The 59,018-nt window shown below is 31.5% G+C and overlaps 2 protein-coding genes across 2 annotated transcripts; both read left to right on the top strand.

The window, feature by feature from the left end:
* The first annotated feature begins 28,339 nt into the window (after positions 1 to 28,339).
* Positions 28,340 to 30,013, top strand: LOC132720818 (uncharacterized). Its single transcript, XM_060705041.1, has 2 exons — positions 28,340 to 28,509; positions 29,042 to 30,013. Exon 2 carries the CDS (start codon positions 29,078 to 29,080, stop codon positions 30,011 to 30,013), a length of 936 nt encoding a protein of 311 aa, XP_060561024.1. The 5' UTR covers positions 28,340 to 28,509; positions 29,042 to 29,077.
* A 376-nt stretch (positions 30,014 to 30,389) lies between these two features.
* On the top strand, positions 30,390 to 32,325 carry LOC132720821 (uncharacterized). The gene is made up of 4 exons (XM_060705045.1): positions 30,390 to 30,452; positions 30,592 to 30,801; positions 31,006 to 31,175; positions 31,294 to 32,325. Exons 1-4 carry the CDS (start codon positions 30,390 to 30,392, stop codon positions 31,637 to 31,639), a joined length of 789 nt encoding a protein of 262 aa, XP_060561028.1. The 3' UTR covers positions 31,640 to 32,325.
* The last annotated feature ends 26,693 nt before the right edge of the window (positions 32,326 to 59,018 follow it).

Raw genomic sequence — 59,018 nt, forward strand, 5'->3', positions numbered from 1 at the left:
CATTATTGTATTTAGCAATTTATAATAATACCAACGAAATAGAATAAAAACGTTTATTGTTAGTTTTGTTCTGGGATATCCTTATTCTTTTGAAAAATAAAATCTACATTAATTTTATCATGACTATATTAGCATATTGTATAGTGGTGTACAAATGTTGCTTCAATTAATCAGTAGTATTTGAGTTGCTTTAACTTTTTTACCCTTTACTCCCGCTAAAAGTCAACTTGGCCATCTTTGTTGTGGGCTAAACCAGTCATCTTTTTTAAATTATATTTATCTTCATTCTTTCATTCTTTGAAATTCTTTCTTCCTTTGTTCTTTCTTTTTTCTTTCTTTCTTTTTATCTTTCTTCCTTTCCTCCTTAATTCTTTCTTTCTTTCTTTCTTTCTTTCTCTTATTTATTCTTTCTTTCTTTCTGTCGTTCTCTTATTTATTTAGATAAACTTTATTTATGTACGTATTTATATGTTTACGTTTTGTAGGGAAAGGGAAGGGGAAAGGGCGGAAGTCGATTCCTGGAATTCGATATATGTAACAACTTTTTTAATTCGTAACATATAATGCTTGGTATAATAGACACATAGTTATGTGTTTCGTATTAGGTCTAAAAATATTCTCATCATTTATGGCGTTTACAATGCAGACACTGATAGGTACATGCTTCATACTGATAAGATTTTATCATTTATTTCCTACAGATTTTAGGTAAAATATTTTTACTTAAGAAATTTTCAAGTATCAAATTTAACTATAATAATTATATCTTAAATAATTGTTATTCTATGTCATATGGCGTTGAATTAGTTTCATTAAAATGTATCTCTCTTTATAATCACAAGTTATATAAATTTTCTGTGACATTTAATCTTCATAACCATCGTCTACAGTCTGAAATGTCTATTATAACCTCGATTATTTGAGCCGCGTCACGACAAAACCAACATAATGCGTTTGCGACCAGCATGGAGCCAGACCAGCCTGCGCATCCGCGCAGTCTGATCAGGATCCATGCTGTTCGCTATCAGTTTCTCTACTTGTAATAGGGTTGGTAAGCGAACAGCATGGATCCTGATCAGACTGCGCGGATGCGCAGGCTGGTCTGGATCCATGCTGGTCGCAAACGCATTATGTTGGTTTTGTCGTGACGCGGCTTATTTGTTGTTTTTTTATCAGACGAATACCACCAGTTAAAAGTTGACATTTCCTGCCGTCTAAAGAATTAACGTATCTAATATCATTTGATCTTGTTACAGCACTGTATGCTTGCAATTATTTCTATGACTTTCTATCGTCACACAAACATTTGGTCGGTTTAATCGAACTCGTGTTAGCCAATTTAGACAAACCAACTTTTAGCATAAGATTGACCCTCAGTGGAATACATTAATAATGATAATAAAAAAATAATAATAATGAAATGTTTTGAAAAATTTCAAACTGAAACTGATATATATATATATGCTTTTGTTTTTATCCATCATGTTATGCAATATTTACGAAACACGGCATAGAAATCTTTTGAAAAACATAACGTCTCATTATAAGTAAATAACCTTTTTATACATACATGTTCTAAACAGTGCATACGTATTATATTGTTGCAGTTGGAAATGTATCACCTTTTGTCATTTCCAGTAAGTTTTGGTTTGTTTATAACTTCAAAATCATGTAAAATAGCATTATTACATAATTTAAAGCAGCATGCCTCCAGATTCATACTTAATTTCATAGAAAATTTTGAAATGTAATAAAAGAAGTCAAAAACAAATCGTAATTTACAACTTGATAACTGCACTCGCATTTCAACCAAATAACAAAAAAAAGATATCTAAATATTGCAAAAATAGTTCTTACTGCGTTAGTGACGCAGTAGAAATATGATGGTAAATACTGCAAAATTAGTCATTTATCACATATAATATTTGAATTATTGCTTTAATATTGATTCTGTCTACTTTTCTTAAAATCTTAAACTCATTTTCTCAAGTTTTATATATTCTTAAAACATTTTTGGTCATCTGGAAACATGCAGCTTTAACATAATTTCTTTCACACTCATATAACGTAGACAAAATGAATTCAACTCTTAAAAGGTGTTTAGTTCTACTTTGTTTAGTACAGTATTTAATGTAGCGGGAAAATAACTAATAGTATGTATTGTATTTGATAGAGAAACATAAATATTACCAAGTCCAAATGAATATGTTTACTATGAGATAAATTGTCATTTCTATACATTTGTTTACCAGTACAAAGTCCGTTTACTAAGCAAATAAATATTTTAAGTATTTTAACATTTCCATTTTATAATTTTCCGTTTTAGCGTTAAACCTAATGTTAAGGACTTGACACTTGATAATAAAATAATTGTTCAGTGTAACGAAGTAGTGATCCACACTGGATAGTTAATGGTCATTTATAAATATTGACATTGTCGTTAGCAAAGGTGCTACATTACAACAATATTATCTCTTCGTATCATTCTATATTGGATTTAATATCTGTTATTTGACAAATCAATAATACATAAAGTCAACATTTTTGAATATTAACGTTTCAAAATTTCATCACATAGCTAGCTAATTTAGTTTCAGAAAGCAAAGTCATACAATTTACTGTAAGATGATATTTTCCTCCTGACAAATCTACACTGAATTTGTTGTGGCAATTTCGTTTTCAGACTTTGTTCAGTAATTACATAAGACAAAATATCATACACGCAATACCGTCCATCAGTGTAATGATTTAAAACTACTTGAATAAAATTACGTATGTTTCTTAAATTCTTAAAAAAGTTAAAATCCTTTAAATATCTTTAAAAATAATTGAGTAAAGTTAATGGGAGTTAATCGCCTCATCGTGTTCACAGTGTTTTCTGATTTCAGTTAAATATTGTAAAATATCATTTTTCTATCCTCCGTTTGAAATGATGTGAAAATTTAAAACGCTGTTCTTTGAAAACACCAATGACTGATTATAGTTTTATCTAACGTTTTCCAAATAACGAAAACCGTTATAGTAGGACTGAAAAATTTGCGAAAATAATATTTACAGATCGGTACTTTGCATCATTATACACATTGTTGCCTACGTATATTTGAGTCAATATGTGATAAGCGTGTGCTTGTAACAAAACTATCACATGTACTTGATGTATTTATTCTCTTTAAAATCTGGAAAATGGGAAATCCACTGTTAGTTATATAAACAAGAAAATAGCATGAAAATTGCAAACTCGATATGATTGAATTTGCTAGATAGATAGATAGATTTATAGATAGATTTATTTCAGTATTCAGTAAATAACATGGTAAAAACATATCCAATACATGATAAAACAATAAAAACAAATATCAATGTAAAGAAATGCACCATATCAAAAACATCATACCAAGGATAACACAAGAAAGAGAACTTAATCTCTTATTTCCATTGTGGTCCTTAGATACTGATGGTTTTGACAAAGAGAGGCATGAAAATGACTTATCACAGTTTTAAATTAAAGAAAGACAATAGTATACATAAAATTTTCAAATTAAAATAAATTAATAAAAATAATAAATATTAAGACTAGAGGATAGACACCCTTAAAAGAGATAATTACCCATTAAGTAAATGTTTTTTAACAGATAATTTAAAATTGTACAATTTTGATTCCATCCTAATAGAAGAGGGTAATGAAGTGAAATTGGGAAAACGAACCATCTCTAACCCGTCTCCACCCACCCCACCCCTTCCATTCCCCTAGTACTAGCTTAAGCTTTATCCAATCTTATATAATACTGAAATAACTAAATTAAATGATATTGAAGCATTGCTACAGGATTATTCGAGTTGTTAATAATTTCAAACATTGATTTGACTTATTTACATTTTTTATGTGGTGTGTATGATATACTTTTCGAACCTAGAAAAAAGTCTTAAATGAGACACACATATCGCAAAAGAAACTGCAACAAGCGGTAATAAGGTAAAAATATACTCGGATCAATAATCTTCAACATCCCTTATTGTGCTCCATTCAAAACGCATGATCAATTTACGTGTCTTTTATCAACCTCAATGATTCTTCATAACGAGATATCAAGTGTATACCATCAATAGCAATCGATATAATGTCAATTCTTCGGTAGAAATATAATAATTTCTGTAAATAGAAATAATATATACATTCTTCTATAGAGCACGCACATGTTCGATACTCTACCATAGGACATGCACATATATTTGGATAATAAGTTACTATTTAGTAAATCTTATAGAGTAACGATCATGAATGTCACAATATTTATAAATCAGTTTAACTATTAAACATAATACAAAATGACTGGTGGAGTATTGTAGTACTAGTAAAAGTGGTTAATCATAAAGAAAACTACACCAAAAGAATAGTATAACTGTCTTGCGACATTTCCTGTCGCCTTAAGAATTAAGCTATCAATCGTTATCATATGAACATGTCTGATCCGAATATACCATATTCTATTTCCTAACGTAATTTCCTTTCACGTGTTATGATTTGTAAGATGCTAAACCGATTGACGACTTAATGTTGACTTCTTGACAGAATCTAATGACATTTTGGCTAGCATAAAGCTGCTAGATGTTTATGACAACAATATTATCACTTCGATCGTATCATATTGGTTTAAACTTCATCTTTACCTATTATAAGATAGCAATACTATACAAATTCAAATTTTGCAAAGTTTAACATTTTTATCTAGAATTTCCTCATTTGAGAACAGAATTGACAAAAATTAAAGAAGGAAAACATTAGACAATGAAATAAAAAGGTTTCCTAGTTTTCTTTTTAGTGTCATATTAAAATTGTTAGATTAAGTTTCTCTTCACAAATAACATGGACCAATTAGCGCTCGGTGCCACGATGGGCGGAGTGATTTCCCTGGAGAAAACGACATGTGATTAAATGAGCGATCATATCTGTTTAGAATTATTTAACAAGTACAAGAAGATATCATTCCACGAATAGTCCAATGCCGGGAAAAACATAATCTTAATTGTTCTTCTAATTATTTAGAACAAATATCGTTCAGTAAGAAGAATATCCAGAGGTGTTGCACATAAATTGCATTTCGCAAAACACATGTCTTTTTATTGTTACAGGAAACGGACAAGCACGCATGCGCACTTATGAGAGCGGTTATCAAATATAATATTAAATCAAATATAATATCATAAAATCATGAGAGGAAGGGCACGTCTAACGCTTTATCTTTCAGAATCTTACATTTAAATTTCTATATCTGATATAGTAATTGTTGTCTGTAATAAATATACTATGTAATGAATTTATTGTTTTCATGAAACTGTAAAAATATATCGTCAGAGCAAACGACATTTCGATAGTTTAACATGAAAAAGACATGTAAACGAATGTTTATAGTAAAATGATGAAATATGGCTATTCTTTGATGTACATCGTGGAATAATGGGGTAGAAAATGTACCCGATTATGAGATGATATAAGTTTACTTGGATTAATATTGCCTCATCCTGGTTTAGAACCGAAGGCAAAGGAAGCTTATTATGCTATAAGTTATTAACTTGATAATCATTGTATTCTTATCATGTTTGAAATATATAAAAAAACAACTAATAATGATACAAAAACAAACAAAACAAAAAACAACAAAAGAAAGAAATGCTTACTACAGCATGTATGGAAATAAGAGAGAAGTCTCATATATCAGCCATGCAATTGTGCAATTTTACGTGTAAATATTGTCTATGTTTTGTATATAAAGCCGTAAACTCGATATATATATCAATAAATGTAAACAAGATCTGATATTGTATAACCACTTTCATCCTCCGCAAAATCAAATTTATTCCCGTGAAAAAAGTCAAATATGTGATTATGTATGAAATTGCAAGGAAAACGACCGATGATGAGTAAACAATTTTCATCATTGATTACAAAATAAATATGAAATGTTTACTGAGTGCGAAATGCAACAGACATATTACGGTTATATTTCGGAAGCTTTCACTGCTGGAATATCAACAGTATTTCAAAATACGAAAATTTAATACTAACTTCAGAAAAATTCACGACAAAAGTAAGTATTGTAAGTCCATTTGTTATCATTTATATTTTACAATTAATCCTATAACAGTGTGTGAAATATATACGCAATACGCAGTAACTGTTATTTCATGGGTGTTTGTGGAACAGTCACACCTGAGAACCCGAGGTATCAGGGATGACAATTGGAACTGTTTCCAGAGGCCGCAATGAGGATGTCATCCTTAATACTATAATATAAACATCTATTGCAACAGCACACTAATAGCATTTTTACAACTGTTTTTGTAAACTGTACTTTGCACAATATCAATAACATATCAATAAGAAACGTTACAACTGAATCATACAGACGTTTGATTTTCCAAAAAAACACTACCGTACATCTGAATAGTGGCGGATGGCGTTAACGGAAATACCCGATGACATGGTTGAAACAGTTAAAATTATTGACCGGTCAACAGGTCATTTCATCACTGCGCATGCACATGATTTCAGCGGTTAAATTAAACAGTTGTTGTAAATAAGGAATAAGTATTTATAGAAGGCATTCGACCATAGTATAAACTGATTCAAAAACAAGTCAATTCCTACATAAAACATATATATTTATAAAATGTAAAATAGAGAAGATTAGTGACACATGTAGTACAGAGATTCCGAGCTTTCTGTATAATTGTAGCATTTGAACCACAAATAATTGCTAGCCCATCCCATTGGCAGGTGAGTTACTTATCCTTATATATTACGAATAATTCAATAAAGGAAATACGAATAAGAAAACCGACAAGTCATGTTTAATCATAATTGTTCATGTTAGTATAAATAGTATATAATAAACAGCTATTAACGCTATACCTTGTTATATAATTCCATTCAAACACATATAATAGATAATCCAGCATCAACGCAATCAGATCAGATCATAGTTTTACCACCACTATTATCCAATATATATGCCGATGTCAAATAATTATGTTTTATATCACATAGGGTACTTGTTTCACCGGACATTGACACTAGAAAAATACCTTTGATTCAGATAGATTTAAACTTTATTATTATTACAAATTTTGAGAGATTTTAAAATCACAATCAGTATATTGTATTCAACGTAAGTGTAGCATATTCTTTGAGTTTTTAATCGCGATAACAGCAACAGTTCAATGAGATTTTTATGCTAACTAATTAGATACTGGGTTCTATCTATGTGATAATATATATAACCCAATATGTCACCCACAGTGTCATTGATTAAACACGAAAATACGACACAGCCAATTTAGTGTTGGAGGATAACTTCAAGTGCCTTATCATTTCTTATTTCAGGCTCAAATCGGCCCTTGAGTAGACGTACCAGCTTTCCGTAAGCTATCAGATAAAGGGAGTAAGGAGTCAACGAATTTTACCACTCGGCTACGTACGCCCCCCTCCCCTCTCCCGCCCCGGCCCCCTCCCCTCTTTCGCCCCGCCCCCGCCCCCCCCCCCCCACATACACATACTCAAATAAAGTGACTGATCAATTCAATACCGTCACTGATAATAAATGTCACAGTCAAATCTACCCATTTAATTTGAAAGACAAATATATACATTTGATTTGGAATAACCTATTGCAATTATTACTAGTTACTTTCTTTATTAACAAATATCCCTTACTTATATTATTGTGTTTCACAGAAGAACGTAATGATTATCAAAATTTGAATTCTAAGGGAAGGATTTTACTACATTATTTATTTAAATTGACTATTTTCATTAACTGTTCTTTATTGAATATATATTCTTGAGATTTGTTTTCTCGAACAAATATGAAGTTAATGTGTTATTGAAACAGATTGTATATTATTTTTAAGTACACATATAGGCTTAGGAGTCAATCCCTTTGTATGAAATGAGTACTTTATAGATGTATTTTTGTTCAAAATTATGCTACTTGAAGACTGACTCAATTTTAAAACAGTACACACAAAAATATGGAGTTATTATAATGGTGTGAATTTTAGAAATATTAAGTCTCAATTTAGTTACAATAATTAATATGTTTCTTATTTATCATCGGCTCGTTCCGTATATTGCGGATAAAAAGCCTCGTACATATAACACGAATACACACCAATGCAATTCGCTAAATGGCAGTGTTCGTTCACTATGTATGACTTATTTAGGAGCATACCTGATTGTTCTCAATTTCAAAACATCACTATTATTCTTTCGTCCGCTGCATAAATGATACATTTCTTTATCCCTTTAACAAAGGTGGCAGATGGAGGCCGTCATATTATCATGTGACTGCAAGAAGTACCAAAATGTCAGAGATCTATTGCTAAAATAAAAGCCGAGGAGATCAGATTTAATTTAGTTGTTCTTAACATAATGTTGTTCCATGCTGACGATATTGGTTCGACATCTCAATTTGGTTAAGTTATAATGTTTATGTTATCAGTTTTTATTGGAATATGTAACAATTTCACTTTGAAATCTGAATTGTATTTCTTTCGTTTCTGTGATATGTAAAGTAATTAGGAGAATTGTGAATGGTCATTTGATTAAATGAGAGTGTGTGCACTAAATAAAAAAACAAAACAATAAATGAGCCGCGTCATGACAAAACCAACGTAATGCGTTTGCGACCAGCATGGATCCAGACCAGCCTGCGCATCCGCGCAGTCTGATCAGGATCCATGCTGTTCGTTATCAGTTTCTCTACTTGTAATAGGGTTTGTAAGCGAACAGCATGGATCCTCAGACTGCGCAGCGCAGGCTGGTCTGGATCCATGCTGGTCGCAAACGCATAATGTTGGTTTTGTCATGACGCGGCTCAAATAAATCTCCCCCATATCTCAAGGTACATTATACTTTTTAATATGTTTTAAGGAAACGAATTTCGCGCCACAATAATGGCGTGCAGTCTTATAAAATGAGGAAAAAATATTGATCTTTAAAAAGTTACAAGCGAATACGAACAAAAATGCTAGGGAGAATTGATGTCACGCGTAAGAATAATCCGATTCTAAATACAAAGATAACGATCAGTGATTATGACTTTCCATACTTGACGAAAATTAACATCCTATTTCTGTTTAGTACAATGTATTAGTATGTTAAACAGGAAAGTGAAGAAACTGCCTACACATATTGATTGCAATATAAGTTTGATCTTATTTCTTTTAAAATTATTTTATTAAAGTGATCTACAATTACTGTATCTTGACCAGAATAAAATGTTGCAGGAAAAGTTAATAAAAATATTTTTAATTTTTCATACAATATAAAATAATCTCAGCTTTGTTTAATATAATACGTGCACTATTTCACATGTTACTTGTTTTGCTTATTTCATCGCACTTCTTTTCAAGTCAAGTATTTAATGCGTCGGGAATCCGAAATTTGAAATGTGCTTTAAAGACGAGCATTAAAATCTCCTGGTTTAATCCCATATGTTTACATTGGACTTAATGACAATTATCAAAAGAGTGCATTTCTTAATAAAGCAGCGTATTTGAAGCGGAATCAATATTTTGAAATGGTTCACCACGAGTACAACTGATATAAAATGTAATAATATGAAATGTCTTTGATAATGTCTTCGATTTCATAGATATACTTTGATCGCACCTTCGTCAGCGAAACTAGCTTAATTGTCTTTAGCTATTATTGTTATGGTCAATTACTACTTGATTAAGATTTGCAGTATAGTAACTAGTATAGAAGATTTAACATTGTATTTGTTTTGCTTAGATATCATCTCGGTTCTCATTGTATTATTTATAAGATAAAACATGATTATAATGATAAATAATAATAAATATAATGTAAATATCTACTTCTTCCAATATACGGTTAATCCGATTGCATAACGAATAATAATATCTTACTGATGATAAGTATATACAGTGTATTAATGTTGTGCATGTCTCTTTGGCCTTAATGCAACTTTGAAATAAAGACTTTTATCAATTATCTATTCAACAGATTAATTTTAGTTCAAAGATATTCAAAGATAGAGGAAAACAGAATCCCTAAAGAGAGCTCAACACGGCAAAATTGAAAATGTTGCAGGCTCGGTTTTATTGCAACACATGTACACATTATTTGAAAACTTAATTACTTTCTCCTTGATTTCGTCATTTGAGAGCTGAATCATACTAAATGGTTTCATTCTTTGATTAATATTCAATTTGATTAAACATGGAAAATAATGTTAGGAAAAAACCTCATTTTGGTGATGTTATCTAAAAAACGAATTAAAATTAATCAAGACAATTGGATCATGGTGCTGTTGCCAAAGGCATTTATGTTAAATAGTTAATTGTCGTTACAGTACCATACTTTTATTTAGGCCATACATGTTTACACCTCGAAAGCAATTGAAATATTATTGATTTAGGCACAAAGATACATGTAGGCTGGTACCGTGAAAAGTACCCAGTGAGCTGTTGCGATAAAGCTATGATAACTATAGAAGCTACAAGTTATATTTGATATTTCAGTTTTGATGAGTTGAAATCGTTATTAGCTGTTTTACTAAAATTGAAATAAATGAAAACATCTTCATCAACAAAGGCAGAACAATTATCTGGGGATAAAGCAAAAATGAAGATTTCTAACAATGGCACAAAAATCCCGAGTTAATTGGTTTGTCATCTTCAAATTATCTGATTCAGTTTCTTCTCACTTAACATCGTTAAATAAAAGTTTGGCGCCACAATGGGTAGTTTGATTTCTCTGAGGAGTAAGACAAGTCATAAAATGAGTAATCATGCTTGTTTAAAAATGTTAAGCAAGTTAACTAGAACACATATTCGGAAGACTTGAAGGAACATTTTAAACTTTACGAATTCAACACTTGATTTTCTCGCGTTCAATGTTTCCACTACATACATATACGATTTAAAAATATTTAACTGATGAATTTAGGATTTCAGATTTATGAATTTGCAATTAACTTTATGAGTTCTTGATTTAATATTCACTAAATGATGTTATCAATTTCATGAATTCACAATTTGAACGTCATTTATTCATGAATTTACATTTCGAACCTTCAGTGGACGTCGTTTGGAAGTTAGAAGAGTTAGTTCATGAACTTGAGACCGAATGTCACCCAATTTAATTATTAACTGAAATTACAAAGGTTTGAATAATATTAAGTAAAATAATTTCTGAAGATTCCCTATGATAATTAATGTGGGAAAGCGCTTGTCCAATCGAATGTGTAAATGCAACAATACAATAAGAAAGTATGCAACTATACGAAAATGCGACAATGCAAAAGTAATGAAAATGTAACAATGCAAAAACAAGGCAAAGCTTATTTTTGCAGCATTAATGCGTTTTTGATGCGAAAAGCAGATGTAACACAAAACTACAGTGCATTATATGTTTTGTATATTTGCCTGTGTCATTTTTTCGCCGACCCAGGTATGGCTTTTTCGCATTTTCGCATGTTTTACATTTTTGCACTTTCGTGACATTTTTGTGGCTGATGTTAATCGGCCACCATAGACAAATGATGTTTGCGTTTGCAGTGTTTTGATTGAAGGTATATGAGTATTGTACATGTTTTACAATATTTTTGTTAATAATAAATATAAAACTGTATTAACCATAATTTAGAAACGAAACATTTCAGGAAAAAGTATGGTTTGCTTTTCGTGTACATTGTAATTACCTGACAATTAATTTTTTATGTCTTAAACACTTCTCTTTTTGTTTTGTTGCAAAAGGGTATTACACTTGAAAGATTTTAATGATTTCATTTGATTTTTAAATAGTTTGTCAATTCAAATAAACGTATTTAAATTTATAATCTGACTGACTGGCGTCAACATATTATTTATCTCTAAATGATCCTAATTGTTACAATAACAATAAAAAGTGAAAATATTATTTCTTAAATCCACATTTAATAAACGTTTATGAATAAATAGAAATAAATTATTCAAATTAATTATGTCACAGTACAGTTTTTGTAACAGAAGAAAATGCATTCAAAACATTCAAATTATTAAAAGAAGTGTGCTGCTTTGCTTACGAAAAGAAGAAATGTTGCTATTATTACCCAATATATTACTTAGCAAATGTATCGATTGGATTGAATGTTACCATGTGTAACAATGATAAAATGAGATGCACGTCAACATATCAGGCACTCATTTCATCGGTCTGTATGACTGAAGTAACACGATGTAGTTTGTGTATAACAAGCCATCAAATACAGCCTTTATATAATTGATATCAGACGCTTAATGCAGATGCAAGAAAATAATAATAATTCATGTTGAGAAGTGACATATCGTTACATTTTAGTTATGGTTATGTCCTCACACAGAATAACCCGTGTGTAACATAAATTGGCATTAAACAGGCAAGGGATCATTAAGTAGATTGATTGATAGGTAAATATATACGTACACATTGTCAAAAAAGCATTTGATGGAAACAAAGCATATTTCGGGATTTTTAAAATTCCAACTGTTATTTTCCAGACGTGTTCATCTACTTACAGGAACAGGTTGATAAATTAAGAATGAGCAACATTATAAAACATATAACACGAAATTTCCAGTCGCTAATTGTCTGGAATTTAAAGAAAAAACTTTATTCTTGGTGCATCAAGTGCATGCGTTATTTAATCTATTGCTTATGTTAAAGAACATTTATTCCCGATAGAGTAATTGTCCTTGCCTGGAAATGACAGAATGTAAACTTTTTAGTTAAGCCAACATAGCAGAGAAGATAGTATAAAATATATTTTCTAAAACAGACTAGCTTAATTCATTTGAAATGGCCATAAAGATTCAATTTTGAATTACGTCAATAATTAATTTGATACAGAGGTCATTAACTGAAGAAACTAAGAAAATTGTTTATAAGTTTTACGTAAAACTTTTCTAGATATATAGTCATATGTTGTACATTACATTATAGCATATAAAGACTAATTAATTATATTCTTATTATAAAATTGTCAGTAGGCAGGTTATTTAGTATTTGACACTTTATTAGCGGGGAAGTGGTTTCAGTTTTCAAAACGCGTTTGAACGAAAATCTGGCTTGTTTTGATTTTCTATTATTATTTAACACCTATCATACTTGCATTGACTATCTTGGACATAGAGAGTATAAAAATCTCATTAAACATAAAATAACAAATGGCAGAAACAATAATTACATGTTGAAGAAGAGCAGAACTAGCTTGTCATCGTACAAGATATGTAAATAAAGTCATTGTTATGAAGCTTTATCATATTTTTAACTAGTAAGGTCAGAAAGGTTGACAGTATGTATAGTTAATATCGCAGCGAGACACAATTACAATGTAGGAAGGCGTGTGTATTATATTATAAAAGCTAATAAACCTTACTAACCATATGTTAACAGGTTATATTACATAGTGCAATATGAATATATGTGCAATAAAAGAATAATAAAGCTTCGGCTAGTTAGGTGCAATACAGTCATGTCAATTTAATTAAACATAATTTTTGTTCGGTTACATGAGTATTGTTAAAGGGCATGTATGTTGTAATTAAGGATGTAACAACACTTAAGTGCAATTTTATATTTGAATATAATTGTTCTTCTAAAACAATTTTCAAACATCAAAGTATATGTTTAATATGTATTGCAAATGTTTAATCGCATTATATGTAATCATTAAAATATATGTTATCATTTCTTGTTGAAAAACTTTGGCTTAAACTTTATAGAAAATAAATTTCTAATGACCTTCCTTTATTTACACGAAATGTAAATTCTGTAATATCTTTGCAAATGATGCTTTTTGCAACTTACAATATTTATAAATCTTCTTTTGAGCATCATATTTATGATATAAAACCATAAAATAATGAGTTACAGAATCTTTTAATCATTCATTGAAGATATTGTATTGTGATATATATGAAAATGTATGAAAGAAATAAATGTATATTGTTATACAGTATTATGCAAGATCAAAATTTGTATTGCTATTGACAAAGGATGATAAAACACTGTAGTTAATATATGTATCATGATTGAAAATTAAGAATAAAGTCACTATAATGGCAAGAACATACGGTGTTACACGTCGCATATGTGTATGTATACCTCGTGGTAACGCATGTTTATGTTATATATTTGATATGCAGTTTTACATATTATTATTTAAATGATGATATTACAATATACGAATATTTTTTAACTTATTACATGCTGATATGTGTATATAGAATACGAATGACATTATCTAATTTCTTAAACGGATAACTATACTTTGCATTCATAGTAACAAAGTTATAGAGTAATACTTTCTGTACGTTTTCTATGAAAATGCAACATATTGTGATGAAATAAAGGAATCTACAATTTGCAGTAGTATTGTTACTTAACTTAACTCGTAACTTTTCGGACAATTTTCCAAGAAACTTCTAAAAGATAATCCAGAGAAACACGGAGTTGTTAAGCACATTAATCACGTAGGTGTCTATTTTCAAAGAACATCAGTGACATGTTTAAAAACAAAAATGTTCAATATACCTTGTTAAACAACAGATTGGTTGTGTTTCCTACCCTCTGTCGTCAAGTTAAATGGTTAGCACAAACTTTATTACATTCATTGTTGACAATTAATGAATCAAGATTCCACTGATTCCATCTTAGTAAAATGCATTGGTCTCTAATGCGTAAACTATACTTTTATAACTATTTAAAATATTGATGAAAACAATACAAATGTATCATCAATATAATTATTTATCTTTACGAAGAGTGTTTCAAAAAACAGACCCTCCATTATACAGGAGCTAACAGACCCTCCATTATACAAGACCAGTTCACTTTTAATCTCCCTCCTGATGTTACAATTAGTTTTATTTCAACTTGATCGGACACTGGCACCCTACAAATGCATTGTTTCGACTTTATGTAGATTTTATTGCTACATTAAATTGGTTACAATTTGAGAATTGATGATGCATATCAAGTTTGAAAGAGTCATACAAATAAGCATAAATATTTGAAATGGGTTAGGCAATGCGCTTAAAAAGCTGTTAGGTGTGTTTTACAGATTAGTGCAGATGTCAGTCCCACTTTTGATTCTGCTTAATTTAGTCTGTGTGGCGCGGTAGGGGGAAGGGGGAGGGGCAGTTTCAACTCGTTCTTAAATGATTATTTCAAGATTTTCTTACTATAAAAAAACACGAAGAGGATAGAGAATGTGAAAGAATACAAAATTAGCAAAAAAGGACTCTGATTATAAAAGATTGTCAATTATAAACCTTTAACCCTAATATAAACAAAAATGTAGAAATAGGCTCTTTGGCGCCATAATCTGATCCATAAAAGTTAAATTAACGCAGGACATCACACGCAAGCAAAGGGACATTTCTACATTTAAACTTATTTGTGGCTTTATTTTCGTATAAAGATTATTTAAATCGGATTACTACTGATCCATTGTAATAAATACAGAGGGTAAATGTAAATAATATGCTATAAAGAAATTATTTAAAAAGGTCCATTGTCCAGTTGTTAGCACCTGCCGCCGCTCGTGATCAAATGTAAAAAAAAAATTGTTTACCGAACGTATAAAAATATTTACATATTTAAATCGGTTCTTGCTGGTGAAAAGAGAAAATTATTGAAGAGAAATATATTGATAAACATAGCAAAGCCGACTGAGTACATGGAGTAATTTAGTATTAATGTTATAGGGTTTTTTTTTAACAGAACAGAAATTTTATTTTCTAGACTTATACAAAGTACATCGTCTTGTTAACATGAATTGAATAATATATACAACATAATCACATAAATATATGTATGGCGAGTCATTATAATAAATATAAACATAACAATTACAATCACCAAATTCATGAGAGGATAAACTACAATTGAGAGTTCAAAATTGTATTTCTTAGCTTTAAAGCATCTTTGATATATTTGCAAACATAATTAATATTTTTTTTTTTTTAATACACAATAAATCAGTAAATTTGAACATAGATGGTCTGTTATAATAGTAAATTTTTATATATTTTTTACGTAAATCTACAAAACTTGAACACACACATATGAAATGATACTCATCCTCTATATCCAAAACATTACAGCACTGACAGTATCTTTGTTCACGAGGAATGTTATTAGTGGCATACCTTCCTGTTTGTATTTTGAGAGGATGAACAGATAGTCTTAATCGACAAAAATACATTCTAAATTTACGTGGTAAAATGTCAAGATAATTTTCGTAACTAAGACACAATTTAAAATGTTTGTAATTACATAAAACAGAACTTCGATCTAGGATACTGGCCCATTCTTGTTTATACGTATCAATAACTCTACTTTTAAATTTTTGAAGAAACAATTTAGGATCTATATAATTATCATTATCAAAAATATCAGCAAAACCATAATCACATAACAACTTCTTCACATTTGAGACCCAATTTTTACACCCTCTTTTACAATCAATTACACCTTCTCTATACATTGTATTTAAAATGATATTATCCGAGTTTTTCAACTTGCACCAAAATTTAATTATTCTAACATAACGGGACACATATAATGAATATCTTCCTAATTCACCATAAACAGCAGCAGAACAAGTATTAGGTCTTACATTTAATAATCGTTTGCAAAATTTTAAATGAATTCTTTCTATTTCTTTAGATTTTACAAAGGGGAGTATTGACATTCATCTGAAGAAAAAAATAACACAACAATAAATAGAAATAGAAATTAACGCGAATTGAAGATTAAACCCAGTAAACTTCTAACACAGTGACTCAATGCCTTTGACTTGACATATGTGATGTAAAGCAGTGACTATCAAATTAATCTATGTTACAATTCGTTATTATTATTATTATAATTATTATTATTATTATTATTATTATTATTATTATTATTATTATTATTAACGGCTTACTTAGTGTAAAACATTGCAACGTTTTGAATTTTAAACATTCCATAATTTCAACTGGATCATTTAATATTGTTATATTTTATGAATATAACGATTAGATACAAGGGAAACAAACACGACAAAAATAAAATGTTGCAGAATGATATTTATTGACGTTTATGGACGATAGTGGTAAATGCAAGCTGTCGTCCCCAGCTTTATGAAAATACAATATTTAGACCTAAAATGATCTTTATTTGTAGATTTCAAACCACTGCAGATGTGGTATTATGGTATCAACGATCTTATAATGTGACTCCTCTAAAAGTTTCTAAATTCTTTATGGTTCTCGGATTTGTGCCTTAAACGAGAAAAAAAATATACGGTATGTGCCCGAGAATTCAATCGGCGAAATAAAATCAAATATAACAAGGGACCAGAACGTATAGGTCTGCGTATCTAAGAGAAAGAAAACATTTATGGACAAAAAAGATGCTATGCATATCTATGAGTCACAAAAGTCTGAAAACAAAGTGATCCCTCAGAAGCATTAATGACAACAAAATTACGATTGCAGACTCGGTTTGATTGAGTCTGTACATGAGGGATAATGAATACGTGCAACATCCCTCACGCCCCTAGCACCGGCTTGAGCGGTACTCAATTCTCAACACTCAATAGTGCTGGCATCAATAATCCCGAAGGACCAGAAAAATATAACAACACTGAAGTGAAGTACGGGGCAACTTCTTACAGCTGCCACATTTGTATGGTGTTAATATAGGTATAAGTTTTTTTTAATGTCAACGAGTAACGTTCTTAACACATGTTACAAGGAGAGTAACAAAGTTCTATTCCTCCTGGTTCGCTGTTATAACCCGCAACCTATTTGAACCAATATTAGTCTTTGCCATCAGTATAGTGCTTGGTCATCCTGCACTTTTTTGTCTAACCAGGCTTTATACAGGAAAACTGTTTCATATTTTGACATCAAATCTCTTGTGCTTTTAATTAATACAAATTCAATGCATTGCATATCCATAATAAATTCAGCAAGTTAGATGATTTAAATTGATTTTAAATTATAATTCTATTATTACACCAAGAAAATTCATTTGTTTAACGTGGCTTAATGATTGTGGATCTATTTTTTATTAGTTTGAAATGGTGCCTGGAGTAACAGCAATAGTTTGTATAACATGATTATGTTCTAATCTTAAAGTACAATAGCAATTTAGATTCTCAGTCAAAATGTTTTTAAATTAATGCTACATTTCACGCCTACAAATGCTGAAAGACGCCTCTAGGTAAACTGTTAATCTACCAACATCAAAATAGAGTTAAATGCATTTTTATCTGTTATATAATATAGCACATGTATTTTGATTAACATTACTTTTTAAGTGACAAAAAATACAAAGCAAGAAGTGTATTGCTGTGTAACATAGTATGGTCATACTTTTCAGTAATAATACATATCTTTTATTTATATACCAAAATATATTAAACTAGATAAAACATTTCAATAATCATAGACATGAGGCTTGTGTATATGGTAGATTGAATCAATATTGAAAATAAATTTATTTATTATGATCGTGAGCTACTTTCTCATTCAAATAATGTTCCGTTTAATTAAACCGTAATTAATATTGTGGAGCTTTATGTATACTGCTACACCACCATGCTTATTTAACATCAGAAATGAATACTATATCTCCCAGACAATCTTGTTTTCTATTTATAATATTAATTATTAAGAATTTTGAACGGTAATATGGCCCTATATAAACGCTTGTTTGTATAAAGCAAATCGGGTTATGTTGCAAAAAACCGTTTACATACGGTCATATAACCTGTGAAGAAACTTTATAACGGATTTTTATTAAAGCACATTTCTTTACATTTTTTATACATTTAAAGCAGCCGTGTATATACAACTGTATAACATCACGATTATCCAATGTTAAGTGACGTTACAAAATTAACATGAAAAAGTATAATGATGAAACATTTGATTTGTCATAAAAGTAGCAAAATGTACACAGAGTGGTATACTGTTTTCCATTCACAACACTTAATTACTTTAACGTTGCTTAAAGCCATAAGGCAAACAAATGTTCGGCTTTGTCGCCAACGATTACCGATTTTTATTAAAGCACATTTCTTAACATTTTTTATACATTTAAAGCCGCCGTGTACATACAACTGTATAACATCACGATTATCCAATGTTAAGTGACGTTACAAAATTAGCATGAAAAAGTATAATGATGAAACATTTGATTTGTCATAAAAGTAGCAAAATGTACACAGAGTGGTATACTGTTTTCCATACACAACACTTAATTACTTTAACGTTGCTTAAAGCCATAAGGCAAACAAATGTTCGGCTTTGTCGCCAATGATTATCGTTTCTTAACTGTAAGTTGCTACACTGCATTAGTTTTGCGAAATAGAAAATGGAGCAAAATCAACATAATTTAACACTTGAAGGTTTGTATGCTCGAACGAAGATACTTCAGTAAATGTGTCAAAGATTAGAAGTGTCCATCAGAAATTCCGCAGACAAACGTTAGATCTACATGAAGACAGGACTAGTTCAACAATGTACGCCAAGGTATTTGTCATGTAAATCTCGAGATTCACCCTACTTATCGGATATGTAATTTCGTCTGAAAGCAAGTGAAGATTTGATAGATAGATAGTAGCCGGATAGAAAATGAACTGTATTATCATAAAGTATAAGAAAATTATCAGTTTAATTAATGGTTCATTGTAATAAAAGAAAGAGGAACAATATGTTGATACCTGTTTATTTCACAATAATAATAATCATTAATTATACTACAACAACTTGGTGTAGCAATATTGTTCAAGGATTCTGCGTGATAATTTAATATATATAGGTAGACAGGTATGTTGCTGCAATTGTTGACCGAGGACTTCTTAATTTTCGGGCGGTGTTTTCGTTAGTTTACGTAACTTATTATGATATTTATGCTAAAGATTTTTATTGATAGTATAGATACCTCATGATCTCGATATTAAATCAATTATATTAGATCGATGGCCTACAGGTGGTAAGTATAGGACGAAGTTGTGACTAGTAGGCCAAGGTTCGAATCTTTGAAAATCCCTTTGCAGTTTTCATAAAAAAAATTTATTATTATTCTGTTAACTATATGAAACATAGTTGATAAAATCGTGTTTTATTTCTAGCTATTTTTTTTTTATTCATAATTAGTTGATTAATTTGTAAGGCGAGTGATTTTCTTGTAATTCTACTTGTAATTCTACCTTATACATATAGATCTACCGTTATATCAGACATCGAAATCCGTTTTGTATAGTTCAGAATCCGATAATTACCGCCAAATAATCAACGTCATCGAATATTTGAAAATATATATGTTTTAATTATTGCATGAAACAATGCAATTTCTACCGTAAAAGTGGTATCTGCATATTTTTTTTTTGCGCTATCGAAAAAATAAATTATTTAGTTGAAATCAATATTCCTGTCGTTACATACGATATAGTAAACGTTTAATTGCCTTTCGTTCGATAAAATATTAACAAAAAGATATTTTATTAGTTTTCTTAATTATGAATCTAATTCATCCGTCATACCGTTTTCGTAACCTGCGCGACGGAAATCGACGGAATACAACGAAGACGACGATTACCACTATTTATTTCAATAAATGTGCCTCTTAAGCATAAATCTATTTTGTGATGTTCAACCTAAACTAAACTATTGAACGTTGACAGAAAGGGCCAAGTTTTACTCTTTACCAAGAAAAAATGAAAAGGTTTTGAAAACTTATTTAATTCTTTAATGTGCAACTATTATGAGTACATTGTATACAGACCTTTCTAATGATATAAAATATGAAACTGATTAATGAAAGATAACTTTGTAATTATTTATACAAATGCTTCTAATCAGACGCCATACCGTTTTCCAACTAATCACAAGTTACTTACATATGTCTTATCAGCAATCTGTTACTATTAATAGATTCTATAACACTGACATACAACGTGTAGTCACGTGATTCTTACAATAGAACAGGGAGAATCTGTTTATAATTAGATAAAATAATGAAATATAATAGGTCTCATAAGATATAAACAACCAAATAATTTAAATGTGTCATTTCAAATATCATTCATGATTTATCAATCATAAAATAGCAATGCTTGACACTTAGAAAAAAAGTATAAAAGTATCCCTAAATTCAATGACTGGTCCATAGGGATACGTTATTAATTCATTTTATGAAAATTGTAATGTTGCTTTTTAAGATGTCAATATTTGTAGATTTCATTTCATTTAGCAATGTTACTTTATTTTGGAATTTTTAAGATTATGAAAAATAATTGTGGTCCTTAATTGATCAGTAATTGATTTGCTTTTATATTCAGATTTTAAGGCCTTCAACTACCATAGATATAATATTAAACTGTTACAAATATAGTCGCCGGTTTCTACCGGCGACTAATAAGGGGATAGGTTTATCAATCCGAGACATCTACAGGTAGTTCATTTGAACAACTCTATATAATTCAACAATATCAATCCATTCAGACACACAAAACATTGGACAATGTCTTTATTTCTTTTGTATAGTGCAACAACCAAGATTAGCATGGGTGTCTTGACGCTTTATTTCATTTCGAATCTTAGACTCTAGCCATTATGGACATTTGAACATTGTCACATTGCAGCAACCAAGAATTAGTATAGCTTAAAAGCAATTTAGGGAGTATTACTTCGTCACAAGATAAGTGCTACTGAGTGTTCAGTTTTCACAAATACATAATATCATTAACTATATTGCACAAATAGATTGAATAAGCTATTAGAGAAGACGACATAAAAACAACTATTTATCCCCTTCGAAAATTGGTTAATATATGAAAATATGAATAATCTATACATTGTTTAAAACACGCAACAATTAGTTCAACATGTAAATTGATATTTTAATGATTTGCTGATCTAATCAGATGCTCACGGTTACACATCAAAGCATCAAAGAACATTTCGTTGCCAAAACGTTCAAATCATGTTGTTAACACTATTTTTTTATATTTTTTTTTATATTTTTTAATAAATATTTAAAGATTCCTATTGAATTCAAAATGTTAGCCATATATTTTGATTTCCGCATACGGGGAAGTCTATTTGATATTATATTTTGTTGCAGTCAGTATCAGGTACTTGTATCAGTTTTGATTCCCTTAAAGGTACAATTTTTACGGGTATGCATGAATCTATGAAATGATATAAAAGTTTTAATTTCATTGTTTGTTTAATAAATATTTCTAACAAAATATTAAAACGAAAGTTCTAAAAAAAACTTTTTTATGAAATAACATGAATTTCTATTGTGTATTTATGTTAAATATATAAAATATCCCACCTGGTGTAATGATATTCCATGCTAAAATCTTGTATGTAGCACAACCATTTAGTTTTGGTTCAAACAAAGTTTTATCCCACCTGGTGTAATGATATTCCATGCTATAATCTTGTATGTAGCACAACCATTCAGTTTTGGTTCAAACAAAGTTTTATCCCACCTGGTGTAATGATATTCCATGCTAAAATCTTGTATGTAGCACAACCATTCAGTTTTGGTTCAAACAAAGTTTTATCCCACCTGGTGTAATGATATTCAATGCTAAAATCTTGTATGTAGCACAACCATTCAGTTTTGGTTCAAACAAAGTTTTATCCCACCTGGTGTAATGATATTCCATGCTAAAATCTTGTATGTAGCACAACCATTCAGTTTCGGTTCAAACAAAGTTTTACTCATAATTTCAAATATTTTATGCATCACGCGAACACAAATATTTCATTTCCTAACAAACAATCGTCGCGTGTCTGGAGCTTGGATTTAATCTGTCTATTAGTACATTATGACTGTGGTAATAAATGCAGGGCAGTTAAAGTTCACGTCAAGTATTAAATTTCATCCCAGTATTGTCGAAGCAGCTAATAAAAATGCATTTCCAAAGGCAAGTTTAATTTATTCACTGTTGTAAAATGCGGATACTTTGTTTGATGAAACAATCTGCTACATATTTGAATTTACGAAATAATGGAACAATGTTTTAAGCCTTATAATATTTTGAATTTTGATGGAAAATGTGCTTATTAAAATATATTAATTGCTACATTTTATGAGAAAAGCTTAAACAAAATTAAATGTAAAAAAGACAGGCAATGATTATCAAGAAAAGCTGATAAAAAAAAGTACAATATCTTTGCATATTTCTTTCGTACGAAGAATTCGTTATCTAAGTGCGATTATTAAAATGTTTATATACGAGAACCTTATGTCATATTTAATAACATAAATAAACACATGAATTTTTATGTATCCATAATCATTTGGTGTATTCTAGAAAAAGTTGTAATCGAGAAAGTCTCTGTTATTTCACTTACGTTAACATAAAAATATTGCTGTTTTTAAGAAGGGTTTTAAGTTTTGACTTTAACCGTTTAGCATCGATTTCGTTCATGCGTCATGCACGTTTAAGACAACCTTCTTCCATATTTCTTTCATAAAAGCATTTTTGAAGTTATTTTTTTTCTAAATTAAAACAAAAATTTAAGCAGAAGATATGTGCCTAAATAACCTATTATTTTATTTGCTAAATTTGTATGCATTTTTACTTTTTATTTTAGCAAATTATAGGAAAATAAAAAAAAAACAACAAAAAAAAACAACAAAACAAAACACCAAAACAACAGAATACCTAAAACGCCCAAAACGGCAAAATTTCAATTATCGCAGGCTCGGATTGTGTTTGTTTATGAACGGTAACGAAAAATACAAGCTATTGTCAACGCCATATTAAACTGTGTCTCATATATAATGCAATCATACCTCCAACCAAGTTCTGCTCACTGAATACGGATTTGAACACAGCAATTTCTAAGAATTATTTTAATAATTCGATGGATCTGACTTGTATCTTATCAATCCAGGAAGTAAACACGCTAGAAGTAATGTTTCCGTGAAAGGCAAGTTTTATAGACACATTATCCTATTCTAGACAATACAAACGGCTTGAGGCCTTACAGACAGACATACTTCAAATAAAGTACGTTATCACTAAATGCTGCTTTTATCTATGTATTAGGGATATTTTGCAGAGACATCGTGAACTTTTGTCAATATTTTCTGCTGATATATTATAAATATTCTGGGAATATTGCTTTTTTTCATTTTGAAAGAACAATGACATTAATAAGTGTACTTTATTATGCTGCATGACTAAATAGTTTTTTGAATCTGATCCTGATTTTATTATAAAACTAATACCGGTATGCTATTTGCACATTTAGTACACAGACATAAAATGACTATTGTTATAATTGTAATAAATTGATTTGTAGATAGGCTAAATCATGTACAGACTCAATCAAAGCGAGTCTGCAATTTTCATGTAATTTTGCTGTTTTAAATGATTCCGAGAGATCATTTTTTTCCAGATATTGCCCTATAAAAACAACGAAGGAGTATGAGGAATAATGCAGTCATGTGTGAGAATAATAATATCTGTCATATTTTGCGGTTCGGATCGGAATATCAAACATATGTCAGATATTTTTTCTTGCATATTCTACCATATTCCATTATATTTTAAATTCTTTATCTTTATTTTCAATGAAAATTTATATCATTACAACCGTAACTACTTTCATTCAACAGCGTATGAATTACAAAATCATTCATAACGGTAAAATGACGTCATCTTTATCGTGCTATTGTACAGCACGCGACTCACCTGGGAAACCCCCCCCCCCATGCCAGATGGAACCGGAATGGGGAAACGCCAGTCTGATATGCAAGAAATATAGCTTAGTAGGAACGAATGCCAGATGAAATTTCCAGGATTTATGTTCTTGAATGTCCTAAAATTTGAAAAAAATCTATGTTCCCAGAAAATCAAGGGTTCCCCCACTCCGAAACAAAGATGCCCGCCAAGATGGCCGCCAAAAATTTAAAGAAAATACCATTTTTGCTTAAAAAATTACAAATACACAACTTCTTTTTTCACCGTTTGAATTTCATTTTTTTATCAAAATGATGCCGGAACCGCGTAGAAATTTCGGCATATATAAGCAAAGTTTCACTATAAAAAAAAAGCGTAACTTTTTGAAAAAATGCCTTAAAATATGCCCAAAAAGGGGGTAAAAAAACGTGTCTTTTTTGGCATCTGGCCCCTGCTTCCAAATTCGGCTCAGAAACTTTTTTTTCCCTTTTAAACTAAAATTTTTTCACTTTTAAATTTTACAGAATAAATTTGCCCCAAGTAAAAAAAAAACAAAAAAGTTCAGAAAATGAAAGGAAAAAAATAATTTTAAAGGGGACTCTAAATATAAGTCGGGAAATTCCCCTAAAAAATACCCAAAAATTTTACCGAATAATAATGATGAAAATATATAAAAATTTATTTCTATATATTTTAAGATTTTTTATTATAAAACAAAACATTTTAATTTGGTCATTGAAATTTCTTTTTTAGAAATTGTCTGGGAATAAAAAAAAGAAAAGTAAAAAACCCCCTTTTTTATTTGAGGGAAAGGGTAGATTCAAAAAATTAGGGAAAGTTACCCCCCCTTTGATATAATTAAAAGCCATGAAATCACTGAAAGTTTCCTGTCCATTGAAAGAACACCACGAATTTACCGGACGAATTTGCCCAGATTTTTAAGAGTAGATTGTACCAGAAGGTATGAAACATTAAAAGCCCAGTATTTAATCTTTAATTCTCAAAGAATTTCTTATAAATTTATTAATATAAAATGTCAGCATTTTAATGTAGAAAGAAATGCACCAGAACTTCACATAAACAAAAGCTTTTGAGGCGTTGAAATGCCTGCAAATTTGTAAAAAATATTTGAGTATTTTAATGTTTATAGCTATGATGTATTATAAATAATCATTTTTGTAAAAATATGGACATTCTCTAAGAGGATCCCTGTTTAATTTTTCTTAAAAAACTTGAGTAGTAGTCGGATGCATACAATAATCCGGATAATGTTGTTTTTTTGCCCTCTTTAACAATCTGAAGGGGTTTGAAGACATATCATGTCAAGGTTTACATGTTTTTTTTTTTGTTTTCAGGCAATGATTGAGGATAGCTATTCATACTGATAATTAATCTGACAAGTGGCTGTAGAGTCCCAATGCACCACCATGTTGACATGGTACGTGCCATAAATGCATTATAATTTATTCTCATCTGTTTAGAAGGTATGTTGTGTACCTTGTTATTTTTATTAAATTAGATTACCCCCTAAACATTGATAATTATTATTAACAAGTATAAAATAATTGCATTTACAACATAGAAGTTATTTGAATATAACATATATAATCATTATATTTATCAATGCATGTACATGTAGGTAATGAAATAAAACTATTTATGTGGGACATTTCATATTCTTTATATATTTTAAATGTAACAGTAATTTGAAATTGAATTTATACAAATATTACTGTATAAAATATATTTGACATACTTGAAAACCATTCTGTCAAAGAATTACTTTATTTCAGACACTTCATTTGGCTTAGTCAGAAATGGGGACCTTAAAATGAAGATGCATTATTGTACCGTATATGAAACAACACAAGAATGATCCAGAAGGTCTGTGTTTTTTCAAAGTGTTGTTAATGTCAATAACTTTTTCTTTAACTGTAACAAATATAAATATTGTAGGTTTCTTTTCCTGAGGTGTTAGTAATTAGACTTATATAAAAGAATAAAAGATAATTTACATATTATTGCTATTTTATACCAAAATAAAACCCTAAATTCCCTATTTTTTTTTTGCTTTTAGAAAATAAAACTACTCTGCACATACTCCACTACTGAGCCCTGCCTTACAGGCCTTGTTCCCAAGCTAATGCCAGCTGAGCTGTGGATACACCAGTAAGTTTGAACATAAAAGTGTAATTCAACCATTGGAAGTGTGGGTTTGGTTGATGTTGTCTCGCTCTCAGACAGTTTTAATAATTTATTAGAAATGTGAAAAATGTGCATTGAAATAAAATTCTTTATGCATTAAATTTGTAGAAATAATTGTTTTTACCACGAAACAGGTGCAATTTAAGTCCACAATGCTAATTACTATACTTAACAGTGTCACAAAACTAATTTAACTTTGTATTCAATGTATTCAATGATTAAAATACGTTTATTTTGGATTTTATTTTTGAATTTCCTAAGTAAAAAATAATTTTTGTTTTTTAGATATGTGGAATGCCTTCATCATCAATGACGTGTAGTGTTAAATATTAAACAAATGAGAAAATGTCCAATAGTAAAAAACGGAAGTACGACGAGCAGCTGAATATACCCACAGACTTTAGGTGCATTATTCACAACAGTGGACTTAGCAATCATGGTGACTGTGTAACACTAAATTCTAAACAAAATTTAAAAGTCTCTGCTGAACAAAAACTAGATCAGCTGCACTCAATTCCGCAAAAGCGATTAAAGCTGAACCATGTTGACTCACCACATCGCATGCATGACATATGCAAGAGCATTCCTGCCTCATTATGTGGAATAGACCTGAACATCACTGGTTACCAACCGTGGGTGCTACCAGGCCTTTAAAACCAAAAACCTAGATAGGTTAAGTAAAGCAGAATGTACAAAACATCTCAAAAAACACCATTCACAAGAATTTTTGCTAACTGTAGTAATCAGTTTTCACCAGAAATGCATCTTCTGTAAAAAAAGTTGGAAGTGAAACCAAAGAAACATGCAATACAGAGCGGTGTGTTCAATTCACAAACACAACATGGCAACAAATTGAGTCGCAGGCTTTTGAGGTGGGCGATTTTGCCTTATATCGATTAGTACAAGGTGAAGACTTGGTGGCCAGAGAGGCAATGTTTCATACTTCATGTCGGAAGGATTTTGAATTGAAAGTGTTTAACCTTTCTAAGCGCCAAAGTATGGGGGTTCAGTTAAAAATTCCCACACGTCAGAAAACCTTGCCCCAACAGTCGGTACGTGATATGATTTCACAAAAAGTGGTTGTACAAAAGGAAGTAATTCCTCTAGCCTCGGTTAGGAACTTGTACATAACCGAAATGCATAACAATGGCTTCCCCAATATAAATTACAACAATAGAACCTTGAAAGTGTGGTTGCAGTCGATCCTATTGGACAAAAAATTGCTTTCACTAAAAACAGAAAGGTGCTGGTTGCATTATGCATAGTGTGGTATTTAGTGCCGACATGACTGTGCCAGAAGCAATTGCCAGTGGTTTCAAGTTGGGATCAAGTTCAGTTAAAGAGGAAGTAGCTACTTATCTCAGGAAAAGTGTGAAAACAGGCATATACAGTGTCAAAACCGCTGCCATGGCCACCCACTGCCGATGACCTTGACGCTTTTCCTCCGGAGGAATTGGTCCCAGATGCACTTCAAACATTTCTGACACAACTCGTATGTGGAGATTCTGCGGGGACTGAAAAGACAAGACGAATCGTCCTATCAATAGCTCAGGTATTTTTTTCCAGCATACCAATAAGGACAGTGTCAATAAATATGAATTAAATTAAATTTATTTTTAACAATTTTATTTTATTTTGACTTCATAATAGCAATAGACAGGCAAGCAATAACATACCAGGGCCAAACCATTCAGTTACAGCAACCAAACTGATACCTGTTTTTGTTTCCTTTAAGTTCAAATATGTAGAAAAGGGAAAATCATTGCTCTTGCCTTGAATTGTAATATTGCATGTAGTAAAGTTCAATAGGAACTTCAAACCAAAAAAATGAGAGTACAAACAGGGGAGACACCTTTTAAATGTAGTGTTCGAGTTGATTCATGAGCATTAATTTGAAGTCTGTTTGATAATATTAAAAAATAATTTTAAGAAAATTAAACAGTACTGGTGACCATTTGAGATTCCAAAAAAAGCCCAACAAGAAGATTCAAACCCTTGACTAGTATCAAGCCTCATGTATACGAAACAAGTTAAATATCATTCTCAAAGTAATTTTTAATAACAAATTATTTGTTTTATTTCAGGACATTTGCCGCGCTGTTACGAATGGCGAATGGAAGATGCCGAAGCATATTTTGCTGAGCACAACAGTACGACATCTCTATCGAAGCAAGATCCTCACTACCATGTTAAGTCGGTTGGGTCACAGTGAATCATATGATTATAGTTTAGAGCTTGAGACATCCCTAGCTAAAGCACTGAATGATTCTTCATCCAAACTCACACCACTTATTGTGACGGGCCCTGGAAATGAAGTCTTCCATGTTGAATGGGACAATCTGAATAAGATAACCACAAATATCCATGGTTCCAATGTGGTAAATAGTACTGCAGGCATTATGATCCAAGAATTGAAGCCTGGATATTGTGCTACAAGTTCTGAGCGCACTCTCGGGGTCTACCAGCGCACAAAGGCTCGGTCTCTAAAGGTTGATGAACAAGAATGTCTACCACCCACTGCATTGACCAAACGGTGCGGACCAACATTTCCAAGGGAAGCTGTGTTCACAACACCACATGAGAACCATGACATGTACCTAAAAGCCCTTCTGGAATACAGAATTTGGTTTTTATCCAGGGTTGTTGGAAGCAGTGCAGATGAGCAGTCAGTTCCAGGATTTGGTGGATTCATTTCGAGTACTGGATTGCAACCTTCACGGAAGTCTACCATTGACTACTTTACACCCATTGATCAGCCATTTACAGACTACGCTGTCATTGAAGCGCTTCTTGAACAGTCGGAGCAGGCTACCAAAGAGGTTGGACAGAAGTATGTTCTTTCAACTTTCGACCTAGGAGGATGCATGAAGGCACTCCCTTTGATATGGAAGTATCCAGAACGGTACAAATACCATGTGATCACGCCAGGAGCCTTCCACACCGCCATGAACTACATTGGCATGGTCACCAAGAACAAGTGTGCCGGGTCAGGGTATGGAGAGATACTGATCGAGGCTGGATTAGTAACAAGTGGTTGCATACGAAAGCGGCTTTAATGAATGCCATATTGCAGGATGTGCCACAAGCGACAACTCCTTCAGAATCCACCATTTACATCCAAGATGGTAATGCTCTCTTTCATGAGCTTACAAACCTTGCACCAACGTTTGGCGGAATATGTCTGCAGATTCTGGACATCATGGTTGCAAGGAAGAACTTTATTTTTTCGACGGACAGCTACTTCCCGAACTCTATAAAGGCACAGGAGAGAGTGCGCAGAGGCTGCAGTCGAAAATTCATCGTTGATGGACCTGCAACCCGTAGACCAGCGGACTTTAAAGAATTCCTATCCAACGATGACAATAAGACACAATTATGCAATCTTATTCTGCGTGTTTGGGGCAGTGAGTCAGCAGCATCCAGACTAGATCGATGTGGAACAGCAGTGGTGGTCGTTGGTGGAAGGCTTACCAGTTAAAAAAGACAAATGGTGATGTAAGTTACAATAATGTTAAGCTTTATACCACAGTCTACATAAATTGTAATGTTACCTACTAATATTTTAGTTATTGTATACAAAAAATATTTTATCCAGGCAAAAATCTAGTGGTCGTTTTGTTTTCGTTTGCTTCAGGTGAGAACGGAGGAGATCTTCAGTTTAGTGTCCAACCAAGAAGAGACAGATACCAGAGTAGTTTTGTACATGCACTACGCATCAACGATTGGCTACCAGTCAGCTATTGTGCGTACACCCGACTCTGACTTATTCTTCATTACCTTGTTCCATGCACAGTCTGTACCACTGACAGTTTATCTCGACGTTGGTACAGGAAAACAGAGACAGGTAAAAATATATACCATGCATTAAACCTATCTTTAATTTCTAGTTACTGAATTTCATTAATGTACCAAGTAATTATTCCAACAGTATATACTTTTTTTAATCTAACAGAATGTATATATAATATACCAAGAATTAAAACTTAAAATAAATTAAATTTCAATACATATTTAACTTTTGAATGCATAAACTACTTTGTCATCTTAGGTGGTGAATATTAGTGAGCTGGCAGACTCACAAGGTGCTGAATACAGTGAGACTCTACTAGGACTGCATGTGTTCACCGGTGAAGATGTCACAAGTGCATTTAAGGGCAAGGGAAAGGTCACACCGCTCAGAAAGCTGCAGAGTAATCCTAAATACCACAAAACATTCAGGTAAAATGTTTGTAACTGATTAAAAAAATGAATTGTCTGAAACAGTAACACATTTCTAACAAATTATGACAGTAAATAAAAGTATAATAGTCATTATTTTTAACTGATATGTCTGTAGGATGCTGGGTGATACTTGGACAGTTGAAGAAGATGTTATGCAGATGTTAGAAGCGTTTGTCTGTGTGATGTATGGGTGTCCAAGGGAGAGGTCTGTGAACACATGTAGGGCAGTTCTTTTGAAGAAAATGGTAGGAGACGACGAACAGCTGACCATGAAGTCAAAGGTGGAATTATCCAAACTGCCACCTTGCCAGGATAATTTATGCCAACACATCAGAAGAGTCAACCATCGTCTCGGCATCTTGAAAAATGCTCATACACCAGTGATAGAACATCCGGAACCACATGATGAAGGGCAAGGGTGGACCAAAAAGAAACGAAGTGTTAGAACCATTGTGGGCTGAGGGTCCCATTCTTCCACCAACGTTAGTTGACCTAGTCGAAAATGTTCAAGCAGAGATGGAAGAAGAAGATGATGATGGTTGTCTAGAAATTTCAGTGTCAGATGATGATGAGTGACATTCAGTAACCGTAAACTTTTGTGGGAGATTAGTTATGTAGTGAGATGATTGGTGATAGTTATACTTCCAATTGAGTTGATTGTGTTTTTATAAATCTGTGGATTTGTATTTATTGTCTGTCTTTTCAGACGAATGAATATAGCTGTCATAATCAGAATGTATGGCACGTTAATGAATTCTTTGTTTCTACTCAGTGTATTTGTAAGATATTGTGTTATGCTGAGTCAACATCTTACTGATATTAATTACTATAGTTATAATCCGAACGTTTCAGAAATAGATTTTGATCCCCATGAATGTAATTATATAATGCAACTGAGGGTATTTTCTATTATTTTTTTTACAATGTGTCAACATTACATTTAATTATTAAAAAGTTCACGTAAATTGATAAGTTCCTAAATCCTCACAAAACGAAATGAGGAAAATGTAGTTTGTATAATATCCCTCGCACTATTAATACTAAAGTATACAAACATGTTAACTAATGGTCAAAAGCATCATTGTGAATTGTTCGAGAATAACTGTGTATCTATGTATTTATTTCATTGGTGATTATTGCCCCACCCACTTTTTAGAGATGGGCATTGTGAACAGTTAAATGTGACATATTCTGTTGTTTAAGAATGTCTTAAGAATGTCTTTTCTTCATTTTATTGTTGTATGTTCACATTGGACGATATATGGAAGAACATTTTGAGAGTTACGGTAAATTAAGAAATAAGTCGTTCCCGCGATTAAGAGACATTTACCATAAAAATGTGTTTTTGCCAATTTTGCTGCAAAACGTTAACCTTAAGTTTTAAAAAAAAATTGTTACTTCTAATAAATTACTGAGAAAATATGGAAATGTCACAAGAAAGATAAATAATGTTTTGGAATTGACAGAGAAGACTTCCATAACTTGTATATATAATTATGCAGGTTTTGACTTTTTTCATGTAATTGTATGTAATTACCCCACCCACTTTTTATGCTGCACTTTGTTAAATCTGACATCTGTACTTTTTAAAAATATTTATATCTTTGTATGCTATTGTATTTTGATGATTAAAGATAAACTCAACAATTTAATGAGCATTTATGCAATTTTAAGGTAAGATTGAGATGGGCTTTTCATTAAAAAATGAAATTTTCGGCCATTTTTAAGGCAAAAAGTTCACCTTAATGTGTGAAAAAATAAGTTTGCACCCTTTAATTACTAAAAAATAGATTAGGAAATCTCAAGAATGATTAAAACCATGCATAGAAATTGCTGTAGAAGACCTATATACTTTTTGATGTATTTTAAGTACATGGCGTATTTTTCACAAAATGGATGGCACTTACCCCACCCACTTAAATAGTCCCTTAAACTAAAATTTAACTTTTTATCTAGACTTAAATATTTTTTTTCAAATTCTTTATCATGTATCTGTAAAAAAATGTGAAAAAATATTGTATAAGAGGTTAAATAATTTTCTGAGCCGAATTGGAACCAGCCAAATGCAAAAAAAAAAACACGTTTTTTACCCTTTTTAAGCATATTTTAAGGCAATTTTCAAAAAAGTTATGCTTTTTAAAGTAAAAAAATTGCTTATATATCAGGAATTCTATGTAATTCCGATCATCTTGATGAATAAATGAATTTAAAATGTGAAAATGAAGTGTTGTATTTGTATTTTAAGTAAAAATGGTATTTTCTTAAATTTTTGGCGGCCATCTTGGCGGCCATCTTGAATTTGGACAACGTGGGAACCCTTGATTTTCTGGGAACATAGATTTTTTTCAAATTTAGACATTCAAAAACAAAATGAGCCTGGTTTAAAAAAACCTTCCTGACATGCATCGTAGGCCTTCGTTCCTACTAAGCTAATAGTATTATATGTGTTTCCATGCTTACATGTGATACCTATAATGCACACCTGCAACGATCATGTCGTCTACATGGATGGATATAAAATCGCTTGGTAAATTGACAACATGTATACAAAACATGTGTTATCAACAACATAGTACTTATGTTAGTACTTTATTTGTAATTAAACTGTTGAATAATGAATGTTATTTTTTAACAATTGTGCGGATAGCGCAAGTTTTTTTCCATTAAAAAAACGAAATTATTTCCTGAACTTTAGAGCGGAAATACCTTATGACCATTACAAAATAATTGTTATACAGATTCACATGCGTCAATTGTGGCAATATTGACACCACTTCTACAGAAAAGGAATATTCAAATAAACGAATTGGTAACAATAATATCGTAATCGTCCATGTTTAATACTGTATGAGAGTATTGCAAGAAAAAAAAACATATCTGTGGTAATGAAATATAATATAAATGGAAAGTATCTCTGTTATATCGAATACTATTCGTTTTCAAATCTCATTTACGTTTTAGTGTCATATGTCGTTTATAGCATTATACAATTTCGATTGCTGCCTTCGCTGTTACTTAAATTAATTAACATGTCTGCACTTTATAAAACATAACATTCAACTTAAAGTTAAAATATGACTCTTTCGCAGTAACCGCTAAAAATAAGGCTCTTTAAAAGCTATAATATAAATATGATCGCAATATCTATATATTATTTGCTATTAATACATCCGAGGTCGAAAAAGTAGTGGGTCGCCATGTTCTATATGCTTCTGTTTTACCGCCGTTAGTTCCATACAAATCTCTTCAAATTGAGAGGTTCTCAACACTCGACACAGGTGCACGCTCATGGTTAAGAGGCATCTATTTCACGCTATGTAACAAGAAAGAAACGATTTGTCTTTTCTTTATCAACTTAATAACAGAACAATGATCAGCATATAGTTGTATGGTAACAGGACTGTTGTTTTTTGTATTGATTGACTTAATCAAATGTTAAAAAGGATATACGACAAGAATCGTGAACTACCAAACATTTACACAGCCTTGACATTGTTCGAGATATTAAGGCTTGTAGATGAATATTACAGAATGAAAGGAGAACCATTGCTGATCATCGTTTTTTCCTTCTTTTAAAGCAAAAGTCAAACAATCAACATATGACATTGGCACATGTATCTATTTATAGACACTGCTTATGATACTTAATATATTACATTATTGTATTAACAAACACGAATCTATTTATAGAATACGGGGATTGAGGGATTGAACATAACATGGCTTATCATTAATCATAAGTCAGTTCTCTAGAGGATATTACGTGATTCAATCTGTTGAGTGTCAATCATATTTGTGTCAATATGACAAGTTTCCATGTCTGTTCCATTATAATTGGAATGTCAATTAAGGTTCAGTACTCGCAATGTTGTCTCTTATAGAAAACCTGCATTGCATATTGTTTTTCCCCATGATATCATAGTTCTGTGTCATTTACAAAAAAATAAATGAAACATAAGTAAAATAATTAATAAGCTGCTATACAGTGAAGCGACAAAAGCTATTTAGTTTCTTTTAAGTATTATTTTTACTGAATATTTAGCTACCACTTCTAAGCCACTGGAGATTAATAATAAGTGGAATATTCTTTCCGACCTTCATACGAATATTGTTGTTTAACCCTATATCTAAAGGCAATTACATATTAAATAGAAAATGGACTTAATGTGTCATGAAATATTCCTCAAACAATACTTTTTCACTATGGTTTTGCTTCCATATTTTTCACGTATGCATTAGTTCATGTTTATATTGTCGAAAGTTTGTTTGTGTCGTTCAGTTTTCATCAATTGCAACTAAATCATATTGTTCTTTATAGACAGTGTATAGACAGACAAATAAAGCATATACAAGTAAAAAAGTGCTGGGAAATGCAGCAATATGATTGTCACGGCGAAAAACAACAACAACAAAAAAACCAACCCCCACACAAAAAAAACAACAAAAAAACCCAGTTAAATATATTGATAAGGTATCTCTAAATAGCATTGTTTTGAATTGACATGTTAACTTGTTCAGAAGGTTTTAAAATATCATAATCATGTAACTTGTTACAAGAGCCATGTTTATATGTAGTAGAGCAGAATAATTATCATTCTTATGTACTGCATACCTGTCGAGTGAGATTTATCCACCTATGAAGGTTCATGTTGATATCTCAAAGGCCTTTGTAGTTATGCTAAGGACAAAATTAACTATGAAAAATAACAAAGGGCAATAACTGAAAAATAATGCACGGTAGGTTAAATGTCTTGTGTGCTGCACACCTCCTCAATGAGATCTATCCACCTAATAAGTTTCAAGTTGATACCTCTAACACCTTTTTGAGATTATTATTATTATTATTGTTATTATTATTATTATTATTATTATTATTATTATTATTATTATTATTATTATATACCACATTTCTATAGCACTCTTTTCATAAATAATAAATGTTCAAGAGTGCTTTACATAAATCCGATAAAACATAACCATATATATATAAGACATAATGAACAACATTAATTAAGTAAACCTATTAAACAATAATGATAATCTAAAACCAGTAAAGGATGGTAAGAAATACAGACACATTTAGTTTAAAATCAAGGCTCAATTAATAATAATTGAGATAACCTCCGGACAAAAAGTATGAAAAATAACAAATGGCAATAACTAACAAAATATAAAGGGTATTATTCTTGCGCACAACATTCCTCCCCAATAAGATCTATCCACATATAAAGTTTCATGTTGACATTTCAAATACTTTTTCAGAGATATGCTCCACTCAGGTGAAAAATTTAGTATGGAAAATAACAAAGGGCAATAACTCAAAAATTATGAAGGGTAGGGTTATCACTCTTTTGCACTGCATACCTCCTGAGTAAGATCTATCCACCTATGAAGTTTCATGTTGAAATCTCAAATGCTTTTGTAGTTATACCCTGGACAAAAATAAAGTATGAAAAATAACAAAGTGCAATAACTGAAAAAACAATGCACGGTATGTTATCATTCTAGTGTGCTGCAATCCTCCCCAATAATATCTATCCACCTATGAAGTTTCAAGTTGTTACCTCTAACATTTTTTTTTAGATAAGCTCTGGACAAAAAATTTGAAAAATAACAAATGGCAATAACTCAAACATTATAAAGGATAGAGTTATCATTCTTGCGCACAACATTCCTCCTCAAAAAGATCTATCCACCTATGAAGTTTCATGTTGACATTTCAAAGACTTTTTCAGAGATATGCTCCACTGAGGTGAAACAATTAGTATGAAAAATAACAAAGGGCAATAACTAAAAATTATGAAGGGTAGAGTAATCACTCTTTTGCACTTCATATCTCCTGAGTGAGATCTGTCCACCTTTGAAGGTTCATGTAGATATCTCAAAGGCTTTTGTAGTTAAACCCTGGACAAAATTAAGTATGAAAAATAACAAAGGGCAATAACTGAAAAATAATGCACGGTTAGTTATCATTCTAGTGTGCTGCACTTCCCATCAAAAAGAGCTATCCACCTATGAAGTTTCAAGTTGTTACCTCTACCACTTTTTTAGATATTCTCCGGACAAAAAGTAAGAAAATAACAAATGTCAATAACTCAAAAATTATAAAGGTTAGAGTTATCATTCTTTCGCACAAAATTCATCCTCAAAAAGATCTATCTACCTATGAAGATTACATTGACATCTCAAAAATTGTTTTTTTAGTTAATTTATGCTCCACTCGGGTGAAAAATTAAGTATGAAAAATAACAAAGAGCAATAACTCAAAATTTAGAAATGGTACAGTTATCACTCTTGCATTGCACACCTCCTGAGTGAGATCTATCCACATGAAGTTTCATGTTGATATCTCAAAGGCTTTTTGCTGTGGACAAAAATTGAGTTTGAAGAATAACAAAGGGCAACAATGAAATAAATATGCAGCGTAGAGTTATCATTCTTGTGCACTGCACTTTTCCTAAATATGATTTATTCACAAATGAAGTTTCAAGTTGATACCTCCACCTACGAAGTTTCAAATTGATACTTTTTGAGATATGCTCCGGACAAAAATGTAGAGTGACGGACGGAAGGACAGACGGACGGATGGAGACTAATTCTATATCCGTCTTTTCGGCGGGGGTAATAAACATTTTCTTGTTCATATCTAAAGGAAACTCACAATAACGTGACATGAATTCTGAATGAAGTTTGATGTTGTGGTAAAAACTGATTTAAGGACCAAATTAAGTTATTTTACAACCTGGTATGGTGAATGTTAATTGTGAAACGCATATAGAAAAACCAAGTCTCATTTTAGAGAATTGCGCAAGAAAAATGAAATTATTAAACAAGAGGGCCATGATGGCCCTGAGTCGCTCACCAGAAACAACTGTTTTTCAGTGTTGGAAATTAATTTTCAAAAGAACTTGCTAAAAGCAAGTCCAGCTCTTTCGGCAGTTCAGCTCGATCAACTTTAACTTGCCCCTTTAGTAATATACTTTCACAACACTGATTGTTTTAGCTTTTTTTCTTCATAATAAACAATAGGACCACTAAGATGGCCCTAGATGACTCATCTAACCCATCATTTCATTATTCACTATAAAAATTGTAATATTTTGCCCTTATATTTTGGAAAGGATTTGTTAAAATATGTATGTTGCAAGTGTGTTCCTATGAGACTATTTAGAATAAATGCAGAACAACTGACCACTAGAGCAGGATTAATTTTGATTGGACAATTTTTTTTAAAACTTTTTTTGAATGAAAACACAAAATGTCACATGCAAAACATGTAAGGTGTAGTTGTTTGAAGTTCACAGTTTGGGACAAATTTTTTTATATATTCTGTATGGTAACATAACTGTACCTCAAAAAAAGACAATAGGTCAAACATTGTAAAAAATATGAAAAGTAGGCCAGTTAATATCAAAATTCAATTCAGCATCAGAAATTACACCCCTAGTCCAAATTTCAAGTCTGTATGTCAAGAACACAAGAATGAAAGTCAAATTATATCAAAAATATCAAAAGTAGGTCAGTTGATATCAAAATTCATTTCGACATCAGAATTTACAAACCTGGTCAACATTTAAAATCTGAATGTCAAAATACAAGACAGTAGGTCAAATGATCTCAGTAATACCTAAAGTAGGTCAGCTGGTATCAAAATTGAATTCAACATCAAAAATTACACAAATTACACCCATAGTCCAAATTTCAAGTCTGTACATAAAAGACAAAAAAGTAGGTAAAGCGATATCAAATATATCAAAAGTAAGCCAGTTCATATCAAAATTCAATTCAGAAACAGAAATTAAACCCCTTGTCCCTTGTTAATTCAACAACAAAAAATGAAAAAATTACAATTTTTTACAAAATTCAATAAGGGAATTGAGCAGATAAACTCATCTTTGATAGTAAAGTACAGGAGAAACAAATTTTATGTTTCTTTAGGCCTATTTTTTTCCTGGTTAATGACCTACAACTGCAGTAGTCCGAATTCCAGAGCTGAAATATATTTACACATCATAAACAGGTCATGACCCAAGCCAATGAAATTTATTAAATTCTTGCTGAAAATGTCTTATTTGGATAAAAGAATGAATATACTATGTACAGGAAACTGCATATGCTATTAGAGGCAATGTAAAGATGGTCTTTTCTATAAAAAAAAGAAAAAAAAAGTTTTTGTAATGACACTATCATTATATTTATACTGTGACCACGAATAGTGTTAAGAGTTTAAAACATAACATATCTACTTTGTGTGAAGTCAAAACACGTATATTTCATATTTGTATTTATAAGGAGACTGTGTATCCATTGTCAATATTTTTTTTATATTAAAATTAGAGCTTAGAATATCTTTAAGCTTTAATTTAAAGAAATGCTAGTGCATTTAAGCTTTAGCTTTAACAGGACCAATCAAACTAATATGAGCAAACTTGATTAAAGACTACCTAAGAATGCTACAGACAAAGTTTGGTGATCATCCATCAATTGGTTCTGTAGAAGAAAATGTCTAAAGGTTTTCTATTTTAAGCCATAGTGACCCCTAAAAGGGGCCAATCAAATTAATATGAACAAACTTGATAAAAGACTACCTAAGGATGCTACAGACAAAGTTTGGTGATCATCCATCAATTAGTTCTGTAGAAGAAGACGTTTAAAGGTATTTCTATTTTTAGCTATAACAGCCCCTACAAGGGGCCAATCAAATTAATATGAGCAAACTTGATAAAAGACTACCCAAGAATGCTACAGACAAAGTTTGGTGATCATCCATCAATTGGTTCTGTAGAAGAATTGTCTAAAGGTTTTTCCATTTTTAGCCCTAGTGCCAATCAAATTAATATGAGCAAACTTGATGAAACACTACCTAAGGATGCTACAGACAAAGTTTGGTGATCATCCATCTATTAGTTCTGTAGTAGAAGATGTTTAAAGGTTTTTCTATTTTTAGCTCTGCTGAACCCTAAAAGGGGCCAATTGAAATGACATGAGCAAATTTAAGTGTGTCTATCACAAGGATGCTACAGACCAAATTTTAGTTAAATCTGCCCAGCAGTTTCAGAGAAGAAGATGATTGTTGACGCATGACGACGGACGACGGACGCCGGAGTATCCCCCTTTGATACTTATAGCTCACCCTGAGCCTTCGGCTCTGGTGAGCTAAAAAAAGAAGACAATTTAAGTTCTTAATTGCAAATATAGAAACTTAGGAATGTAATGTTCAAAGACATTTTACACGTGAAAAGATTCACTCCGAGAGAGACATAGATCCGACATGAGAACACATTAGTCAAAGTGTGTCGTCCCTTCGTGTTTTCGCATTTTCGCATTTTGAGGCGAAGACGCGAAAATATTTGGATGGCGTTAATCAGCCACCGTACATAATCCATTAAAGGCGAATTTCTCAAGCATGTCGAAAGGATGTCCGGAAATGTGTTAATATAAAACGCTGATATTTCGTGTGTTGATAAAAATACTGTTTAGATTCTATATGGTTTTGAAAAAAAACTGTTTCTATGTAACTTTTCACGGAAATGGGCTGTACAATGATTACGTAAAAACAATAAAATGTCGGCTGTAGAAATCGAAAGGCATTTTGTCACGTGACTTTTGCCCATGCTACCGAAAACTACCCATCACAATATCACGGCGTTGAGCTCTTCTTAGTCGTCTTGTGACAAGGGCTTAGTTATTTGGCATGTAGCAATATAGATTGCAAGAACGAGTACATATATCAATCATGTTCTTACGATTATAAATTTCCCCGATCGTGAGCAGTCTTCTTATCAAAAGATAATTAATATAAAATACGTTACGGATGTGTGGGTCACTGTTCTAAATTAAAGATTGCATTTTCGTGCAGGCGTATATTGTCCCGCCTTTGAGATGCTATAGTTTTTCACGATACTTTGAATAATTGAGTCATTACTTCATCCATTTTTTAAATTTAAACATTTTTGTCATTAAAAATTCTATATTAACTAAAATCTGCGATAAAACAGATACTTTTGATTTTACAATCGTTACCTATCCGCATTTAGATAAGATATATACCTCATGTAACATCATCATATGGGTGTATATTTCTCAGTTAAAACGTGCAGTCGAGTGAATGATTTTAATGAACGTAATCTATTTATAACAGTTATTACACATGGCTATCGCTATCATAAATTACGTTAATATTTTACAAAGTAATTAAGATTTAATTTCAAAGTTCAAATGTTCAATCAAACCGAGCCTGCAACATTTTCAATTTTGCCGTGTTGGGCTTTCTTTAGGGATTCTGTATTTATCTATTTTAGGATCACATCCGTGTTATTTGTGCCGTGTGGCGGCTGTAAAAAGTCTCCCCGTACATTTAATCAATGATGTTATATTTTCGATCCTTGAAGATCGTTCAGCACGACATTATTGTTGTGCTTGTGGTATTTTTAGTTTCAACTTTTCGGCATTTTCTATATGGGTGGTTCCAATATTCCTACTTGAATAATGTTGAATCACCCTTAGGATATGTTGCCTGCTTTTTAAATTTGTCTTTTGACGTCTTATCTGTGATACGCAGGCTTCATAACCTCTGATCCCCTTTCAAAATTCCATTTTATTTAGTTCCGCCCATTGTTTTCTCGTTTAGGGCACACGCTTTTTATTACTTGGGGACCATACGCCGCTTTTCATGGAATGGCACGGAAGTGTCACATTGAAGGTTCCATGATAACCGCCGTATGAACACATCTGCGGATGTTTCTAAAGTCAAAATTTTATTATTTCACGTTTAAATGTTGAATTCTGCTTAAGCCGGTGCTAGGGGGCGTGGACGGTAATTTGCACTTTCCAGTACCGTCCATGAACAGGCTCAATCAAACCGAGCCTGCAACATTTTCAATTTTGCCGTGTTGGGCTTTCTTTAGGGATTCTGTATTTATCTATTTTAATTAAAACTATTTAATTTGAGGCGGTACATGAGGAATACTGTTTTCATTGACATGTATATTTTGTGTATTGTTACATGTTTTATATGTTTACGCGTTTTGTGATGTCCTTTGTTGTTTAATTGTCGATAACGGTAAAATATGACAAACATGATCGACTAGGAAAGGCGGCGTTCAATGATCGCCACCCCCATACGACCTAGTCGCAAGGAGCCTAGGCGGACCCCAATAAAAACAGGACAGGGCACAAGAGAGAGCACGGACAGGCTAGTCACTAAAATGATAAATAATTTGTAACTGATAATGAATTCAAAGAAAACAAATAAATGATTGAATAATAGGAAATAATTTGTAACTGGAAAACAAATAAATGATTGAATAATAGGCCCATAAGTCGATTCATCCTCCTGTCCCATTTTGTGCGTCCCTCCTTGTTTTCCTTATACCCTTTGACCCTTCTCACGATTAGAATCTTTTAGTTCTTATCATTTCACTTATTACAATATTATTTATACCCCTCCTTTCACCGTTCTTGTTTCCTCTCCCTTTTTTGGTGCTTCATGGGTGTCCTGTGGGTATTGCTGGGTTGTGTCAATGGTTGCGTTCTGTGAACGTTGCCTTGCCTTTTGGGCTCCTTGCTGGTGGTATTGTATAAGGGTATGCGTTCATTGAATGTCACCCTTTGACGTTGATCGTTTTTTCATATTTTGTTGAAATTTGTTCTCATGTTTTACCGAGTCCTTATTTCATGACGTTTGACTGTCGATATACATCTCCTGTCTACGAAATCAATTGGTTATTGAGCACTTATCTATCTCGATCGTGATATTCTGAACACGCACAAAAGTTGCAAGTCAGTTGCAAAGTGCGATAGCATTATTCAAATGATTGATTTAAAACGATTGTCAAAAATACCGGTCTGAAGTATAAATAATGGCACGGACGAACTGCAGATGAGGCAATAAGATTCTGCTTTGCGTCTGGATAAATAATATATGTGTGTGTCTAGCACATGTGAAATATTTAGGTCGTGTGGCTGTTTTTTAGAGGGGAAAACACTTCCAAGGAAACATATTAAATATATTGATACTTTCAATTCAAGTTTTCATTTAGTTACCCTTGTCAGAAATCATTTCACATACAATAAGATAATATCAGAAGATAAGCATCTACAATGATCTAAGTCAAATATTACAACATTATGAAGTACATGTTTCCCTTTTCTTTAGAAAGAAAACATATTTACTCTGAGGCTAATTATGCCATGAAATCTTGTAATTTTCATGAAATATAACAGTTTTTAATTAATGAGTAGTTGAATATGTTTGCTGTGATCTAACTGCCAGTATATCATATTGACTAAGCTTATGGGCATTTGTGTCGAATCCTTTATGTTTAATAAAAGCAACCTTAGTCGGTTTGTTGAGTCAGTTCATAAAATAGAAAAAAAACTGAATCCCTAAAGAACGCTTAAAACGCCAGAATTGAAAATGTTGCAGACTCGGTTTAATTGAGTCTCTCAATAGGTGGGCTTAACAAAATTCAACAATTTAACACTTTCCATTTTTTACATTTTGGTGTAGTGGTAAGCATACTGGACCAGCAATCAAGAGACCCGTGGTTGGAGTCCTGGCTGAGGCGTGCCAATTTTTCGTGCGATTTTTCTATGTATGATTTCCGCAAATGATCTTCTTTTGTTCACAAATATATATTATGCATGGCTAGAGTTTCAAATTTGTATTAATATATCGTTTTTATATATCGTGGCTAAAAAATAGGGAAGAAACAAGCAAACCAATCGATTCTAAATTTAGAATTTCAACCCTAATTGGGTTATGAAATACTATTGATTGTTTTAAATTTTTGCTGATAATTATGAACATGCTTTCTTTAATAAAATTACCTTTTAATTTCTAAAATACGATTGTAAATTAGCTTTATGACAGACTTAAAACTGAATGGTTTCTTTCACGCATTTAAAATAAAATCCCATCTATTTTCTACTTAATAGGCAGTTCATTTAACAATGAACAGTAATCGCTTTAAAGTGTAAAAATGGTTTTAAAATTCTTAATTGATTCATTAACAATCAAAACTAATTATCGCAGAATCAAATTATTGTAGTTGATCTCATTGTTTAAAGGAACATTTCCCACAATATTTTGAGTGGTAAAACACCTTTATCTCGTTCCAAAATAAAAAGGGATTGTCCAATCAGTCCCTCTTTTTAGCCTTAAAATAGGGTTTTTGGGTGTAAATATTGGAGTTATTTTTCACAAATACAAATACAACAAAGAACAAGTGACTCTTTTTTCATTCAATTTTATTAAAAATTTGACTTAAAACATTGAATAAATACATATAACAAACATTTTGTTCGATCGATCGAACAAATATATATATTTTGTTCGATCGATCGAACAAAAAGGGCAACCTTCTTATAACTTTATTTGTTCGATCGATCGAACAAAATTTCTTTTCATTACCAAAACTTGTTGAATCAAATGAAATTTAAAACAAACATTTTGTTCGATCGATCGAACAAAAATGTTCAAACACTGTATTTGAAAATTTCTCTCCATTCTGTACTAAAAAAATTAGCTTTTTGTTCGATCGATCGAACAAATATATATTTTGTTCGATCGATCGAACAAAATTTTTTTGATTTTCAAAACTAGTCAAACAAATAAAAATTTAAAATAAATATTTTGTTCGATCGATCGAACAAAACTGTTCAAACAGTTTATTGAAATTTTCTCTCTCAAACTGTTCTAAAAACACAAAAGATTTTGTTCGATCGATCGAACAAAATTTCTTTTCATTACCAAAACTTGTTAAATCAAATGAAATTTAAAACAAACATTTTGTTCGATCGATCGAACAAAATTTTTTTCATTTCCAAAACTGGTCAAATAAATGAAAAATTTAAAATAAATATTTTGTTCGATCGATCGAACAAAACTGTTCAAACACTGCATTGAAAAATTTCTCTCTCAAACTGTACCAAAAAAAACCCAAAATATTTTGTTCGATCGACCGAACAAAATTTCTTTTCATTACCAAAACTTGTTAAATCAAATGAAATTTACAACAAACATTTTGTTCGATCGATCGAACAAAAATGTTCAAACAATGTATTTGAAAATTTCTCTCTCAATCTGTACTAAAAAAATTAACATTTTGTTCGATCGATCGAACAAAATTTTTTTCATTTCTAAAGCTGGTCAAATAAATGAAAAATTTAAAATAACTATTTTGTTCGATCGATCGAACAAAACTGTTCAAACACTGTATTGAAATTTTCTCTCTCAAACTGTACTAAAAAAACAAAAAATTTTGTTCGATCGATCGAACAAAATTTCTTTTCATTACTAAAACTTGTTAAATCAAATGAAATTTAAAACAAACATTTTGTTCGATCGATCGAACAAAAATGTTCAAACACTGTATTTGAAAATTTCATTCCAAATCTGTACTAAAAAAATTAACATTTTGTTCGATCGATCGAACAAAATTTCTTTTCATTTCCAAAACTGGTCAAATAAATGAAAAATTTAAAATAAATATTTTGTTCGATCGATCGAACAAAACTGTTTAAACACTGTATTGAAAAATTTCTCTCTCAAACTGTACAAAAAAAAAACCCTAAAAGATTTTGTTTGATCAACCGAACAAAATTTCTTTTCATTACCAAAACTTGTTAAATCAAATAAAATTTAAAACAAACATTTTGTTCGATTGATCAAACAAAATTTTCAAACACTGTATTTGAAAATTTCCCTCTCAATCTGTACTAAAAAAATTAACATTTTGTTCGATCGATCGAACAAAATTTCTTTTAATTTCAAAACCTGGTTAAGAAATGAAAAATTTTAAATATTTTGTTCGATCGATCGAACAAAACTGTTCAAATACAGTATTGGAAAATTTCTCTCTCAAACTGTACAAAAAAATTTAACATTTTGTTCGATCGATAGAACAAAATATATATTTTGTTTGAGCAATCAAACAAAAAGGGCAAACATTTTATTTCTTTTTTCGACTAATCGAACAAAATTTCTTTTCATTAAATCAAACGAAAAATTTAAAATAAAGATTTTGTTTGATTGATCGAACAAAACTGTTCAAACATTGTATTGGAAAATTTCTCTCTCAAATTGTACTAAAAATACCAAAACATTTCGTTCGATCGACCGAACAAAATTTCTTTTCATTACCAAAACTTGTTAAATCAAATGAAATTTTTAAAAAACAAACATTTAGTTTGAACGATTAAACAAATATATATTTTTCGATCTAACAAATGGGTCAAACATCTTATTTCTTTGTTTGATTTATTAACTCAATTGATCTATAAAATTGATCGTTTGTTTGGTCAAATGAACAAAAAAAATCTGATAAAAACTCAGGTATAATAAGAATCCCCCTTTGGATTGAACAAAATGCTATACATAAGCATATTTCATTAGGTAGAAAAAAACATGTTACATCCAATAAATAATGTAAAAAACCATTTTATTCAAGTGATAAAAAATCGGGTATAAGAATTCCTCTATAAGACATTTTGTATGGTTGATCAAACAAAAATGCTATACAAAACTTTAAAGCATATTTGATTAGATAAAAAAACATGTTGCATGCCATGAAAACATGAAATTATCATTGTTCAGTCAATCAAACAAACAAATTCTGAAATAAATAAATAAAGTCAATCGAACAAAAAAGATATACAAAAGCATATTTCATAAGGTAGAAAAAAAACATCCAATGAAAAATATAAAATTGACATTTTGTACAGTCAATTGAACAAAAAATTCAGATAAAAATTCAAACAAGAGTGCCAAGATGGCCCTTATATCGCTCATATTATTACAAATGCTCAATCCCATTTAATTTGGACTGTGTGACCTATTTTTTGAACACAGATGACCAGGGCTTCCATAAAGTCCCAAAATTTGGATGTCAGAGACTGCAAAATATCTAACATTAGAAGTCACATTATATAGGTAAAGAAGGAAAAGCATTACATTATGGAAGTCACAAGCCAAAATCAAAGAGTAAATAACTCCCAAACTTCCATTAATGGAAGTCCTGCAGATGGAAGACCAATATTCAAACTTGACCAAGAAATCACCAAATCGACCTTTCTGACCAATTTTAGGATTTTTGGATCACAACACTTGAACAGTAGCCTCAACGGTGTAAACAAGGGTTTTCTGTATAAGGGCTGTGTGACCTAGTTTCTGAACACAAGTGACCCATAGTCTAATTTGACCTGGAAATCATCAAAACAACCATTCTGACCAATTTCAAGGATATTTGGACTGGAACAGTAGCCCCTAGAGTTTCAACAAGGTTTTCCAATAATTACACCGTATGACTTAGTTTTTTACCAAAGGTGACCCATATTCGAACTTGATCTAGAAATCACTCTTAATGACCAATTTCCAGACTATTTGTTTCAAAACAATAGCCTCTAGAGTGTAAGAAAGGTTTTTTTTCCATATCTGGAGTGTGTGACCAAGGTTTTTTTACCCCAGATGACCCATATTCAATAATTGAAACTTGATCTAGAAATCATCAATTTTGACCCCAGGGCTATAATTTGATTAATTTTGTAGTGTTTTATTAGATGATGTTATGATCAAATTATCTAAGGTCTAGGCCTGACACTTTCAGGGGAGAAGATTTTAAAGTTTTCATTTCAAAAATCTATTTTTTATCCCTCCTGTCCCAGATGTTCAATTGAGAAGAACCATTTAAACAATTTTAGAAGAGCATCATGATAGGAACATCACCTGTCTCATCGAACTCATCCGAGCAATTACCTAGACAAGCATCTTGATCAAGTTTGATGACAATTGAGGTAACAAGAGCTGTCACCCAAGTGACGAATGCCCCCGAAAAGGTTTCTTAAGCATGCAGGTTTTATGAAAAGAAAAGAGAATGAAAGTAACTAATTGTTGAATATTGTTCTTGATAGCATGAACCTTCAAAATATAAGTGTGTTCAATTGAGAAGAACCATTTAAACAATTTTAGTAGAGCATCATGATAGGAACATCACCTTTCTCATAGAACTCATCCGAGCAATTACCTAGACAAGCATCTTGATCAAGTTTGATGACAATTGAAGTAACAAGAGCTGTCACTCAAGTGACGAATGCCCCAGAAAAGGTTTCTTAAGCATGCAGGTATTATGAAAAGAAAAGAGAATGAAAGTAACTTATTGTTGAATATTGTTCTTGATAGAACCTTCAAAATATAAGTGTGACCTTGACCTTTGAAGAAGGGACGTGGTTCTTGAACGTGACAAAATGTTGTTATGAGATAGACATGTGTGCCAAATTATTTCAAAATCCCTCTATGCATGACAAAGTTACAGTCTGGACATGGTTGTTGTGTAAGTGGGGACACACAAACATTCATGAGCCTTAGGCGTGACACGGTCTTGATGTGGTAGACATTTGTGTCAACTTGTTTTAAAATCTCTCCATGTATGACAAAGTTACAGTCCGGACACGAATTAAGTGGGGATGCACAGATGGACAGACGGACGGTGCGATTATATTATGCCTCCCTTGGGGGGGCATAAAAAACAAGAGCTGTCAGTAGGACAGCAACGCTCGACTATTCTTAGTGCTTGATAGTAAAAAAAATTGCTTGATACAGTTACCTCCTCCTGTTTACAGGTTGGGGTAATGATGGTGAACAAGTGTGCAAAGTTTCAAAGCCATATGTCAATGAACTTTGAAAATATTTGAGGTATTACAAAAACTTTAACATAAATTCTAAGTCGAAAAAGGGGCATAATTCTGTCAGAATGCTTGATAGAGTTACCCCCTCCTGTCTACAGGTTGGGGTCATGATGGTGAACAAGTGTGCAAAGTTTCAAAGCCATATGTCAATGGATTTTGAAAATATTTGAACTATTACAAAAACTTTATCATAAATTCTAAGTCGAAAAAGGGGCATAATTCTATCAAAATGCTTGATAGAGTTACTTCCTCCTGTCTACAAGTTGGGGTCATGATGGTGAACAAGTGTGCAAAGTTTCAAAGCCATATGTCAATGGACTTTGAAAGTATTTGAACTATTACAAAAACTTTAACATAAGTGGTTAAGCCGACGCAGACACCGACGCCGACACTGACTACTTATTCTTATCGAATAGTCGAGCTAAAAATGTGACTTCAAGGGTATTAAAAAGGTTTTTCTATATTTAGGCAGTGTGTGACAGTTTTTGACTCCAGGTGACCCAGGTCGAACTTGAACTAGAAATCATCAAAACAAACTTGCAGACCAATTCCCAGGATATTTGCTTAACAACAGCATCCACAAGAGTGAACAAGATTTTACTATTTTTAGCTCCTGTGACCTTGTTTTTCATCAGAGATGACCCATCTCCTTCAAACAATTTACTAGACAAGCATCCTGACCAAGTTCGATTACAATTGCGTAAAAAATGTGACCATTAGAGTGTTAAGTTGTTAACACGGCTTTTTCATATTTGTATTTGGGCTGTGTGACATCGTTTTTGACCCCAGGTGACCCATATTTGAACTTGACCTAGAAATCATCAAAACAAACGTTAAGACCAATTTCCAGAATATTTTGATTATAACAGTAGCCACTAGAGTGTTAACAAGAAAGTTTTGTAATAAGATTATATGGCAAAATCCGATAAAACAATCAGTGGTTTCCCGTGCTGATTGAATGTTAGGATTGTTATTTTTAATTGATAACTCAACTTTCTGATTATTGCAAGAAATATCTGGTTACAATAATATTTACCTAGCTTTGTTCCTTCTTATATTGAATTTATTTATGTATTAATTTACAGAATGCAGCCCCGATACAACCGAATTACAGAAGCCTTATATTTGATCATATATTAGAATATAAGAACTGAACAATATATGTTATACAAGAGGGCCATTATGGCCCTTAGTCGCTCACCAGAAACAACTGTTTTTCAGTGTTGGAAATTATCTATTGTCGATATTTTCTAATAGTATATAGTAAATTTGAGCACAGAATATCTTTTAACAATAATTTGAAGAAATGCCATGACCTGGGGCATTTATGCTTTAGCTTTAACGGGATCAATCAAATTAATATGAGCAAACTTGATAAAAAAAACTACCTAAGATTAGTAAGAATGCTACAGACAAAGTTTGGTGATCATCCATCAATTATTTCAGTAGAAGATGATGTTCAAGAAATTTTCCTATTTTAAGCTTTAGTGGGGGCCAATCAATTTAATAAGCAAACTTTATAAAAGACTACCTTAAAATGCTACAAACATGATTGTGTTCTAACCTAAAGTACAAAAGCAAATTAGATTCTCATTCAAAATGTGTTTTAAATTAATGCTACATTTCACGCCTAAAAATGCTTAAATACGCTACTAGGTAAACTGTTAATCTAACAACATCACAAAAAGAGTTTAATAAGATTTAATCTGTTATATAATATAGTACATGCATTTTGATTAAAATTACTCTAATAAGTGAAAAAAAATACAAAGAAAGAATAGCATTGCTGTGTAAAACAGTATGGTCATACTTTTCAGTATTTTTTTATTTATATACCGAAATATACTAAAATACACTACACATTTTAATAACCATAAACATATGGCTTGTACATATGGTAGATTAAAACAATATTGAAACAATTTTATTTATTATGATCGTGAAATGCTTTCTCTTTAGAATAATGTTCGTTTAATTATACCGTAATCAATATTGCGGGGCTTTATGTATATTGCTATATCACCAGGCATATTTAACATCAGAAATAAATACTATGTCTCCTGAAGGAAACACAAACTTGTTTTATATTTTATAATATTAGTTATTTAGAATTTTTTGAACGGCTATATGACCCTATATAAACGCTTGTTTGTACAAAGCAAATCGGGTTATGTTGCAAAAAACCGTTTACATACGGTCATATTACCGTGAAAATCTTTATAACGGATTTTTGTTACAGCAGACTTCTTTTCTTCAGAGAAAAACATTATTTATACATTTAAAGCAGCCGTGTATATGCAACTGTATAACGTCACGATTATCAAATGTTAAGTGACGTTACAAAGTTAACGTGAAAAAGTATAATGATAAAACATTTGATTTGTCATAAAAGTAGCAAAAAGTACACATAGTGGTAAACTGTTTTCCATATACAACACTGAATTACTTTAACATTACTTAAAACCATAAGGCACACAATTTATCGGCTTTGTCGCCAATGATTACCGTTTGCTACACTGCAGTAGTTATGCGAAATGGAAAATGGTTTTACATGAAGACAGGACTGGTTAAACAATGTACGCCATGGTATTTGTCATGTAAATCTCGAGATTCACCCTGACTCTCAGAAAATGTAAATTTACCATTTTAAACAATACAGGGGATAGGTTTAACAATCCGAGACATGTACAGGTAGTTTATTTGAACAACTCTATATAATTCAACAATATCAATCCATTCAGACACACATAAAAAATTGGAGGTGTCTCTACTTAATTTGTATAGGGCAAAAACCAAGATTAGCATTGGTATCTTGACGCTTTATGTAATTTCGAATAGACTCTAGCCGTTATGGACATTTGAACATTGTCGCATGCGGTAACCAAGAATAAGTATAAGCTGAGAATTTTATTTCGTTACAATGTAAGTATTATCACACACCCGTGCCGATTTTCTGACTCCGTAAATATGGTATTGCACGGCCGTGCATATATTTTGACGTGACGTCATTAGCGTTATACAAACATAGTGTAAAGACGCTCTAAATTTTAGCGTTATACTATAGGCGCGTCATTGAAAAATGACTCTTATTTCACTTTAAACGGTCTTTATTTTGGGTATGTAATAAATAGAATATTAAATTCGTGTAAGCTCATTACTGAATTTATTGCACTCGTTGAATAAAATAATATTATACTCGCCAGAGGCTCGCATAATATAATTTTATTCAACTCGTGCAATAAATTCAGTATTGAACTTACACTCATTCAATAACCTCTATCTACTGATTGTTCATTTTTCACAAATAGATACTATCACTAACTATATTGCACACATAAATTGAATAAGGTATGAGAGAAGACGACATCTATCTCCTTCCAAAATTGCTTAATATATGTAAATATGAATAATCTAAACATTGTTAAAAAAATGAAACAATTATAGCAACATGTAAATTGATATTTTAATGATTTGCTGATCTAATGAGATGCTCTCGGTTACACATCAAAGTACATTTCGTTGCCAAAACGTTCAAATTATGTAAATGTTTTTTTTCCTTTATATGTTTCTTTTTTCATTTTATTTTATTTTTTTAATAACTATTTAAAGTTTCCTATTGAATTCAAAATGTTAACTCTATATTTTGATTTCCGCATGCGGGGAAATGATATGAACATTTGAGTCTCATTGTTTATTTAATATTTCTAACAAAATATTAAAACGAAAGTTCTGAAATAAAAATTGATGAAATAAAACAAATTTATGTTGTGTATTTATGTTAAATATATAAAATATCTCACCTGGTATAATGATATTCCATTATAACAATCTGTAATGTAGCACAATAACAGTTTTGATGCAAACAAATCTAAGTTTAACTCAGTACTTCATATATTTTATGCATCACGCGAATACAAATATTTCATTTCCTAACAAACAATGGTTTGTCCCGGCACGGTCGCGTGTCTGAAGCTTGGATTTAATCTGTCTATTAGTACATTATGACTGTAGTAATAAAATGCAGGGCAGTTAAAGTTCACGTGAAGTATTAAATTTCATCCCAGTATTGTGGAAGCAGCTAATATAAATGCATTTCCAAAGGCAAGTTAAATTTATTCACAGTACTAAAATGCGGATACTTTGTTTGATGAAACAATCTGCTTCATATTTGAATTTACGAAATAATGTAACAATGTTTTAAGCCTTATAATATTTTTAAATTTTTGATGGAAAATGTGCTTATTATAATATATTTATTGCTACATCTTATATGAACAGCTTTAACAAAATAAAATAAAGATAAAGTCAGGCAATGATTTTACTTCTTTTAATTCAAGAAAAACTGATAATAGAAGTACAATATCTTTGCACCGTTCTTTTGTACGAAGAATTCGTTATCTAAGTGTGGTTGTTAAAGGGTTTATATACGAGTACCTTATGTAATATTTTATAACATAAATAAACACATGAATTTTAATGTATCCATAATCATTTGGTCTATTCTCGGAAAGGTTGTAATCGAAAACGTCTCTGTTATTTCACGCATAGGGAAAATGTACGTAAACATAAAAATATTGCTGTTTTAAGGATGGTTTTAAGTAAACACTTTAACCGTTTAGAATCGATTTCGTTCATGCGTCATGCCGTTTAAGACAACCTTCCATATTTCTTTCATAAAAGCATTTTTGAAGTTATTTTTTCTAAAATAAAACAATAACTGAAGCAGAAGATATTTTTTTCTTTTAATTTTAGCAAATGATACGACTTAAAAATACAAAAAAATACAAACAACAGAAAACCTTAAAACGCCCAAAACGGCAAAACTGAAGTTGTTGCAGGCTCGGATAGTGTCTGTATATTAACGGTAACGGAAAATGCAAGCTATTGTCAACGCAATATTTATCCGTGCCTCATATACTAGTATAATGCATAAATACCTCCAACCAAGTTCAGCTCAGCCAAATCTATTTGAACACAGCAATTTCTAAGAATTATTTTAATAATCATGTGTCTTATTAATCCCGGAAGTAAACACGCCAGAAGTAATGTCCCCGTGAAAGGCAATTTTTATAGAAACATTATCCTGTTCTAGAGAATACAAACTGCTTGTGGCCTTACATACAGACATACTTCACATAAAGTACGTTATCACTAAAATGCTGCTTTTATTTATGCATTAGGGATATTTTGCAAAGACATGTGAGCTATTGTCAATATTTTCTGCTGATACATGTACATTATAAATATTCTGGAAATATCGTTTTTTTATTTTGAAAGAACAATGACATTAATATAGACTTTATTACGCTATGTAACACCGCAAAACGTCCGTACCGCAAAACGTACGCGTGTGGACGTTTTTGCGTCGCATATCGTACACATGTGGACGTTATGCGGTGCATATCGTACTTGGTCCGTTTTACGGCGAGAGTGTGTATTTGCGTCTCATATCGTCCATAGTTATTTTCTGTATGAAATATATTCATTATAAACGTTACTTTTATTGGTTCATACGATGAAATAAACATTAAAGTGCAATATTTTTGTGATCCTATATAATTCTGACTTTTCTTTATTTAAAAAAAGAAATATGCTTAAGCCGAGGATTTTTTCCGAATAGATTTTTTTATGGAATGGAACCAAGCAGCAGCAACAGCAGAGATATAAAAACGATGAAATTGAAATAAATGAAATATTATAGACATACAGAAAAGGACGTCTATACGGACGGACGAACCGGGGATTGGACTGAGTGAATGACAAAAAATATTAAACTTAAGCTTTGCTTTTGACAATTGCTTTTCATATAATTGCATCAAGAAGTGGGAATGATTTTTTTGTGTTCTTGTTGACTATGGAGGTATTGTTCTACCGTTCATTTTTACGGGGGATGGATGGGGACTTTTAGCTGCCTAGCCATATTTGAGAGAGAGACAGAACTTAATTTGTCGAGGGAGGGAGATTTTAGCCGCCTTGTCATATCTGAGTGAGAGAGCTATTGTTGTGATGGGGGGATGTGCTTTAGCCGCCTAGTCATATTTATGCAAGAGATCTTTTGTCGGGTTGCGGGCTTTTAGTCGGGTAGTCATTTTTGAGCGAGAGAGCTATTGTTACGATGAAGGGTCTCTTAAGCCGCCTAATCGTTTTTGACCAAGAGTGCTTTTATGGGGGGCGGGGGGGGGTGTGGGGACTGTTTGTCGCCTAGTCATATTTGAGAAAGAGAGCTATTGTTGGGTTACGGGCTTTAAGCCATCTAGTCATATTTGAGGGAGAGATCTTTTGTTTTGTTGCATTGCGAGGTCATATTTGAGCGACAGAGATATTGTCGGGAAGGGGCTTTAGTAGTTTAGTATTTGAGCAAGAGAGCTTTTGTAGAGTTGTGGTATTTAGTCGCATTGTCATACTTGAGCGTGCATGAAAGCTGTTGTCGGATTGTGGGCTTATAGCCGCCAAGTCATATATAAGGATTTTAAAAGGAAATAAGACCAAGTATGACCCATAATATGAAAATTGTCAAGATTGAAGAAGAAATGAAAGCGTTGGAGTGGTAACACTGTGAAATATAACAGATATTGTAATTCAAGGGCAGATAACTCTGGAGATATTTCTTAGGGTATGTGGATGCTAGAGTGGTAACAAGCTAAACTCAGGTGAGCTTAAATTAACACACAATAACACCTGATAATAACTAGTCAAAATTAACGAAAATTATATAAACTTAAACATATGGACGTTATGCAGCAGGACCATGGCTTTTTTCCGCAAAATGTACGACGATATACGCCGCAAAACGTCCATATACGTACGTTTTGCGGTACGGACGTTTAGCGGTAATACAACACTACATAACTAAATATGTTTTCGAAACTAATTCTGATTTTACCATAAAACTTATACTGGTATGCTATTTGCACATTCAGTATACAGACATAAAATGTATATTGTTATAATTGTAATAAATTTACTTGTAGATAGACTAAATTATTACATGTACACAAACTCAATCAAAGCGAGACTGCAATTTTCATGTAATTTTGCTGTTTTAAATGCTTCCGTGAGATCATTTATTTCCAGATATTCCCTTATTAAAGATACGAAGGATTATCAGGAAATATGCAGTCATGTGTGAGAAATAGTATTATATGTGTTTCCATGGTTACATGTGATACCTATATTGCACGCCTGCAACGATCATGTCGTCTACATGGATGGATATAAAATCCCTTGGTAAAAATACAGCATATATACAAACTGCTCGACAGTATAACTGGTGAAAGCAAATCAACGTTCGCAATAACCTTTTATTTTCAGAATAAGTTTTAGAGTTGGCACATTTGATCTTCTTCTTTTGACTAATACGTACAGTTAAGACGATAACAAATATAAAATACGTGAATAATGTTTAAATTAAAAAAAATTAATCAATATTAAATTATCAATTATTTAGATTTTTGACATGTGAAACGACTAAGTATAATTTTTACGGATGTAAGCTGATGTTATGACAACAATTATACATATATGTTATCAAATAATATAAATGTAAGAAACACCAATAGTACATACATAGGTCCTAGTTTCTAGTTAACAAAAAAACATGATAAATAAACTTGGCTAAACAATAAATTATCTTTAAAGGGCTCGAACTTTGTAAATTTTGACCAATGGCAGAACTGCGGTTTTAAATACTTTCTTGTCAAATCATAATTATCCAAAGAAATATTAAAAGTATCACTAAATATGTCTAAGACCAGATCATGTTAAATGGCTAATTAACATCACATTTTGCACTTTCCGTATTTGAAAGCACCTGCTTATTGTTAGTAATTTCTATCACAAGTGTTAATTAAACAATAAACAGAAATTGTTTTAAAGTGTAAAAATGGTTCTAACATTCTTATTAGCTGCATTAATAATCAAAACTTATTATTGCATACAAATGAAGCATCAGAGTTTTGTAGTTTAAAAAAAAAACATTTCCTACGATATTTGGTGTTGTTAAACATTTTTTAAGGCAACCTTTGGTTATCAAAGCTAATTGAATCTTTTACAAAAGGATTTTTTTTCCCATTAATAAAGCGATCTTCAAAATCATTACCAGAAATACCAATGTTATTTGATGCAATTTAATTTGCCATGAACTGAACGAACACTTTACAGGAAATTATATGCTTTATATTAACAGAGAAAATGGTGCTTATAAACTGGAATTATGATAAATGAAATGACTATATTATCATGATTCACAATGTATAAATGGACAATCACACTGTTACCCCACATATGAGTGTACAACAATGCTTGGTCACGCGTAAAAACTACAACCCTCTCTGGGTATATGAAGATGATCTCTGATTAAATATGATATCAGGAAGCACACCATCAATGCCGATTGGCAGGAAAAATCTTTTTCCTGGGAAAACGATAATAACAAAAAACCCTAAATACATGTAACGCCACACACGACATACATAAAATAGGACAGGCTCGTTTTGATTCAGCCTTGTAATGAATGAAAAACATATGTTATCAACAACATAGTACGTTGTTTGTAATTAAACTGTTGAATAATAAATGTTATTTTATTAACAATTACGCGGATAGCGCAAGTATTTTTCCATTTAAAAAACGACATTTTTTTCCTGAACTTTAGAGCGGAAATACCTTATGACCATTACAAAATAATTGTTATAAAGATTCGCATGCGTCAATTTTGGCAATATTGACACCACTTCTACAGAAAAGTAATATTCAAATAAAAGAATTGGTAACAATAATATCGTAATTTTCCATGTTTAATACTACATGAGAGTATTGCAAGAAAAAACACATATCTATGGTAATGAAATATAATATAAATGGAAAGTATCTCTGTTATATCGAATACTATTCGTTTTCAAATCTCATTTACGTTTTAGTGTCATATGTCGTAATAACATTATACAATTTCGATTGCTGCCTTCGCTGTTACTTAAATTAATTAACATGTTCTGCACTTTATAAAACATAACATTCAACTTGAAGTTAAAATATGACTCTTTCGCAGTAACCGCTAAAAATAAACTCTTAAAAAGCTATAATATAAATATGATCGCAATATCTATATATTATTTGCTATAAATACATCCGAGGTCGTAAACGTATTGGGTCGCCATGTTCTATTTGCTTCTATTTTACCGCCGTAAGTTCCATACTAAACTCTTCAAATTGAGAGGTTCCCAACACTTGACACAGGTGCACGCTCATGGTTAAGCGGCATCTATTTCAAGTTATGTAACAAGAAAGAAACGATTTTTCTTTTCGTTATCAACTTAATAACTGAACAATGATCAGCATAAAGTTGTATGGCAACAGGACTGTTGTTTTTTTTGTATTGACTGACTTAATCAAATGTTAAAAAGGATATACGACACGAATCTTGAACTACCAAACATTTAAACAGCCTTAACATTGTTCGAGATATTAAGGCTTGTAGATGAATATTACAGAGTCTGTCATTAATAATGAAAGGAGAACCATTGCTGATCATCGTTTTTTCCCTTCTTTTAAAGCAAAATTCAAACAATCAACATATGACATTGGCACATGTATCTATTTATAGACACTGCTTATTATACTTAATATATTACATTATTGTATTAACAAACACGAAACTATTTATAGAATACGGGGATTGAGGGATTGAAATGGCTAAACTTAAACATAAGTCAGTTCTTTAAGGGGATATTAGTGATTCAACCCTTTTTGAGTGTCAATATATTTGTGTAAAATTTAAAGTTTCCCCTGTTGTTCCCTTATAATTGGAATGTCAATTAAGGTTCAGTACTCGTAATGTTGTCTCTAATAGAAAACCTGCATTGCATATTGCAAAAAAAGGATTGCAGGGTTGTGTCAGTGGTTGCTTTCTGTGAACGTTGCCTTGCCTTTTGGGCTCCTTGCAGGTGGTATTGTAAAAGGGTAAGCGTTCATTGAATGTCACCCTTTGACGTTGATCGTGTTTTTCATATTTTGTTGAAATTTGTTCTCATGTTTTACCGAGTCCTTATTTCATGACGTTTGACTGCCGATATACATCTCCAGTCTACGAGATCAATTGGTTATTGAGCACTTATCTACCTCGTTCGTGATATTCTGAAACACGCACAAAAGTTGCAA

Source organism: Ruditapes philippinarum, unplaced genomic scaffold, assembly GCF_026571515.1.
Source record: "Ruditapes philippinarum isolate M1 unplaced genomic scaffold, ASM2657151v2 ctg1950_1_1_1_1, whole genome shotgun sequence".
In the NCBI taxonomy this organism is placed as follows: Eukaryota; Metazoa; Mollusca; class Bivalvia; order Venerida; family Veneridae; genus Ruditapes; species Ruditapes philippinarum.

Coding starts and splice junctions, on each gene's coding strand:
- LOC132720821 (XM_060705045.1), top strand. CDS start 30,390: ATGTGGAACAGCAGTGGTGGTCGTTGGTGGAAGGCTTACCAGTTAAAA. Junction 30,802..31,005: donor GTACAGGAAAACAGAGACAG/GTAAAAATATAT, acceptor TTGTCATCTTAG/GTGGTGAATATTAGTGAGCT. Junction 31,176..31,293: donor AAATACCACAAAACATTCAG/GTAAAATGTTTG, acceptor ATATGTCTGTAG/GATGCTGGGTGATACTTGGA.
- LOC132720818 (XM_060705041.1), top strand. CDS start 29,078: ATGCCGAAGCATATTTTGCTGAGCACAACAGTACGACATCTCTATCGA.